The sequence below is a fragment of the Wolffia australiana genome, chromosome 1 (genome assembly GCF_029677425.1).
Source record: "Wolffia australiana isolate 7733 chromosome 1, ASM2967742v1".
Classification (NCBI taxonomy): domain Eukaryota; kingdom Viridiplantae; phylum Streptophyta; class Magnoliopsida; order Alismatales; family Araceae; genus Wolffia; species Wolffia australiana.
Genome location: NC_135835.1, coordinates 16503919 through 16574230, shown reverse-complemented (window position 1 = coordinate 16574230; position 70312 = coordinate 16503919). Strand labels below are relative to the sequence as shown.

At 42.7% G+C, this 70312-nt stretch overlaps 8 protein-coding genes and 1 non-coding gene across 10 annotated transcripts; 4 read left to right on the top strand and 5 right to left on the bottom strand.

Moving 5' to 3' along the window:
* The first annotated feature begins 12911 nt into the window (after positions 1–12911).
* Positions 12912–13665, top strand: LOC144708611 (Chaperone DnaJ-domain superfamily protein). Its single transcript, XM_078582018.1, has 3 exons — positions 12912–13301; positions 13371–13440; positions 13522–13665. The coding sequence occupies exons 1-3, from the start codon at positions 12958–12960 to the stop codon at positions 13582–13584; spliced, it is 477 nt and encodes a 158-aa protein (XP_078438144.1). The 5' UTR covers positions 12912–12957; the 3' UTR covers positions 13585–13665.
* Positions 13609–15054, bottom strand: LOC144708585 (F-box protein At4g18380-like). Its single transcript, XM_078581984.1, has 2 exons — positions 14823–15054; positions 13609–14703 (listed from the first exon to the last, which is right to left on the bottom strand). Exon 2 carries the CDS (start codon positions 14689–14691, stop codon positions 13660–13662), a length of 1032 nt encoding a protein of 343 aa, XP_078438110.1. The 5' UTR covers positions 14692–14703; positions 14823–15054; the 3' UTR covers positions 13609–13659.
* Positions 15055–15189: 135 nt separating this feature from the next.
* Positions 15190–16469, bottom strand: LOC144708603 (membrane steroid-binding protein 1-like). Its single transcript, XM_078582007.1, has 2 exons — positions 16174–16469; positions 15190–15503 (listed from the first exon to the last, which is right to left on the bottom strand). Exons 1-2 carry the CDS (start codon positions 16467–16469, stop codon positions 15248–15250), a joined length of 552 nt encoding a protein of 183 aa, XP_078438133.1. The 3' UTR covers positions 15190–15247.
* A 21-nt stretch (positions 16470–16490) lies between these two features.
* LOC144708595 (NDR1/HIN1-like protein 13) lies at positions 16491–17398 on the bottom strand. The gene has a single exon (XM_078581996.1). The coding sequence runs from the start codon at positions 17364–17366 to the stop codon at positions 16644–16646; it is 723 nt and encodes a 240-aa protein (XP_078438122.1). The 5' UTR covers positions 17367–17398; the 3' UTR covers positions 16491–16643.
* Positions 17399–28608: 11210 nt separating this feature from the next.
* Positions 28609–39905, top strand: CSTF77 (Tetratricopeptide repeat (TPR)-like superfamily protein). 2 transcript variants are annotated; one of them, XM_078581974.1, is made up of 23 exons: positions 28609–28767; positions 28873–28944; positions 29034–29096; positions 29173–29282; positions 29910–30010; positions 31131–31192; positions 31260–31400; positions 31578–31706; positions 33208–33254; positions 33653–33716; positions 34429–34549; positions 34839–34897; positions 34983–35051; positions 35136–35276; positions 37303–37367; positions 37485–37581; positions 37838–37897; positions 38352–38504; positions 38576–38645; positions 38724–38807; positions 38893–39060; positions 39397–39588; positions 39674–39905. In XM_078581974.1, the coding sequence occupies exons 1-23, from the start codon at positions 28726–28728 to the stop codon at positions 39835–39837; spliced, it is 2274 nt and encodes a 757-aa protein (XP_078438100.1). In that variant the 5' UTR covers positions 28609–28725; the 3' UTR covers positions 39838–39905. The 2 variants fall into 2 exon arrangements, with proteins under 2 accessions (XP_078438100.1, XP_078438092.1); XM_078581966.1 differs by having other exon boundaries at positions 38706–38807.
* Positions 39835–43566, bottom strand: LOC144708564 (Leucine-rich repeat protein kinase family protein). The gene is made up of 3 exons (XM_078581958.1): positions 42574–43566; positions 41052–42488; positions 39835–40489 (listed from the first exon to the last, which is right to left on the bottom strand). The coding sequence occupies exons 1-3, from the start codon at positions 43478–43480 to the stop codon at positions 39903–39905; spliced, it is 2931 nt and encodes a 976-aa protein (XP_078438084.1). The 5' UTR covers positions 43481–43566; the 3' UTR covers positions 39835–39902.
* An 87-nt stretch (positions 43567–43653) lies between these two features.
* TRNAE-UUC (transfer RNA glutamic acid (anticodon UUC)) lies at positions 43654–43727 on the top strand. Its single transcript has one exon. It is a non-coding gene; the product is annotated as a tRNA-Glu (tRNA).
* Positions 43728–44389: 662 nt separating this feature from the next.
* LOC144708559 (SUN domain-containing protein 2-like) lies at positions 44390–47186 on the bottom strand. Its single transcript, XM_078581946.1, has 3 exons — positions 47089–47186; positions 45754–46791; positions 44390–44952 (listed from the first exon to the last, which is right to left on the bottom strand). Exons 2-3 carry the CDS (start codon positions 46774–46776, stop codon positions 44689–44691), a joined length of 1287 nt encoding a protein of 428 aa, XP_078438072.1. The 5' UTR covers positions 46777–46791; positions 47089–47186; the 3' UTR covers positions 44390–44688.
* A 382-nt stretch (positions 47187–47568) lies between these two features.
* CAMBP25 (calmodulin (CAM)-binding protein of 25 kDa) lies at positions 47569–48363 on the top strand. Its single transcript, XM_078581931.1, has one exon. It carries the CDS (start codon positions 47589–47591, stop codon positions 48075–48077), a length of 489 nt encoding a protein of 162 aa, XP_078438057.1. The 5' UTR covers positions 47569–47588; the 3' UTR covers positions 48078–48363.
* Positions 48364–70312: the final 21949 nt, after the last annotated feature.

Here is a 70312-nt window from a genome sequence, read left to right as displayed (position 1 = left end):
AATGTGGATCAAAATTTCTCTCATATCTCCTCTCATGAAATTCAAAAGTTTGTTTTGGAAGATTTGAAATCATAATATGCTATCTAACACAAAATTATAAAAAGACATCTAAGAGTTATCTTCAGCATTAGGAAGAAAAAATTTCATGCCTGAGAATGGTGATTTCCTCGTACTTGGCATACTTAATTACCCTTAGAAGATATTAGTATACGGAAAAAAATCACTAGAAAGAAAATAAATCCCTAATGGCCACTGTTCCCTGGAAACAAGGCCAATTAATAATCTCTAATTTAGGGGTTTTAATTTCGTCGTTGGTAATTGGGATTATTCAATAAAAAGTATGTTTAATCGTACTTACTTAAGAATATTTAGTTAGTGATGAGTACGGATCGTCTCCACAGGGAACAATGATTAAGTATATAATTTTCTCACTATACTAATTATCGGTATGAGAAGAGATAAATACGAGAATAGAATCGGCGAGATAGTGATATCGAGGAAATATAAGTAGAATTACATGAAGTGTTAGGGGAAGAAGGTGGATGGTGTGACGGATACTATAGTGATCTAATGCGCTAACAGTATGATGATAAAGATACAGACGAGATAATGGGGACAAGCTATATTTACGATAACGATGATGTCGGGAGAGAAACAGCGTAAGGCGAAGACACCTACCTTAGCTCCTTACGTTTAGCCAGGATCACGGCAATTTACAAATGCCGGTAAGCTCCCGCTCTTCTCTTATGCTTCTTCCCACACACCCAAGACACCAAGAACACACTTGATGGATCTCAAAATTCACTATCTTTCAATCAGCCCACACAAGTAGGAAACAAGTTCAAGATGAATTTCACAATGATCTAGGCCTCTAGTTATAGATCAGAGGTTATGGATGAAAAGAGGAGGGGAAGACAAAGCAATGCTTTTCAGCTCAATCGGAGTTGTAGATCAAAAGTTATGGCCAATTGAAGTTGAGCCAATCCTAGCCCTTGATTTCCTTCTCTCTCCTCGTCAGTGTCCGCATTTTTCATGTTCGTTAAGAAGTCAAAGCGCTTGAGATTCCGCACATTTTGTATTTTGCGCGGGCGCTTTTCGTATTCCTCACCATATGTGCCTGAAAAAAAGACCAAAAAACAAAAGAAAAAGCTTTTAAAAACTCTTTCTTGAGGCTGACATGGCAGCGCGTTAGCGCGCCATGTCACCCTGTTTCTTCTTTCTTCTCTTTTTTTCTGATGTTTTAAATGAGTGGACACAAGCGTGCCACGTCACCCTATGCCAAAAAAAACATAAAAAACATGTTAGTCATTAGTGCAATCATCGCTTCGCGAATTGCGAAGCCATGATTGCCTGGTTAATGATTGGTTGTTGCCAATCATTTACTTAGCTAATGATTGGCTGGTGCCAATCATCATGGGGCACGATGATTCATCACCATTTGACAAATCGAATGGCGACACGTGACGGCGCAAATAAAAAAACCAAAAATACTTTAAAATTTCATATTAAATAAAATAAAAGCCCAACAAAATATGTATAAATATATTTTTTGACTTAGAAAATCATATCTTTCCAAATTCAATGTCAAAAAATTCCATAAAAATCATTTTCTGTCTCAAAAAATATTTTCTTTTAGAGTACACAAAAATGTATAAAATTCAAAAATTCATTCTAAAAATAGATTTAATCATTTAAACTTGATAGCATGCAAATATGAGTCATCTAATGCAAATATCCTTATAAATATGATCAGATTAATGTACTCAATATGCATGCTATCAGGAACAAACAGAAAATACCATGTGACAAGGTGAAATGATGCGGTGATTAAGAAAATTAACGAGAAGTATGTCGAAAGCCGGGTGATCCGAGGTGTAACTCAGTTGACGACACCGGAAGGGACGTGACACGGCCAAGCTCCTAATGACCCGCATGATCAGCTCGAATGCCAATGGAGTGGGGGACGAACTTGGTCCAAGAGTGTCCCGTCCTTTGTTGAAAACGAGTGGATCCGAAACCGACACAGATAAATTCCTGGCACAGAGAAGTTGGCTATTCCTAATACTCAAAAACTCTCAAAACAGTGGAGCAGTCGGATAAAACAGCACTGAGGGACGTAACAATGCTGCAAAGACAAGGGGAGATGGCAATGACCTGCAGGCAAATAGCCTAGATGTTTGATGCAGCACGAGGTAGCTTGGGGCGGGTGTCGTCTACAGTGGTTCCATCCAAGAGACCCAGGCGGACGTCTCTGGGTTAATGAGATCGGCAAGCAACTATAAGGGGCCAAAGATCTCCTGTGATCCACAAACAGAGAGCCTGATTATCGTACAAGGATGCTTGAGTTCTACGTAGGAATGGATCTTCACGGATGACTGGATTGGTGGGTTGATAGATTATAGCAGACTAGCACTGACAGCAAGCATTCAAGGGTTTCCAGGCAAAAGGAAGCTGTGATTGATCTGTAGTGATCAGATGTGATAAGCCAAGGACCATCGAACCACTGTTCGACAGGGAAAGACGAATCGTCTCCAACGACTGATGATGATTGGAGTATCGGTCGAGATGACCAAGGCGATCGCCGTGGACAGGGATGGTCAGGCGGATCTGACCGAGACGGCTGAGACTGAGGGCTAAGCGATGACATGTAGCAACCACGGCAGCCATTCACAGAAATTACTCCATGGTTGAGACGGTTACTTACTGTGGATGCAGTTTCAGATGCTGAACACGTACGATTTGTGGAGGATGAATACATATATGAGTCGAGGAAGGTTTGCTCCGTCGATGATGAACACTTCTGTGGACATCTGGATTCGTTGTGGATGCAACACGGATGCGGCTGTAGGGCTTTGACGCACAACGGTGCAATGGCAATCAATCACACTGGTCGGTGATAACATGCAAATAAGAGCTGATAAACTGTTAATTTCATCATATTTTTGGGTTTTAAATTCTTTAAACATTAATTATAATGCATGTTATCATGATTTTAGGTTAAAAGAAGAATTTCCTTAAATTTCAAGTTAAATAATACATTTAATAAATAATTAGGTCAATTTATAGATTTTTAAATGTTTTTAAAATGAATTTTAAAAGAAATTAAATGTTTAATTGACCTATTTATATAAATAAAAATAAAATAAACAAATGAAATGAATTTTATAAAATAATAAAATGAATTTTATAAAATAACAAATCAATTTTAGGCATTAATAAACAATTTTTTAGAATTTATTTTAATTTTTTTATTAATAAAAACATTTTTTATTGAAACTGGCCCTTATTGGGCTAGTTTAATCGCTAAAAGGGTGTTAAGTGCACAGGGAAATGCACCGAGGAGAGTGTCGACGAATCAGAAGACGTGATTGGGATTCGGTCCGTGACATGCACGCACGCACGGTTGTGTGTGTCGGCACCACGCGCAGCATGGTGCGCAGCACACGCGGCGCGACGTGGACCAATCCCAATCGACTTAACTCAATTCAGTACGGTGTGTCGTGGACCAATCGGAAGAGAGATCTAAACATAACGTCTTCTCTCTTCTGTGCGTTTCACACACATGATCCGCCGTGCGCACGACGCACGGACCTTCACATCACCACGTGGCCCAGTCTGAAGCCTTCGTGCACCGTGCATACAAAGCGATTAACACGAGAAAAGCAACGGAATCGGAAGAACAAGTTATTCCAGTTCCGTGGCAATAAAAAGGGAAAAACAAAAAATTTCGAGCTATTCTTGATTTTAAGCTCAAGGAAAGACAACCTAGCCTCCTCGAAGACTCGAGAATCAGCCAGGAGCGATTAGGAGCTTAATTTTGACAGGAATTTTTCAGATCCACCGCAGCATTTCTTCCCCAAATATTTGCCATTTTTAATTAATCAGGATATAATAAAAATATAATAAAAATATAATAAAAAAGTATTCTTAACATCCTAAATCCGTGAGAAATAGATCAAATAAAAATGCAAAACACTAGAAAATATTACCTTAGGGTCTCTAGTCCATAAGAAATTTGAATCAACCCTTATAAAAAGATTGGTAATAACAAATGGGATCAATTTTCTTCTCTAAATCATTTCTAATTGACTAAAAAATTTTAAAAAAATTATTTAAGCTGAATTAAGTATTTGGGTTAAATAAATAAGTAAAGCATGCTTAATGAGAACTGTTGATCTTTATTGTTGCCACACATCCTAAAAATCTAAGATCCATTGGATACTTAAACAATCTAGTAGGGGATTAGTTAGTAATTCTTATCAAGAATTGCTAACTAATCATAAAATCTGTTAAAATATGAAAAAATTATATATGTTAAAACCTAGAGCGCTAATCCCTAATTTTAGGAAAACTGAATTTCCCTATCGCCTCCCTAGGGTTCTACCCCTTACTTAAACACTAAGGGATAAAATAAATATTATTGCTTAAGTTTGAAAAACCCTTAAATAACGACATATAAACATGTATTTTTGAACTTATCAGTCGGCACGGATGACCGATTGTGGCACAACGTCTCAAGGGATCTGCAGAAGTCAAACTGATGTCGAGTAGATACTACGTTGACTTGCACTGGCAATATCGAGCATCGATTGCTGTCTTCGTATTGGACTAACAATACTGACAGAAAATTTCCATAGTGACGATGGGGTATTCCAACATGAAGAAGAAAGTTCAATATCCAAAAAAAGTCTTCTTTTCCATAACAACAACAAATGTCCCATGTTTGCCCACCCCACCTCTCTTCTTATAGTACGAGAAGGCAGTTATGGGCGCCTTAATGGGCCCCCTTTAAGGGGAAAGCTTATTGGGCTTCCCCCTAAAAGGGTCCTTTAGGAGGGAAGAAGTCAAACATGGACTCCCCCCCTAAAGGTGCAAACTAAATCACCAAACAAAACAAACACATACGAGGAGGCCTGTACACATGCAGGAGGGGACTTCCCTACAGTCAAAGGACGATGATAAAAGAGTAAAGTGCTATGACAGGGTCGTACAGGAGGAATGGGCCATCATAAAACACAAATGGACACAACACGTAACAAGATGACGCGAATGCGGCTTCTCAAACCTGGTAGCGGAAATGTGGGTTCTTCACATCGGCTCGGGCTCTGCAAAGTGGCAGGACAAGTCTGGACGCGCTCGACTGGATGGTCCTACATCAATCAACTTGATTGATAGTTTAGTATGATACCATTCACAAATTCTTATCGAACAATTCAGTGAAACTTTTCCATTAAATAGCACCCACTATCTATCCTTAGTGTCTCCACACTAATGGCTATGGGAATGACAATACTCACCATATAAGTGAGGCCAGATAATGTTATTCTATCTTGATACTTTGATGTCCTTCTTGAGTATCCTTTGAATATGAATATTTTGGAATACATGTTTAAAAACTAGTGAACCTCTGTATTATGATCTCATCGTAATTCACTAAGTTTGATCATGTATTCATGGACTTCATTATAAGCATCACACGTGTAGTATAATGCTCGAATGGCTATGGGACCGACCACACTAATGGCTATGGGACCGACCATACTCACCATATGAGTGTCTCCACACTAATGGCTATGGGACTGACCATACTCACCATATGAGTGAGGCCAGATAATGTTATTCTATCTTGATACTTTGATGTCCTTCTTGAGTATCCTTTGAATATGAATATTTTGGAATACGTGCTTAAAAACTAGTGAACCTCTGTATTATGATCTCATTGTAATTCACTAAGTCTGATCATGTATTCATGGACTTCATTATAAGCATCACACGTGTAGTATATTGCTCGAATCACAGGATAGGTGTCTAAACCATCATCGTCAGGGTAAGTGCCCGTGCGATGAGTGTAAACCTGATCTCCTGAAGGAAGATCATAAGTGCAGGGATCATTCTCCCATCCCTAGTCCAACGGGTAGTCCCCTCGAACACTATTACGTGTTCAGACCATCGGCATAGCCAGATACTATGTAAAGGGTAGAAGACTCCTTCAAAATGATGAGATGATGAGTATATGTATGAATGCACATGCTATGAATTTCAAGATATGTGATGCGTGCAATTAAGTGCGGACACCAAAAAAAATTGACCAATAGTGCTAAATGCAGAGGTAAGCACCATTGGCTCGGATACCAATATGATGTATATGACAGATCGTGAACCAGAAGCGCTTAACTCAAGCTCTTATACCAATATGATGTAACACGAGGGACACTGGGATCGAATGGCTGGTGTTACACACAGGGAGGGCCAAGGCAGTCATGTCATGTAGGGGAGACTACTAGTACGGACGTAATACAAGTGATGATGCAACAATGAAATCACTGAGAAGTATAAATCCTGCGTTGATGGACACTAACGATCACTAGGCTACGGTAAGTATGACCTGGGAATGCCACTACGCTCCCGATGACCCGGACGACGGGTTGAGGGCAGATGGCACGACTACGACTATTGCCGCTCATCTGTGCATCGTGCAAACGCCAACCAAGATCGTACTGATAGAAACCTATTCCCATTGATGTATTCCTATCTATCACTAACCTGACCCCGGCAGTGGAGAAAATGTTTAGAGGCACTGAAAGAAATAATATAACGCCGAGAGGGGGTTGATGAGTGTACCAGGAGCAGTAGACCCGAGCAGTAGATAAGGTCAAATAAGGGTAGTATTTGCATGAATTCTTCATCTTAATCTCATGAAATTTAGTTTAACACTGCCAAAAATTCTCATTTTACATAATAATTAGTTCAAGCTTTAAACTTTTTCCAATGATTAAAAAAGTAAAATTTTCTACTCAATTGAGGTTTCCATCAATGCTCTGACATATATTTTACCAATTACATAGTTTGGGATTTTTGTTTAGAGGATTTCAGGGATATTTCTAAACCCCACTAGACTCAATGAGTCAAGTGGGATATGAATCTAACAATTTATCTAGTATGTTGATTTTTCAGGTCAAAGTTTGACTTTTGGTGGTCATAAAATTATGAAATTTTATGAGGAGGTCAAGACATGGGTCCTGAGGCTTGGTACAAAGGTCAGATCAAAAGGAGCTATGAAGAAAAATATGCGTGCTAATCAATGGAGCTGACTCGACCAATAGGCCTGTAGTGAAGGAGCTTGAAGAAAACCTTCTAGAAGGTCATTGGACGCTTTGAGGATGGTCAAGACACCTGAGGAGGACTCCAGCTGGCAGGTCCTGTTTGGAGGAGAGCCCAGGGTTGGATCCAGCCCAGGATTCATGAAGTGGAACCCATCCATCCGTCCATTCCAGCTCAAATCCAATGGCTAGGATGATTTGTAACTAACTCCAAATTCAAACTAGAGGGAAAGAATCTGATTGGCTGGGGTTTGATCACCTGGATTGAGGCCTCAAGAACTCAACCTTGGACTTCATTCATGATCCAACCACCAAGAATGACTAAAAAAAACAAATGTAACCCTATAAAAGGGCCCCCCTCACCCTCCTTGAGAGCATCCAAGAATTGAGTATTGTTTTGTTCCACTTTCTCCCTCTATTGAGCTTGTTCCTGGATCCACCTTCATCCTGAAGGTGCAAGGAGTTTTCTTGGAGCATCCTGGATCTTGAAGCCAGTTAGTAGGGAGCTGAAGAGATCACCTTGGGCCCCTTGGGTGTGACGAAAAAGGTTCATCTATTCTTCTCATTCAACCTCCTCCTAGTATTTTTCTAAGATTCTTAGATATCACTTAGTGGATAGCCAACGTCCTAAGCTTTCCAATGCCTACTCACACGTGTGTCAAAATGACTTTTGGAACTCCAGATATTGTCATTTTGGCCGCTACACGTGAGAGCACCTCCGCCGGCCCAACCAACGGTGAAGCGCCGAAGCCAAGCACACAAGAGGGCACTTCTGCCCGTGCAATCAGTGGCGAAGCACCCACAGAACGCGTGCGCCTCTCTCTTCACTCAAATTGTAGGGAATCATTCACAAACTGAGTTAACTCAGTTCGGTAACGTTTCTAACAACTCTCTCTCATCCGATTCAACAACTCTGAACTAGATAAGTGAATTATAATCTTATTAACTTCAGAATTTTTTATCTCTCTCTGGCGATGATAAAAAATTCCAAACCAAATCTCAAAAGTCATTCTCTGTCTAGGCTCTTTACGGAAATTTTTCCATACCTAGTAAAAATAGCATGCATATTTTTTCTTTGAAAATAAATCCTCTTAACAAATAAAAACATTATCAAAGAGACATAAAATCTAAGAACCTAAAATTCATATTGAATTTCATCCTAATTTGCTACCTAGCTTCCTGTGGGATCGACCCTTACTAATTACTACTAATAAGGTAACAAATTTGTCGATTAAGTCCATACTGACCTTAAAAATGAACTAGTTAGTGATCTTTTCATCATCAATTTTGAACCCCTAGTTTGGACTAATCAGCGGTGTCTGATTAGGCAGCAGTGGAAGGCAAGCAACACGTGGGTGTGATGACGACCCAGGTAGGTGCGGCGGTGCAACATGCAGGTGCGATGATGACGTAGGTAGGTGCGGCGGCTCAAGTAGGCGCGGCGGCACAAGTAGGCGCAGCGGTGCAAGTAGGCGTTGTGGCGCAAGTAGGCATGGCGACACAAGTAGGCGGCTAGACACGGCGACGAGCGTGATGGTGAGGCACCATGACGATGGGCGCGGTGGCAAGGCGTGGTGGTGGTTGTAACGACGGGCACAATGGCGAAGTGCGGCTACGGGCGTAGTGACAGACGTGGCAACGGCCATGGCAGCGGGCGTGGCAGTGAGATGTGGCGGCGGGCGCAGCGGCGCCGGCTGGTTGCATCGAGTGTGGCGGGTTGTGGCGGTTATGACCGCTGGCTGCGGCACTCGCGGCTGGATGCGGCAGTCGCATCCGCTGGTCGGCAATGGTGGAGGCTGGTCGCAGCGGTCGTGGCCGCTGACTGCAACAATCGCGGCTGTTCGCGGTGGCCCTGACAGGCCACGATAGCCACAGCGGGTCGCGGTGATCGCAAAGGTAGCGGCGGCCGTAGCTGGTCGCGTTGCCCGCGGCAGGTCGCGGTCGCAGGCTGCAAGTGGTCATGGCCACAGGCTGTAGTGGCAGCGGCTGGTCGCTATGGCGACCGCAACTGATCACGACTGCCGCGACAAGTCGCGGCTTAGGGCCAGGGCAGCTCCGGCTGGTCACGGCCGCTGGCTGCAACGGCTACGGTTGGTCGCGGCAGTCGCGAGTTGCTTATGGTCGCAGCCGCGGGCTGCGACGGCTGTGGCTGGTCACGGCCGCTAACAGCGATGGTCGCACCTGGTCGCGGCCACTGGCAGCGATGGGCGCATCTGGTTGCAGCGGCTGCGACTGGTGGCTGCGGCTGGAAGACCGTAGTGGCGGTGAGGATTGATCGAGGCGGTGGTGCGGGCTGCCCGTGGAGCGACAGTCACGGGTGGGAAGGTCGGCGGTGACGGTGGAGCTCCGACGAAGACAGCGGCAGTTTCCGGCGATCTCTACGGTTTTTTCTCTCTCCTAACTTTGCAATGGCTGTTTCATAAATATTGAAAAAACTAAAAAAACACAAAAAAATAATAAAATCCTTCAAAATCACATTTTAACAATATTTTCTTCTCTCCCTCTCTCCTATGGGTGGCCCTACCTTTTATAGGGGTAAATATGGGCCTTCCCCCTTACAAATAAAGGGGGAGAAGACCCAATTAAATGTAATTAGGGGCCCCAATCGGCAAAGCCTCCAAGATGTTCTCACTCCTAGGTGTTCTCAATCAAAGGTGTTCTCAATCGGCGAAGCCTCCAAGGCCTTTTAAGTGTAGATCTCAATCGGCGATGCCTAGAATCCTGATTTCGAAATTGTACAAACTAATACTACGTCGTCTTTTTTTAATGGTTTAAGGCCCCTTCCAAAACACATAGGGGTGTCCATCTCGATCAATAGCTCGATTATCCTTTCTTACAACTTTCTTTGGTCTTATAGATTCTATACAACTTTCTAAATGGTTTTAGTCCCCTTCCAAAACACATAGGGTTGTCCATCTCGATCAATAGCTCGATTATCCCCGAACACACCCACAAATGGGCTCACACACGCACAAACGTGTAGATCCATACACGTGCGAACAAACAAAAATAAACACAAACGCGGCCGACATACAAGGCCTACTAAACAAGGAAAATATAAGGAAAGATGACGTCAAACCTTTGTGGCTCATTGACTAGGCCGGGTACTCCGAAGGTTGTGTCTCGTGCATGAACCCTCACTCGACGAACAAGTTCGAGGGGTCTTCAAAGTTGGATGGTCCCCCGTCAAACAGGTTCCCTGGGTGAGTTAATACACAATAATTCGTGTCTTCTAAAGCACGAGGTGTAGCTTGGCACCCCACGTGTTGGAGACTCAACCTATCAATTGGGTTAAATCAATCCGACATTGATTGATCTATATGATGATATAGTTAATTAATTTGGAAGGCCAATAAAGGTTCATGCATGGAACGCTAAGATTCATCAGTAATAAAACTTCTTAACTTCAAAAAGTCAGGCATGGTTATTTAAAAATGTCCATAATTTGATGAAAATGAAATTTAAATTTGATGGATGAATATTCAATTCATATAATAATTAGTCATTCATGTAACTTTTTGCATGCATGGAATCATAAGAATCATCATTATTAAAACTTCTTGACTTAAAAAATTCAAGTATGGTTAGTTACAGATGTTCATTATTTGACGAAACTAAAAGTTAAATTTGATGGATGAATATTCAGTTAATCCATATAATAATATGTTAAACTCAAGCTTGATAAGAATTAAATCATATAAATAGATGAATTTTTTTTTTACTTATTATGTTATCAATGTAACATGTTCCAAAAAATCTAGGTCAGCTACATATTTGCAATAGAATAATAGGCAGTGTACATGAAAAACCAAGCATTTTTTCTTTAAGATATACTCATCTTGCAATATTTAAGGGTTACCACTTTCACGTTGCCTGAGTTTCGAGATTTAATGATCATCCTAATATCAGCTTAACTTTTCTTATGATCTGCAGTGACTCGTGATCTCTGGTCACTTATATGAACTAATTTTTATGAGTATAGGGGAGTGCTCAATACAATTTGTAAGGGATTGCAGTAGGAATAATAAAATGACATGAGCATATATGTTAATGTCTTTGTTAATTTTGGTACTCTAATGCTTTTATGTAGGGTTGGGAATGGATGATGTCAGGGCTTGGCGCAATGAGACACTAAGTTGTCCCGAGTCGGAGGACACGAACAGACGACACATCATTTCAGGGATGATAAGTGTTTAGATATACTAAATACATAAGAATAATGTTATGGTCCAAAATTCACGATTAAAGGTCATAATTGTCAAGGACCAAGCCTCTCCAAGACGCACAACGTTCATTCTTTACGCACTACAGGAAGGTGCTGCAACAAAATTCAACAACTTCGAGGATCAAACTTTGTTAGTTTCTATCTAAATTCTTCTTCATCTGAATGTGACTCATATTTTCTAATACAAAGGTCCATCTAAATTGACTTTGTAACATTCATCTTTATCATAACCACCACTATCCAATCTTTATCATAACCACCACGCACCTCTAAGATTCGTTTGGTAACAAGAATACCAAGTATACTTGATCAAGGATCCCTCCCCATAATAAGTCCACCATCCTAATCTTCCAGAATGAAACAAAAGCCTTCTGCCGTCATCAAGTACCAAAATCAGCTATTTTCTGTTTGAAGTCTTCTTTATCTGAATGTGAATCATATTTTCCAACACGACAATCCATCTGAATTGACTTTGTAACATTTATTTTCATTTCCTGTTCATCATAACCACTACACACCTCTACCATCATTTGGAAAGTACCATACCCAGGATACATGATCGAGGATCCCTACTGATCGAGGATCACTCCACCATCCTAATTTCCCAAGATGAAGACAAAACAAATGCCTTCTACCTTCATATTAGGGAACAGCAAACGTCATCCGTCACGTCATTTGTAACAGTGACGGATTCACGACGGATGACTTTTTTGTCCTGTAACAGTGACAGTGACATAATATCTGTGATGGGTGACGTGATGGTGACAAAGGGTCTCGGACAGGTGACGGGACGGGACGGACAACACAGATGGTGTTTGTGACGAAAATCTTAAAGCATGAAATTCTTTACGTCATCCCTCCTCGCCCTTCCGTGGCAGTGGCACTAGCCCCATGCCACCAGAAACTACTGACATCTCGCTGCCGAAGAGTTGCAGCACCACCATGATCCAGCCAAGCCCTTCATTGTCGTCCTCCGGCCGTCCGACGCCTTCCCGACTGTGTATCATCTTCCCCAACTCCAGCTCTGCAACTTCACCTCCAAACCTCCCCAAAACGGTCATTCCCACTCACCCTCTCTCTCTCTCTAGCATCTCTTCACGACCATTCACATATTTTCGTCACGTGTGACAGTGACGCCGTCAGGTGACAAGACAAAGACGAGACAATGGATGCGGTGACACGCGACACATATGTGACAGATTCTTTCAAAATCCTGGGACGTGTGACGGGAAGGGAGAACTGACAAACTTCTCGTCACGTCCGCATCCGCCACCACACCTCATCCTTCCGGGCACGTCCCGTACTTTGTATCATCATTCAATTACCGTCATCTATCACCGGCGTTGGAACCTTAATATAAACCTGTGTGTGTAGTCCGTGTCTTCTAGAGCACACATGTGACATATTCTTTCAAAATCCTGGGACGTGTGATGGGACGGGAGACATGATAAACTTCTCGTCACGTCCCGGAAGTGTCGTTCATTACTTTGTGTCATCATTCAATTGTCGACATCCGTCATCCGTCATCCGCGTTGGAACCTTATATAATCCGTTTGTAGTAAAAGGGGCGGCCGCGTATGAAGGCCGTCGTCTTCCCCGGGCAACCGCAGAAGGAAAGAATTGGGGAGGGGCATGGACTACTACCAGGCGCTCGGCCTGCGGCGAGGGGCCAGCAAGGAGGAGATCAAGGAAGCCTTCCGCCATTGCGCCCTCAAATTCCACCCCGATCGCCACTCCCTCTCCCCCCCAGCCGTCCAAGACCAGGCCGCCCTCCGCTTCCGCCAGGCCGCCGAGGCCTACCACTTCCTCATCGACGACCGCCGCCGCGCCCTCTACGACCTCCCCTCCCGCTCCTCCTCCTCCGCCCCCTTCGCCTACGCCCGATCCGATCCCCCCCGCTCCCCCGCCTTCGATTGGGATCTCCTCTTCCGCTACCTCACCGGCCGCCGGTTCCTCCTCCACCTCGCCCTCGCCAGGTACTCGCTCTCGATTTTAGGTTCTTTCCGATCTACGCTCGTTCATTCGAGGTTCTTTCCTCCTCCCAGCGCGATCCTCGGCGGTGCCGTCGCGATCGAGAGAAGCGGCGACGCCATCTGGAAGATGAACAACTCCGGGGTGAGTGAATCGATTCAATCTCCCCCCCCCCCGTTCCTTGCTCAATCCTCGGAAGATTAACCGAATTGATTAATCGGGCAGAAATCGTTCGAAGAGGCCATGGAAACGATCGAAAAGGCGCGGCGACGGCGAGAGGAGGGCTGACTGCTTAGCCGAATCAGCCTTAACTTTTGGGGAAATGCACAATAATACGAATTATATGAAAAGAGTGGAAGTCGACTAGAAGCTGTTCATCTCGAGGAGGTAGATCCGACGGTGGAAGAGCGCTCTGGCGGCGGTGGCGAAGGGCTCTTCGAAGAAGCCGTGGGCGAGGGCATCTCCGTCTTTTCGCCCTGCGGCGGCCTCCGGCGAGGGTCGGATGGCCACGAGCGTCGCGCCGTGAATACTGCCGCCGTCGGGGAGGAGCAAGCGCGAAGCGTAGCGCAGTTTTAAGAGAGAGGCGGGCACCTGCGTACGCTGCGCCGCCGCCGCGGCCGCCGCCGGCGTCTCTCTAAACTCCCTGAGCTGCTCCTCCCCCATGGTCAACGTCCCCTGCCCGTCAACGTCGGTCAACACCAGGCTCTTGAGCGTGGGATGGTCCTTGACGATCTGACGGAGGAGAAAGTGCCGCGTGGACGCCGCGATCAGCGAGCTGATGGTCCAGACGACGCGCAGCTTCAGCCCGCCGTCCGTGTAGAACGCTTCCGGGATCCCGCCGGCGCCAGCGCCAGCGCCTTCATCCGCCACGTCGCCGCCCACGTGGCGGTCCAGGCGGGTCCCACCGAGGATGACGCAGCTGTGGAGCGTGCTGCCGAACTCGGCCCGCCACTTCAAGAGGACGCCGTCCTCCGTGGCGATGTCGCTGGCGGGGAGCTCGATGCGGAGGTCCCGCACGTGCGGGAAGTTCTTCAGGACTTGCGCCGGGGAGCGGTGGCAGAGCGGGGGGAGGAGGGACCTCCCCCGGAGGTGGAGGATGGGACGGATGACGGAGAAGATGACGTAATTCAGTACGTTGCAGAGGAAACCGGGCTGCTTCGGGGACGCGTCGGACGACGACGCCGGGGACTCGTCGCCGGAGACGACGCGGTCGATCTTGAGGAAGAGACGCTGCACGTGCGGGACGAGCGCGCTGAAGCGCTTGGATACCGCGCGGCAGCGGCCGAGGGACCGGACGTCGGCGACCTTGTTCAGGATCACGAGGACGAGGGAGTCCGGCAGCCTATCGAAGAGATCGTCCGAGCAGTTGAAGTCTACCGCGTGGATCTGCAACATGTTTTCCTCGACCTACTCGATCGTCGCAGATTACAGATCCGTGGAAAAAGGGGGAAAAGAAGAAACCGGCAGAATCGACGCTGTTTTCCGCGGATTTGAGACCGGAAACGAGGAAATCGACGAGCACAAACCTCTCAGGCATCAAGAGCTCCGAAATCCATGGCGGCGAGCGGCGGATCGAGCCATAAAATCCTCGGAGAGACGGAGATCAGACCGAGAATTATCTCCCGCGGCTGCCGATTTCTCAGCCACAGAGAAGAGCGGAGGAAAGCTCGCTAGAAGGAGGTTCCCCTAGAAGGGATTTGGGGGCTCGCCTGTTGTTTTCCCGACCCCCCTTTCGCCAAAAAGACAAGTCTACCCCGCTACCGAACACGTCAGTATAAATCACTCCTCGTCACGTGGGACATTTACGTAGCCCCGCGCCAGAAAAGTCTACCTCAAAGAGCGTTCCCAGCCGTTGGATCGGTGGATTCCATCGAGATTCCGACACCAGGAAGATATTCAGAAATAGTCTGGGGGATTTTTATCAAAGGGGCCCCTGCCGGGGAGAGTGTCGTTATTCGTCCGTCATCGCTTCCGCGGGGGGCGGAGGGGACGGCGGCGCCGCCGGCTTGGCGGCGGCGATTTGGCCGACTTTGACGTACTTCTCCGTGAACTTGAACTCCCAGTCTTGCAAGGCGTCGAGCTCGGCGGGGCCGAGGCCTTCGAGGTCGCCGGTGAGGTCATTTTCGTCAAAGGACATGAGCGCCAACGCCCGGCTCGCGTCCCTCCCCGCGAAGAGCGCGTACGGCCCCCCCGGCCCGTAGAACATCCTACAATATCGCGATAACTTTATTCATTCTAAAGTAACAGGTATCCATTTTCCAATTAAAAATGTCTTCGTAGCACGGGAAATACGGGATATCCTGTCCGTTCCGTACAGTCGCGGACGGATGACGTTCGAAGGATGACGGGCCTTAACAAATTTAATATACTGGGGTCCTCTACAGTTCCAGTGACTGATCTATATACAATTCAATGACTAGAACAGTTCCAGATAGAAACTGCGACAGAATTGGATTCGCCGGAAAACAGCTCTCAATGCCTAAAATCGCTTCTGGAAATAAATAGCTGCCAGCTTGTAAGCTTGAAGAAGAATTGTATTACGACTATGGAGGTTATTTCATTGATGGGTACAGAGTCAGATAGGTTATGGAGGTTATTTCATTGATGGGTATAGAGTCAGAAAGGCTATGGAGGTGATTTCATTGATGGGTACAAAGTCAGATAGGCTATGGACGAGCGAGTTTGCGAGCAGGTAGGCTATTCTGGTCTCTAGGAAACTCAACTAAAACCACCTCCGCAAACATTGAGACTAGGTACTATGCGAGCTCTTGATTTGATACCCAATCCACTTATGGTTTGGCAAGTTTACACTGTACAATGACCATACCGATAATTTTCATGGATGACGGACGACGGATGTTGCTCGGAGGAGATTACCTGGATCTGGAGACGTCGTAGATCTGGCCCTTGATCGCCATCAAGAGAGGCTTGCTGGGATCTGAGCCGTCGTAGGCCCGTAGCTCGTCCAGCGTCACGTCCCCGATCTGGACCGGCGGGGGCGGCGCGACGTACGCCGCCGGACCAGCCCGCGGCGGTCCGGTCGCCGGCGCCACGAACATCCCCGACACAAGGCGATAAACTCCCACCATGAGCACCAATAGCGTGAAGAACGCCGTCGGCGACAATCCAGTGTACGAATCGATCGCCACGACCAGCGTCGCGTACAAAGCCATGCTCCTCGATCGAGCCCTAGCTTTCCTCGCAAGAAACCCCAATTGAAAGCTTCTCCAACGTATTTTACAAGGCAATTTCCATCACCTACCCACAATTTTTGAAAAAAAAAAACTTCCGTTGACCGTCTAAGCGCGTGGGAAAGAAAGCGGAAGTCAACGTTTGACGATGACGGGTTAGAGATGCGCGCGACAAGAAGAAGAAAGGACGTTGGAGGACTCGGTCAAGGAGTCGACGGCGACGGCGCAGCGGAGCTTGACGGCAACCGTCCACGACCAGACGGCGCCGACCTTGAACCTCGCCGGGACGGTGGCGGAGAACCGGAGCGCCACCTCGCGGCGGCGGCGCGCCGCCGCCAGCTCGGCGGGGAGGAGGACGCCGGGGGCGGATAAGCCCACCTGGAAAACGTCCACGTGGCGAGGTGCCTGGTAGAGCGGCGGCAAGGCGCCGCGGCAGAGAGTGGCGCCGCCGAAGGAGACGGCGGCGCCGCCGCCGCCGTACTCGACGGCGATCTTCCCGTTGGGGTTCTCGGCCCTTAGCGTGACGACCATGGCCGGGGAGCGGTCGGGGTTGGGCTGGGCGGCGGTGAGGCTAAGGATAGAGTAGACGGGGAGCTTGGGGCGGTAGACAAGGAACAAAACGCCGGCGGCGGCGGCGAGGAGGAGAGAGAGGAGGACGGCGGCGCCGCCGGCCCAGCAGAGGTATTGTCGGCGGCGGCTCGGCCGCCGCTTTCTCCGGCTACGGCGGGTGTACTCTTTGTACTTGCTCTCTGTTTCCTTCGTGGGCACGCGGAGTATTTGATCTTTGGGCACGTCGACGATGTAACAGCGGTGAGGTGGCGGCAGGGGCGGCGGTGCCGGCGGCGGCGGCGGCGGCGTTGGATGAACTCGCTCAGCCATCGCTGAAGAGCGAGAGATGGGATTTTGGAGTTGGGACGTGGCTGTTTATATGCTGCGTGGAACGCGGTGCCAACTCGGCGAGAGTTGACATGCGCTACGTCATCATCTCTCTGTCCTCTCTCTGTGTCTGGTTTTCCGACTTGTATGTGCCACGTAGCATCTCTCTCTCTCTTTCTCTTGTTGATGTGTCCATCTCTCCACTTTACCGCGTCTTTCTATGTCTGGATTCCAACTTCTATGTGCAATGCAGCATCTCTCTCTCTTGTTGATATATCCATCTCTGCGCTTTACCGTATCTTTTTATGTCCGACTTTCTAACTTCTATGTGCCATGCGGCATCTCTCTCTCTTCTTGACATGTCTCTCTCTCCACTTTAACGCATCTTTTTTACGTCTGGATTCTGACTTCTATGTGCCACGCAGCATCGCTCTCCCCTGTCGATGTATCCCTCTCTCCACTTTACCGCATCCTTCTGTCTTGGGATTCCGACTTCAATTTGTCACGCAGCATCTCTCTCTCTTGTTGATGTATCCACCTCTCCACTTTACCTCATCTCTTTCTATGTCTGGCTTTCCGACTTGTATTTGCCACGCAACATCTCTCTCTCCTGTCGATCTCTCTCTCTCTCCTTTTTACCACATCTTTCTAAGTCTGGCCTTCCGACTTCTATTTTCCACGCAGCATCTCTCTCTCCTGTTGATCTATCCCTCTCTCCATTTTACCGCATCTTTCTATGTCTGGTTTTCTGACTTGTAAAATGCCACGCAACATCTCTCTCTCCTGTCGATCTATCCCTCTCTCTCCTTTTTACCGCATCTTTCTATGTCTGGTTTCCTTACTTCTATGTGCCACGCAGCATCTCTCTCTCTTTGATGTATCCTTCTCTCTACTTTACTGTATCTTTTTTCTTCGTGACGTGATGTCCCCTACCTGCCCTCTGAGTGACGTTGCGTTGACTTCGTGGTATCGAGGGTGTACACGGCGAAACTCTAATTTTGACTTTTTCAGGCCGCTTGATTTTTTTAAATTTTGGTGATTTATTATTAATTCTTTGAAAACAGGGGAGCTGTCGACTGACGCTGTCAACCGACCCGGTGAGCGATTCCGGTCGATCGATCGAATTGAGCGATTTCGGTCGATGGATCGAAAATATTAAATAAGTTTTTCAATGTCAAAATTTTAATTTCCGATATGGGCACTGGATATCAAATATCACTGTTGTAGCGAGTGATATCCATTATCAGCACCCGACTGCATCTGGCTTAGTGTTCACCCATTCTAGACACTGAAATTTGTTGCGGATATCGGTCCGGATCTTGATATTGAATATGGCGAAATACTGTATGCTGATAATTATATATCAGTACTATAGCAACCGACACCAGATATCAGCATCTTGAGGATTGGACGCCAACTTCAGATATAGGACTTGAATACTGGATTTTTCGGACCTTGATATCTTCAACATGTTCAGAGCCACTTGCACGAGCTCTATCTTTCATGGGGAGAAATTTTCCATAGAACGTTATCTGAATATCAAAGGCCAAGCATCCTGAATTGAAATCTTTATCCCGAGGTTCAGACCACTCATTCAGATGCCTAATACAGGTAGTTTCACAAAAGAATTGTAAAAATTTGGTTCACGTATAATTTATTTACATTTCATCAATTTTCTTCGAAATTTTTTTTCATTGCATCGATACACTACAGTATGTAATTTGAAGCTGCTAATAGAAAATGTGGAGGGATATTTATGGCTCTAATAATGTGACTTTTATGAAATACGAGTGATTATTTTTTCTTTTGATAATCCATGGAGTGACTTTTAGTAATTTTGATTTGAAAGATTAAAAACTGATCACTCTATGAGAAAGAGATAAAACCAAAATTATTAAAAGATCACCTACTAAGTACCTTCATAACCACTTGATAGCTTTTTGGTCTTCTGATTACAGGGCAAAGTTGTGAGCTTATTAACTTACAACCTCAAGAAGGGCAAATTGGAAAGGATCTTACAAGATATATTTTCTGGCCAATATAATTTTAAAATGATGAGATGTGAATGCGAAAAGCCAAGAGAGAGAAGGTGGATAAAGGGGCTGAAGAAGACAAAAGGCAATACTTCATAATCTTTTCAGAATGTGGGGTTGCAAGGTTGAGAGAGAACAAACAAAAAATATCCTTTTGGGCAATTACCGTTCGCTGGGTTGTTACAAAATGGAAGTACAATGGGAGAGTTTTTCCATCTAGGATCTTATGGCCAATCATGATGGCAACAAAATTGCATCAAATTTGCTAAAATCATCACAGAAAACTGTCAACATACAAAGGCTGATTTCATGATAGTCTAATGCAATTTGTGATATCTTTTATGAACACATGTCTTCTCTGTAAGAATGTGCTATGATGACTAAAAATACATCGAGTAACAATAGGATGTTAGTTGTCATCAGCATGATGCTACATGGGAAAAATTAACACTTTAGTACCACACAACACAAGTCTGATTTTCCTTCATTTTAATTAAGACGTGGGTAAATATTTAAAGTGATTTGTCTGCATAACACTACAAAATAATATATGGTAAGTTGTCAATCGTAAAGGTGGGGGGGATTCAATCCCTGACTTTTTCTAAGATTCAAACTCAAAGAATTGTATAAGAAGTAACGCATATATGGATTTTACATAAATTTATATATTTCTTGATTGAATATTTGAGCAAAAAGGTAAGAAAAAATTTTAAAAATTAAATTCAATAATTTAAGCATGTTTGATTTAATAATAGACTGTATAATTATAAATTTTAGGTTTTTTATTTTTTGGAAGTATATTAAAATAAAAAAATGATTAAAGATGATAAATAATAATTTCCAATATTTTCAATAGAATTTACGTAAGGCTAGAATGATTAAATAGTAAATATGAGTTATAGATATTTTCAAAATTTTAATTTAGTTTAAAAATGTTGAAAAAAGTTATAACCTTCCAAGTAGCTGACGGTGACGATTGGTGCCAGCAATTGAGGACTCGAGCTGGGGGGAGGCACAATAAGAGGTGTCAAGGTCAAGGGGATCTACATAGGTCACATTTCATCTCTAGAGGAACCCTTGACTTGGCCATATTTTTCACAAAGTCCAGAGAGGGTCATTTGAACAAAGCAGAAGAAATTTGTGATGAGAATCAGAAGGATAAATGCGTGGTTCTTTGTGAAATCTTACTTACATAAACTAGACATAGTGTGCAAAGTTTAGGGAGAGCGAGAATCTTCAAGTCTAGAGACCCACGGTAGAAAAATGGGCATAGAGAAAGAGAGAGAGAGAGAGAGAAAAGTGAGATGAAAAAAATAAAGTGTGGGGAATTACATGAGTTTGTTTTGAAATTTTAAATATGGGTTGATGGGATGGGGGTTAATTATATTTTTCAACGTCATATTCCGGATGAAAATGATTGTTTAGGCTGGAATCTATATTTTTATAATTTTCCAACTCTCAGTTTGCAATGAAAATAATCATGCAAGCCAAAATATATATTTATGGAAAATTTCACATTATACTCAAACATATTTATTATTGTTAAATAAAAGTACATGTCTAATATTTTTATTTATTGAATTTCATAATTTTTATGGATTTTAGAAATTTTCATGACACGTTGGCAATCCTGATGGAAATATATATGGTCGGTAAGCCAATCACACATTACACACCTTGTTCCATGTTCATTAATAGAACATATTCATTATAATGCACGTGTGACGCTTATAATGAAGTCCATGAGTGCATATTCGGACTTAGTGAATTATGGTGAGATCGTAAAATGGAGATCACTACTCTTTAAGCATGTGTTCTAAACATTCCTATTCGAAGGATACGCGAGAAGGACTTCAAAATATCCAGATAGAATAACACTATCTAGCCTTAAACATATGACTAGTATGGCCAGTCTCGTAGCCATTAGTGTGGAGACACTAAGGATAGATATTGGGTGCTCTTTAGTGGAAAGAGTTGACTAAATTGATGTATATGAATCCTTGAATGGTATTATACCGAACTGTCAATCAGGTTGATTCACGTCACGGTTGTGTAGGTGGTCCTTAGTAATGGAAATATATGTGGATGTCAAGCCAATCACACATTCCACATCTCGTTCCATGTTCATTAATAGAACATATTCATTATAGTGCACGTGTGATGTGTATAATGAAGTCCATGAATATATGATCAGAATTAGTGAATTATGATGAGATCGTAATATAGAGATCACAAGTCTTTAAGCGTGTATTCTAAACATTCTTATTCAAAGGATACGCGAGAAGTACATCGAAGTATCCGGATAGAATAACACTATCTAGCCTCACTCATATGATGAGTATGGCCGGTCCCGTAGCCATTAGTGTGGCGACACTAAGGATAGATAGTGGGTGCTCTTTAGTGGAAAGAGTTCACTAAATTAATCCGTACAAATCCCTGAATGGTATTATACCAAACTGTCAATCAAGTTGATTCACTTCACGGTTGTGTAAGTGGCCCTTAGACCTGAGACGCCAAAGACATATTGTGGACGGACGGTTGTACTTTGGCGATGGCCAATGAGTCTCTAATCATGGGATTTTTAATGGTCTTAGTTTGGGTACATCAAGAAGTTCACGAAGACGATTGAGTGGTCAAGATGGGATCATCCGCCCTCGGTATAAGAGGTGACAGCTCAAGGAAGATGATGCGATGAAGTCATTGGCCAAGGTAGTGAAATATCAGAGAAGAGTTCTCCGATGATTTCTGAATGCATCAGTACTAACTCGGATGACCGATTAGGGTTTGACAGTTGACCATACCCTAAGTCGTCCAAGGAGCGTCAAGTGGATGAGTGATTATACATACACGGTAACCGATGACGAACAGGTTCTATGAGTGAATCGATACACACTCCTTTGTATCTTCTACAACACGAGGTGTAGCTTGGTATCTCTCGTGTTAGAGTCTCGACCTATCGATTGGGTTAAATCGATCGAAAATTAACTAATCTATATGATGATATAGTTAATTAATTTGGAAGGCCAATAAAGGTTATTGGGCCGCTGGAGTCGTTAACTAGACTGATACATGGGCCAAGAGGGTCACACACAAATGGTCTTTTGGACGTTGGAAGATATACTTAAGTTTTTAGGGTTTTTATGAAAAGTACCTACTTAGTATAATTAGGGAAAGGCCCTGAACAAAATTCACCCGAGCCAGAATTGTTCAAGGGCCTTTCCCCTTCTTCTCTCTTCTCCCCACACCCCCTCTCCATCCCCGATGCGATCGGGACGACCTAATGACGACGACGGAGATTGAACGTGGCTCGTCAATGAGAAGGAGGAGATCCGACGTGCCAAGGACCGCGTGGATACGTCTAGAGGCTGCACACGTGAGCAGCTCGACTCAGCTCACTCTGGGATCCATGAAATCACATATGCGATCCGTGGAAAGGTACTTCGTTCAATGTTCTTGTTGATGTCGTTCGATTCGTTTAAGTCTTCCGTTGCATATTATTTTTTTTTGTTCATCCATGTCAAGGCCTCTAGAACCCAACACTTAGACCTGAGACACCAAATACATCTTATGGACGGACACTTGTACTTTGACTATGATCTATGCATCCATAAGATAGTATTCTAAATAGTCTTAGTTTGAGTGCATCAAGAAGTTCATGAGGAATATTGAGTGGTCAAAATGGGATTGTCCACCATTGGTATAAGAGGTGAAAGCTCAAGGAAAATGATGCGATGAAATATTAGAAAAGAACTGTGTATGTACTAACTCGGATGACCGATTAGGGTTTGACAGTTGACATTACCCTAAGTCATCTTAGGGCATCAAGTAGATGAGGGACTGTACATACACAGTAATAGATGATGAATGAGTCAATATACACTATTGTGTATCTTAGAACGTGATAGATTATGTATCAATATACACTGTACATACACAGTTCCCCACGTGTTGGAGACTCGACCTATCGATTGGGTTAAATCGATCGGACATTAATTAATCTATATGTTGATATAGTTAATTAATTTGGAAGTCGAATAAAGGTTATTAGGCCACAGGAGTTGTTAACTAGACTGATACATGGGCCTAGAGGGTCACACGCAAATAGTCTTTTGGACGTCAAAAGATATACTAAAGTTTTGGTGGTTTTTATGAAAAATACCCACTAAGTATAAATAGAGGAAGGCCCTAAATGAAATTCACTCATGCCAGAATTTTTCATGACCCATACCCTTCTTCTCCCTTCTCCCCACAACCCCTCTCCCCTCCCGATGCGATCAGAACGATGTAATGACAACAATGAAGATTGAATGGGGCTCATAAATGAGAAGGATGAGATTCAATGTGCTGAGGATCTCGTGGATACGTATAGAGCCTGCATAGTTGAGCAGCTCGACTTGCCTCACTCTGGGATCTAAGAAATCACGGATGTGGTCAGTGCAAAGGTACTTCGTTGCATGATTTCATCAATGCCTTGCAATGTGGCAAAAAGTCTTCCGTTGTGGATCGTTTCCATTTCTTCATCCAGATCTAGTCCCCTAGAACCCAACAAATCCACCTCATGAATCAAGGATAACAAAAATTCGAGGGTTGAGAACAACAAAAGGAATTTTGCGACAAAATTTTAGGGGTACATATAAATCCGCATGGGACTTCTCTTCTACTTCATCTTTCTCTTCTTTCTATCCACATGGTTGGATATATAAATAGAAACCTTGATCCATGCAAAAATCATATCATAATTGGTTCTACTCTTGTAGGATGAGAGGAAGAAAGTGTTTTCATGATTCATCAAGTTTTCTTAGTATTCTTCATTGATTGAAGGTAGAAAGCAGAAGTGAAGTCGAGGGACACTCATGTTGTTGTAAATCACCTTGATCTTGGAAGAATTTAAGCACACATGTCTCTTGTATACCTTTTGACATCATCCACTTGCATCAACATCAATTTATCACATCCATCCAACCACATTTAACTCATCATCTCCCACACTTAATTTATATATCATCATCATTCACCACGCCCACTTATTCCTTTCATATCCATACATAGTTATCCTATAAGTGAATAATTCATTATCATTGATTATCACCACAATTCAATGTTAATTTTCATAATAGTTTCATGTATTCTCTGTGAAATGATCACAAATCTATGTTATAAAGGCTTATAAGGATTTACTACGTTTATAGAATGGAGTTCATAATTTTCAAAAAAATCAATGGATAAAATGTTTGTCAAAAATACATATTTAGATTTATTTATTATTTATCAATATTCCTATTATCTTAAGAATGAAATTGTGATTTTTGTGGAATTTCTTTTATGTCAAGTTCATAAAGAAAATAGTTCTGAGTCAAAAATAAAAATGATAATTTATTTAAATATTTTAACATTTTTAATGATTATTTTAATATTTTAATATTTCAAAAATGTTTTAATATTTTTTTCTTCACGAACATATTAAATATTTTAATATTTCATATTTTTTCAAGTCTTCCTAGAACCTTGTACCATGTTTGTGATCGGCCAAATGAATAGGAAGAGAGAGAAACATCAAAGAAATGAGAAAATAGATTAGTTCAAATTGCTCCAGCTTCAAACGATGATATCTAAGGATCCATAAGGAATTTTAGGCTGAAATTTTGAGGGCGGCTCTCTTTTTTACCTCCTGTATCCTTCCCAATCTCATATCTATAAAAATGCACCTCCAGACTTTCTTCTCAATTATGATCCGGCGAGTGATTTTCTCATTGAAAAATTCATTTTGGTCCATTCTCGCATTCCAAGAGAAAATCTCATTCAACATTTCTCCATGTGGATTTGACCCTTGATTGTCTTTATGTCATAGGGACAATTATAAATATTTTTTTGTAAACCGGATGCCATAAAATGACATTTCCTTTTATCAGATTTGCCAATTGGTTTTTGTTGCGAATGTGCAGGTGTCGTTGAACTAGTGAATTTTAATTTTGTTATTATTGATTTTACTCATTCATTCACACATTTTTTTAGTACAGAAACGCTTCAAAAGATGAATTCTTATGAATGAAGAAGAAAATAGCATAAAATATTATCACCTTGTTGTAGTTATGGTCGTGAAGATGGGGAATGTTAGGGAATGGAGGAGGACAATGACATGCATTTTGAAAGAAAACATGATCATTACAGTGGAAAATGAAAGTCCTAAAAATGCAAGTATTTGTTCTTGATATTTGTCTATGTGTTTTAATGTTGATCATTCAGATGAAGATTGCCCGTTCTTGACATATCATAATGGTGATCATCAATCTAGCTGTCAACAAAAGCCAGGCTATTGACATCCTCAAAACAACATGCAATATGAAGTAAATAAGATGTATTTCAATACAAATGGAGAATGCCAGGAGGTTGAAGAAGTGAATGCCATGAATTTCGACAAACTCCAAAACCTCTAGAATGCAAGAGGGAATTGAGGCAATACCAACTAGAATGGTGGACCACGACATCCATTTAAACAGTGATCACAATACTCAAATCTTGAATCTCAATCTAAATATCAACCTTGATTCAATCTATACCCGTGAATAAAAAAGCTTTAACAAACCTACAATGCAATTGATGAATAGAAAATTCAGGTTATTAATCCCATTCTAAGGCTTCTAGTTTCTAAAACAATATTTATAATTTTCTTTACAAGCACATTGTGAGCAAGGGTCTAATTCACAAGGTGAAAGTCTTAAATAAATGTATTAGATTGTTTTATTTTTTGTAGATTTGTATCGTTGTTTTACGAATTAAACCTAATTTAATGAAATAAAAATAATATTATTAATTCAAAATTTTTTGAGGAAGATGATAAAATATTTATCTTAATGGTTGATTGTGTCGCATGAGTGAAGTGGATCAGATGAATAAAATACAGCCTCTAGATGAGACTTATATGGTGACTAATACGACCTCTTTTGCGACATAGTAGGGGCAAGCAGATTTACAATCGTTGGTGGTGACAAAAATGAGATATATATGCACAGACGAGGTATATATTTTTGGTGAAAGAGGCATAAGATGAAAACTTAGGCTATCGACGATAGTAAGATAAGAAAAAGAGTTCTGAAGATGTGAGTCAGACAAAGATGAATATAACACTAACCTCGTAGCCGTGTGCCCAACTAGCCGAATGGTGTTTTCTCTTCACACATATCAATCTAAAAATTGCTTCTTTAATCATTTGTTATTGGAATGCAACAATGGATCCGATCAAGATTCTAAAAGAGCAAATGACTTTGCTAAATGTAATTAGGAATAAAATCCAAGAGTGCCTTTTCTACAAGGAGGGGGTTCTACTTATAAATCAAAGTGGTGGATGCACAGAAGAGGTAGAGATGGAATACACTCGGATTTTCAGCCTGAAATGCCATTTGGATTGTTAGATATCATCGTCTGAATTTGGAGCAATATGAGACATATAACTTTCAATTTCTCTCCCTGATTATTGTGGTGGGTTGCCAGTGTGGCTATAAATTCTAGGAAAGTGTAGAAAAGTCAAATTTTCATTAAAAATATTTTAAATAAATTTATAAATATATTTTATGACATGTAAAATTATTTATCAATGAATTTAACGTTGAAAATTAAAAACAAAACTAAAAATATTATCCTAAACCATCAAAATACAAAAAAATAAAAATTTGAATATATCCTAAAAATATAACAAAAAAATAAAAAACATTTTAAAAGAAATCCAAGTATATATTTCCTGACTTATTAAATCATTTTATCTGTGAAATTACTGTCATAAAAATATGTTAAGATACCATCAAAACAAGAAATTATTGTCATATTTTATTTGATGGTATCTTAAAAAATTCAGTAATTCATCATTAACATGTAATAATTCATTTAAAATTTAATAACAGTAATGTATTGGATTTATTAAAAACATTTTTTAGTTCAATTTACACAAATTTCTGGGACATCACCGAGATCAAGTAATCAATTTATGTATTGGTAATTAATGAATTTTTTTAGAATTTATTAATGTTTTTTTCCATTAGCAAACATGCATTTATTATCAGGATATTTCTAAAACAAAAAAAATTGCAGTTTTGTCCTCAAAGCCCATCACGATAAGCAAGTTAAGCAACCAAGTTAGTAGACGACTTTAATGTTAGCCTGGACAATAGTAGTTGCTTAGGCCATTCTAGTTTTAATCTAGAACTTGAATGTTTCTGACGTGGGAAAAATTATTGCACGAAAATCTCTTTAATATATCCTTAAGATTAGCACTGAAACATTGATGAAGGGCAGGTTGTAATTGAATTTTTGGATTTTAATGGTGTTTATGTACACCTCTAGTCCCAAAACCTGGGGTTATGAAGCAATGATGATTACCGACTCATTATTCTCTAAAAAATTAATGTAAAAATGTTTTAGTCATATTCTTGGATCATCTGTAGCATCATATTTTACATCATGAAGGGCATTTTTGGTAGAAATTAAATGTTAAATGTATAATAAAATTCCCTTACTCTCATCTTAATAATTTGCTATATCCAGATAGTGGAACCCAATATCAAACATAATGTATCTGATATAACTTTTGATATATAGTATGTGGAAGTATCCAGTCTGATATAGGTGTTTTACACCAACCCAACTATTCATGATATCAGACGCTGTTTGGTGCGTTATCGAATATCGAGACAGATGATAATAGGCAAACCCTAGCTTAAATGAGCGAGAAGGTCAAGAGGCAGTACCATTGACTCTTTGGAAAAACATTCATTTTTCCTTTTTCTCTTGTTTAGATTTTAAAATTTTGAGAATTTATTTTAAAAATTTGAGAATTTGAGATTTTAAAAATTTGAGAATTTATTATTGGGTGTACAAGAAACCCAACTTTTCATTATATCAGATACTATTAAGTCCAATATCAAGTACCCAGAGGGATGCCGATAGGCAAACACTAGCTGAAAGGAGTCCCAAGGAGGAGAGGTATAATTTTGGCTTTTGGTAAAACACTAATTTTGGCTTTTTTGACTCTTTGAAATTTCCAAAATTGGTGAAATATCATTACTTAAAGGACAAACCAGGGGCCTAGAAGTGGACGTGGACGCTGGCCCATAATCCCCACTGGTCGTCTACACCTATCTATTGGGCCCATATCCGTTGGGCCCATTATATATAGCCCGATAAGACTTTGCCCGATCGATCGAAGGCCCAATTTGAACGATCTTTCCGATCGATCACAGCGTTCATATTCACAAGGACTCAGCGCGGGATTGGGGAGCAGAGAGGAGGAAGCGGAGTTCGAAGGTCGAGAGGTAGCATCTATCATCGGTTTACGCGGGATGAAGAAGGAATCTGATGCGAAGAAAGAAGAGGAATCAGAGGTCGGCGAATCTGTACCAGTTGCCATCTTCGTTGAAGTTTTTTTTTTGCTGTTTTTTGTGTTTGATGCCTTTTTTATTGGCGATTCTGTCCTGCGAGGGCTTCAGAATGTTGGGGGAGGCGTCGCTGATGACAAGTACGACGTGGAGGCCGCGGAAGCGCTCGCAAATGATGCTCGGGTGAGTGAATTTGCTTGTTTGATTGGGGAAACTAGGCCTCGAGCTGAGATTTTCTTGCTTTTTTTGTGCTTCTCTTGTTGTTTTTTCAGAATTTGTCAGTTGCCGACGCGGTGCCTATTTACGAGCGACTCGTCGCGGCGTTTCCGACCTCTGTGCGTTCCTCTCTCTGTTGCGACTTTCAAATTCTTGAAGAATGAGGTTTGATGTGCTCTTACTGCTTCTGTACAGGCGAAATTCTGGAAGCAATATGTGGAGGCGCAGATGGTTGTCAACAAAGAGGATGCAGTGAAGCAAGTATTTGCTCGTTGTCTGCTGAATTGTCTTCATATTCCACTCTGGTAACTCTTCTTCCTTTTGTCGTGTTCTTCATGTTCACGATTTCAGAATGTTTTTTATTTTTAATTCCGCGTAAGGGCCGGTATGAGTAGGGATAAAGTGAGGATGCTAGAAGTTGGTAACTTCAAATAACCCTTCGTGTCTTCGCAAGCAATATACATGACTTAAAGACCGATGATTGGGGTTTGTTTGTTTTGAGGGTCGTAGATCAATGTAATCACCGGAACCATCTTATAATCATGTTTATTGCACTATTAACCCTGACTTTTAAAATTCCTCTTAACATTTCTCAAGCTTCTTTGTTCATCAATTTTCTACTAAATATTTGCATTACTGGTGCTCAAGATCAGAAGAAAAAGATAATCCGATCCCGCCTCATGATTTAAGTTCTCTAAACGCCACACTGTATAACATCATTCAATCCTGTTCTGTTCAAGGGGTCGATTTAAACATGAATATTTACTTTCTTGGTTCGAATATTACTCATCATTATAATCCTTATGACTTAATTGGAATCTTTAATTCTTGTGAACTCAACCTTCTCTTCTGTCAGTCATACGAGCTGGGATAATAATTTTGTTTCTGGTCTCGTATCATCGTTTCAACCGTATATTGTTTCTCCTATGTAGGCGATGCTACATACGCTTCATAAAGAAGGTCAATGAAAAAAAGGGCGCTGATGGTTTCGAGGAGACCCGGAAGGCATTTGATTTCACGGTGAACTACGTCGGTACGTCCAAGTTTCATGGAGATGTATGACCTTTCTCAGTTTTATTCTTCAGTAACTATTCTGTCTGGTGCCCATGATTTTTTTGTGGAAGGAATTAGGCATGCGGGCTTTACTTTTGGTTTCCCAGGGTCATTACTTTGAAAAAAACTAGTCTCTTGAAAGGTGATAGATAGGAGAAGTTCTGAGCATCAAATGTATTTTCTTGAATTTTCCTAGTTGAAACTATGATAGGTGTCAAAAATTCAGAAGATCTGGATTCCTGAGACGAGGATTGGGGACAGTGTAAAGGATTAGAGGGAATTTGGGGCGGTATCAGTGCCTGACTCTTGGAAATAAAGTACAGCTTAACCAGATCTCCCGGAAATTGGATCGTTTCCATCAGATTCTTTCTACGGCCTCTTTTTAGTTAAATTCCTAGATCCTGACGGAACCCTATCAAACTACTATCAACTTTATGGATTTTTGGATTCTCGTTTCTTCACCCAAAAGAAGTGTCTGCCTATATTCATTTTGGTGGTGGTCAACACCTGTAGCTATGCCTATTTCAAAAAAAACACCTGTAGCTATACCACTTGGGTATTTTAGTTTCTGATTTCTTTTGTAAACTCTGAAATTTTAAGGACTGCCTTTTATACTTTTGCTAATGAAATTGAATACCCGAAAACAGAAAATTTGTGGTGGAACTACTTTGCTCTCACATTACGGGAATGTGGTACTATATTTTAGAAAAAAACAGGAATGAGGTATTGCAGTAAATGCCAAAGTCAATGAGTCTCCTCGAAATTTGATGGATGTTTTAAACTTTGTTACTTATCCTGTCACATTTAGATGAGTATTCCATTTAGGTAGTAATATTGAGACTGTGGCCAGAAGTCACTACCGTTAATTTCATTCTCCCTTCTTAGTACTTGGTTTCTTTTACCTTTGGTCATCTGCAGTTAATTTGCACAACATGGCGACTGGGATGATTTACAAAATCGTCTGGCATGTGACTTATATTTCTCTTTATTCCGACGATAAATTTATTAAAATATTTAGTCATTGAAATAGATTAATGAACCTTAAAACTTCAAATATTCATTCATTTTGAGTCCAACATTGAAGCCCAATGCTTTTTCAGGTACTGACATTTCATCTGGACCTATTTGGATTGAGTACATTGATTTCTTGAAGTCGCGGCCGGTATGCGTGTTGTTGTTCCCCATTTAGCAATATAATTCCTTAATTGTTTTCATGACTTTTAACTTAGGTTATGACAACTCAAGAGGAATCGCAACGGATGACTGCCGTCCGAAAAGTATACCAACGTGCAATACTGACCCCTAGTCATCATATCGAACAGCTCTGGAAGGATTATGAAAACTTTGAGAACTCTGTTAGTCGTGCACTGGTAACTACAATTTGTTTGAGTCTCCTTTCGAGTTGGCTATCATCTGGAAGATTTTTAACTTGCTAAGTTAGTCATCAGCAATGTCCTTCATTGAATGTAGTGATGTCCGATTCTGCAGTCATGACCATGTTTGTTTTATTTGACAATATTTGATGTTCTACTTGCAATTTTTTCTAGGCGAAAGGTTTGATTTCTGAGTATCAACCGAAGTTCAATAGTGCCAGGGCAGTCTACAAGGAACGGAAGAAATATATTGATGAAATTGATTGGAATATGCTTGCCATTCCACCGACTGGTTCCTGCAAGGTGAAGTTTTACAGTACAAACTTCTCTTCCGTATGACTACAGAATCGAAATTGTGTCTCATTCCTTACGATCTTGATGGAATTTTGGCTATCTGCATCTTTTTAGCATCCCATAAATATATTTTTGGTGACATTTTGTTAAGATCCTCTGCAAGACTTATTGTCAAAGAGGCAAGGGAGCACGATCAGGCCCATCAAAGTGCACCTGTCCAGCCGTTTGGCATGCCCACCCAGATGCCCTTAAGTTTTCTTTCCTTTAGAGTTTATAAATGTCTTGTAAGGACATTTAGGTGGGATTAACAAGTTTTTGTTGTTAACTGAGGTTCTCTAACAGCCGCTGGCTGGGAGCCGCCTTGTTGCATCTGGCAGGGTTGAGGGCCACCATCTATCTCTGCTCTCTTCTTCTTTTTCTCTATCGTCCTACTGATAGGTTCCCTTGCACGATCCGATCACATTTTGTTAGAACCCGGTTTCTCAGTTGAGTAGGAAAAAGGAGGATTCAAGACAGATGCAACAAAATAGTACGTGGCCACCCAAATGGTTCAGAACAGGGGAGAGGGAGAGAGGGAAGTTCAGATAGGGGGAAGCAGGAGTGACGCCCTGGATCGGAGAGCCCTTCACCTAGTAGCCAGTCTGTCGGGAGCTACGGTGCCTGGTGGGAGGGGAAGGACAGGGGAGAAAGACAATACTGATTCTTCACTCCCTATTTCCTCCTTGATCCCTCCTCTTAAGGGGGATCCCGCTCCCGTGACCTCTGCCCTAATAGGCTCTGTTGCAGGTCGCGAGCCCAGAGGTGGCCCACGGGGCTTTCTCATGTAGACTCGTAGTGGAGTCCTAACACATTTCTTCCAAATGGTCACAAAAACTGTGATTTTCGTTTTTCTTTTCTCGGGTTCCCAGGATGCACTAATGCCACACCTTATTATCCTTATTCTTTCAGACTCTATACTCCAGTCCTGGACTGTTTACCATGATCCATACTCAAATCAATCTTGGTCTACGAAATCTTGAACTATCTGGAGCAATTTGCGTTTAAAATGGAAGGAATCTGATAGCATATTGATTAAATGCTTTTTGAGAACAGCGTTGTATCTTTTTTATTTTCTTTCCTGAAGAGTAGGTCTAATATTCTCTGTATGAACCACAGTAGTGAAGTGTGCATACGACATTGACAATTTACCCACTAAATGGTTTTTTCTCTTCTTTGGTGGTTAAAGTTTCCCATAGCTCTCATCGTTTACTCTTTCTGTTTGAGTGATTCCGATGTGATGTAGGAATACGTTTGATTCATTACCCATTGAATAGCCTGTGCCCGCAGAGTGAATTAGATCATGTTACAAACACCATGAACTTGATATTTTATTTGTGTCCCGGGCTTTTTGGAAGCTGTCTGAAATTCATTTTTATCCTGTCATGTTTTCACTTGGCTAGTGTTTATTTTTCAATATTATGGTGTTTGAATATTGTTTAATGAACTATTTGAATTTATTTCTCTTTGGCAGGAAGAACAGCAGTATATGGCTTGGAAGAGATTGCTCGCATTTGACAAGTGAGTCCATTGCTAGATAAAAAGGCAGGCAGTATAGTTACCTTTAAACATCTTTCCAAAAAAAATAGTCACCTTTAAGTACGAAAATTTGCCGTGTACTAAGATAATAATCGATTAAAATGTTAATGATATTTCCTGACTGGACAGCGGTTCTATCCATTATGATGTTTAATGTTTACCCTTTCGGTTTTTATCTATTTGGTGCACCAGCTTTCTGCATCTTTTCATCATGATATTTTATGTTTACACTTTCGGTTTTTATCTATTTGGTGCACCAACTTACTGTATATTTTCATCATCGGTGACATTTACTAATGTATGGTTTACCTATATTTTCCCGTTTGCTATTTATATGACACATTTTTGTCGCTTTTATTTTCCTTTCTCTTCTTTTCCAGAGGGAACCCACAGCGAATCGACAGTGCTTCATCAATGAAGCGTATTACTTTTACGTATGAGCAGGTCATTCTTTGTTTACCCAGTCCTTCTCGAAGCGTCTTTGAGACAGAGTGATAAAATTTCTCCCTTGATTCCAAGGGATAATATTTCGTTAAAATTTCTACATCTAAATAATTCCAAGGGGTAATATTTTTATTGAATATTCACTATTGCTACTAAAGGCTGGCTTTCACATTAATATTCCTTTCAAGTTCTTGCAAAGTTGGGCCATTTTTCCGTTAGCTATTTCAAATGTGGAACAACCAATTTGGTTCAGACTTTAATGACAGCCTCTGTCTATACCAATAGTGGATAATACTCTTTATTATTGTGATCCGATTTCTGAGCTAGTTTTGGCAGAAGTTTGGCAAGTAAAATATTTTATTGTTTATTCAATTATAATCTTTGGGAGACAGAATAGGACAAGTACGTTTTTGTCCCCCCAAATTTCTGTATCTGTAGCTTCCTTCTCTTCGAAATTCTCACATAACCTATGTGTCTAACTCGTTGTCGCAATTTTTTCTCTGGAGAAATTTAAAATCAAAATTTGCGTTGAAGACATGCGAATGAAATGTGGAAGACTGATAAGATTGTATGATGTATATGAACGTCGTTGCAATTATAGCTTATATTCCTTCTTTTTGAAGCATTTTGTTGTGCGGAAATAATGTTATTTAGTGTATTTCTTTTTGGTTTCTATTAATATGGCTCACAGCGTGCTGATTCGAATTTGCAGTGCCTTATGTACCTCTATCATTATCCCGATATTTGGTACGACTATGCTACATGGCACACCAAAAGTGGCTCTGTCGATTCTGCTGTCAAACTGTTTCAGAGAGCTCTGAAGGCACTTCCTGGTACTACCCGTTTTTGTTTCTTCCTTCAGTCTTCTGTGTAGGTTACTAGATATCATGTGAGCAGAGCTTTATAGTTTGATTTGCTTCCCTGAATAATTAAAAATTATCCTGAATTGTATCATCTTTTTTGAAGAAAAGAGGGAAGATCACCCGCGAAGAGTGATCAACCCAAATCCTGAATTATATCATATTTTTATGCTTCATGTCATGTTTTTCTGTCCTGTACTTCCTCAATCAATAGTCTTTTAATTTTTAGCCGCATCTCCTTATTTTGTCTTTGCATTTCTAGAATCTGAATCATTGCGATACGGTTATGCTGAATTGGAGGAGTCTCGTGGAGCCGTTCAGGCATGATTTATATCTTATCTCCATCATTTATGAATAGCCTCAGAATGTCTTTTCTCCTTCTCATGGCTTGGAAATTAACCTACAGTCAGCCAAGAAAATTTATGAGAATCTTCTAACCTGCAAGTCTGATTCTCCAATGCTGGCCGCTATTCAAGTGGGTATAATTTCGTCTTTTTGATTTTCTTAGCGCCATCTGTATTTGGCCGTTCTTTACCCGGTAGGTCATTGGCATCTGCAGTACATTCGTTTTCTAAGGAGAACTGAAGGAGTAGAAGCTGCTCGAAAGTATTTTCTAGAAGTTCGAAAATTGCCCGAGTGTACTTACCATGCGTATGTTGCTTATGCAATGATGGAGTTCTGCTTAAACAAAGATTCAAAGGTTCGTTAGTATTCATTTTATGTTTCTATGTATCCGATTTTCTCTTTTTACATCCTCATTACAGATTTTGGCCCGTCAGTCTCCGATACCATCTGGAATCTTTAATCGAATTGATGTCCTGGATGTGTGATAACAACATCCCGCGATCCAATCTTTTTTTGTGCTTCTATTTAATTCATAATTTCCGTGTATCTTCCCAAATGTTACAGTTGGTACTTCAAAAGACTGCCGCTGCTACCCAAGTGAAGTTCCGATGAAGAAAATTCACTTCATGCGATCGTTCCTGTGTACCATGAATGAAACTCTTCCAGTCGCTGCCTCCACCTATCCTGTTAGGGTTAGCAGAAAAGATTGGCTAATGCGTTTCTTTGTGGATCACATCTAAAACAAGGGACCCTGTTTTCTTTCCTAGAGCTTTTATTCGATCTATTAATTCTTCATTCAAGGTCGCTCATTTATATCGTGAAAGGGAGTAGTGATACGGCATCACTAGGAGGAGAAGGTGATAAGGTCTTTTGGGGTTTCATTACATGTCAATATACCTAAATAAGAGGAAAGATCTATAGTTTTCCCTCTCTTCCCTCCTCTCTTCCCCACTCTCCCCCAGCTTCTTCAAATCTTCCCCGTTATTATCTAGGATTTAACCTGTTAACTTTGTTCTTGATTCAATATACTGTGTTCTTGGCTAGATTTGGTTAGAGCCCTATGCAGTTTCCAGCATGCCAGACTTTTTGGTATGCCTTCGTTACTTGCAGTGAGAATACCGAAGACCCTCTTGTGAATCTGATTTACTAATTCTATGATGAATCTTTAGATTCTGATCCTAGGCTTGCTGCTTGGACACATGTAGGGCTAGATGGATTTTTGTCCTACATGTTAAACACTGATGTCAGGTGGTGTTCTGTATCATGCGTGCTTATGTTACTGGAATTAGGCCATAATTGATTAGGCCGGAAAAGCTCGTAAAGAGGCGGTTCATCATCGCATTTTTGATGTTGATGATTACTGAATCCCATAGAGCGTGCACAGCCTCATAGTACTGCAGTCCCTCTCTCGTTGGAGGGTAAGATTGAGTAAAAAATCCTGTTTGATTGTTTTACCCCTCATCCACCCACTGATTGTATTCAAGATCTGAGGGAACTAAGGATTTCATCGTTAGGTGTTTAAGCTTGGTGAGTGAAAGAAAACATTTGAAGAGAAGGAGAAACGTATCGAGACTTACTGATGGAAACAACCGACCTTTTTAATTAAGTCTACGCCGTTCTAATTATTGGCCCGATCCTTTACCATGGTGAGTTTCCCATTTATATCCCCTTACACCTCTAACATTCAATCGAGGGCTTCATACAAACTCCAGTTTCTCATTGAAGATGGCTTTGAGAGAAGATTGGAACCAGAAGAATTTCAGGTCCATCTGCATTGCTAACTCGTAACTGTATCTCGATGAGGAATGAGTACTATTAAAAATTGTATTTAAAATTGAAGAACACAATTCTTTTTATTTTGACAGAATCTTGGAATGGTCTCAGAATTCTTGAGTTTTTTTCTGAGATTATGAACCCTACTTTTGTCCGTTCATTTCATTTGTGCGATGGATTAGTTTCTGTGATGTGATGGATACTACTAACCAGACCTTAATGTTCCTTACGATGTTCTCTATTTTTCACCATTGCAGAGAGTTTGTTTTTTTCCTTGTGGAATTTTCCCCCTCTACATCGCATCATGCTCTTTCTAAAACTCTGCTTCGGGGAATGAACAGTTTTATGTGTGGGATTATGCAAAAGAATCAATACACAACACTTAACTGTTTTCATTCAATTTTATGTCGATGAGAGGGTTTAGGCTGATTATCTATAACCTCACGGATATGGGTATTTATGTTGCTAACAAGTCCGTGGTTTTCAACAAGTATAGGCCAATGGAGAACTAAATGGAGCATTTTTGTTAACGATACCAGGGATTTTGATTCTGAATCGATTATCTCTATTTTGATGACTGAATCTCTCAATAAATTCTTCTTTTGTAGGTTGCAAATAATATTTTCGAATTTGGATTGAAGAAATTCATGCATGAACCAAGATATATTCTGGAGTATAAACTTTTCTCATGTTTTCCTATTGTTTGGATCTCTTTGACATTTGACTCTTAGAAATCCACCAATGTTTCCCTTATTGTCGGGTGACGTGTGCTTGTGACGCATGTACACAGATATGCAGACTTCTTGTGTCGTCTAAATGATGACAGAAATGTGCGTGCTTTATTTGAGAGGGCTTTAAGCTCTATTCCTCCAGAAGATTCTAGCGAGGTCAGCAATTAGACCCTATTGAAATTTTATTTTGTCCTCAATTTGTCCGACAAAGTGGGCGAACATGCTATCAAAGTTATCTGCGTTGAATTGATGCCACTTGACGTAGTAATAGTCTCTGCGTCTGGTTTGCAGCCATAAACCATGAAAGATAATTAACTCTAATAGATCTGGGTCACACCCATTTTTTGTTCCCTATCCATGATGCTTTCAACAGTTTTAAGTGTTCGTGAACTGAAGTCCTATCTTTATGAAGGTTTGGAAGAGGTTTCTTCTGTTTGAGCAAGCTTATGGAGATTTGGCGAGCATCATGAAGGTATGTGTTGTTCAAAGTTCAATCTCAACTTTATGTTTAATCTATCGTTGAACTTCCAGATAATACTCGAGGTGTCTTCAATTGTTGGCTCTGAATTTTTTCTAAAAGACTTTTCTACTTCACATTTTCTCTGCAATATTATCTTGAAATGAAGTGAAGATACCTTCGGAACATATAATAGGAAGCATGTGAATTTAAATGGGAAATCAATTGAATTTGCCATCTTGATTTCTGCTTGCTCGGTGGAGGACTGGGAATTTGGCGCCTAAGAAATTAGTACGTTTTGGGGAGTCAATAGATCTAAAAAAGCTAAAAGTCCGTGATCTACCCCTCAAATATGCAGTTCTGACAATTAATCTCACCGTATAACAGTTTGAAATTTTCATTTCTTGCGGCTCGCCAAAGTTATTCATCTTAGTTTCTTGCATTTCGTTCTACTCCTTGGTTGATTTAGGTTGAGCGGAGAAAAAAAGAGGCTTTAGCAGGAAGCGTTGATGAGTCTTCATCGGCGTTGGATTCATCTTTGTATGACGTGATATCTCGCTACAGTTATATGGATCTCTGGCCTTGCTCATCCGAGGAGTTGGATCACTTGTCCCGACAAGAGGTTAGCTAAAAAAAATTAAAAGTATTTTTTTCAAGGTTTTGATGGCGGACATGCATGAACTGCGATACCAGTGGATTGAAAAGAACGCGGACAAGAAGGCAGACAATCGGCCAGCTCTGGCTCAAGTATCCGCTTCCATTGGTAATTATTTTAATTTTTTATTATTTCTCCTAATACTACGAATAATTTTCTTCCTAAAAGATCCTTTTGTACATCCAGTTTCAAAGATGTCCACCCCATCAACCAAGATAACCTACCCTGACACATCTCGGATGATCACCTACAACCCTGCTCAAGTTCAAGGTACATTAATGGGATCAATAAAATTCAGTCGGCTGTAGTAGTCCAAAGAATGTGTCTTTCTTTTCCTTACGTTGGTTTAAAACAGCCAGCGCAGATTCGGTGATGAGAGAGAAAGAGATTCCTGCAGTTCCAGGCGGTATCCCGCCGGCTGTTCCGTGGGCCAGCGCGGGTGCAAGGAGGACTCTTGAAGAGATCATTAAAATGCTTCCTCCAACCCTCGCCACGTTTATATCTCAGCTGCCCGTTGTGGAAGGTACTCCTTTATGCAGAAGCCTCCTTAACGTGTTTGTGAACGATGGCGGCTCGTCATTCGTCTTCGCTGACAGTTTGAATGAGGGCGACAATTTCGTCATCGTCATTTTTATCCTGAATGCAGACGGTGACGGTTTCGCTATCCCCATTGGTTTCATCATTTCCTGAATGAGGTCAACAGATGGAGATGTTGAGATAATCGTCATCGTCATCCAACTTCCGGATTGGCGACGACGATTTCGTCCTTGTCTTCTTCCAAGAGGATTAATGTTAACTCGTCATCGTCGTCTTTGGTTACTAAGTTACTGGTATAGAGTAAGAACTTGTTTACAAGCAGGGCCGTTCCCAAACCCAGAGGTGGTGCTCTCTGTGCTGTTACAAGGGAGTGTTCCCTCGGGGCCAGCCGGCAAGGCCATCTCTTCGTCGCAGCGTGGACCAACTGGCCCCAGCGCGAGTGACCCCGCCGCTAGCGCGTCCTCGCAAAGGCTGCGCCGAGACGCTCCATCTGGGAAGAGAAAGGACCAAGATCGTACGTCCCCCCCTTTCTCCACACAGATTAAAACCCCAAACGTTCTTGAATTATGATGGGTTGAGGTGACTGTGGTTTTGCACAGGGCAAGAAGACGACGACACGATGACGGTGCAGAGCCGGCCGCTGCCCCAGGACGTGTTCAAGATCAGGCAGATCCGGCGTGCCCGTGGCGTGAGCTCGTCCCAGACAGGCTCTGTCTCGGCGAGCAGCGCGTTCTCCGGCGACCTCTCCGGCAGCACCGGGTAAAGAACTGAATTTGGATTATTGCTCTTGTAGAAACAAGGACACAAGGAAAGAATTCATTGAGGTGATCACTCGAGGGCTCGGAGATCGCGGAGGACGGTGGCCATCTCAGGCCTGTCGGAGGCTGGGCCGATGCAGCGGAGCGCCACCTGCAAGATGCCGTCGAGGACGGGGGGGAAGCTGGGCGGAGCCGGTGGCGGGAGGAGGAGGAGGCTCCTGTCGAAGCACTCAGCGGCACGGTTCTGTGAAGCGAGGAGCCGAACCCAGTCGGTGAGGTCGACGAGGCTGGGGTCGCCGGAGACGATCTCCGCGGCACTCCTACCAGTGATCAGCTCCAGCAGGACGACACCAAAGGCGTAGACGTCACTCTTCAGCGACGGGCAGGGCTTGCTTGTGGCGGCGAATTCCGGCGGACGGTACCCGAGCGCCCCTGCATTAAGCACCTGGTCCGCCGTCCCAGCTGCAGTGAGTATTCGATGCAAGCTGAAGTCAGACAGCATCGCCGCCGCCTCCCCGACCAACACGTTGCTTGACTTGAGGTTCCCATGCGGGACTCCCCTCTCTCCATGCAGGTAAGTCAGCCCCTTTGCCGCGTCCACCGCTATCCCCAGCCGCCGCTCTGCCGTCAGCGGCTGCAACTTCCTCGTCTCCCACTCTGCCATGCCAACTTACATTAGAATTCAGCAAGTAGAAGACGAAGATCATCATCATGATCCAGATGATGACGATGATGATGATGAATACAATGATAATGATGATGATGACAATGATGATGTTGGCAATGATGATGATGATGATGAAGAAGACAATGATAATGATGATGATGACAATGATGATGATGATGATGACGACGACAATGATGATGATGATGATGATGATGACAATGATGATGATGATGACAATGATGATGATGACAATGATGATGATGATGATGATGATGATGATGATGATGATGATGATGATGATGATGATGATGATGATGATGACGACGACAATGATGATTATGATGAAGACAATGATAATGATGATGATGATGATGATGATGATGATGACGACGACAATGATGATTATGATGAAGACAATGATAATGATGATGATGATGATGATGATGGCGATGGCGGCGGCGACGAAGATGAAGACCTGGACAAAAACGAAGGCGAAGACGAAGACTAAAATGATGATGATGATGATGCTTTGGCGCAGAGTTGGGAGGGTACCAGAGAGATGGGTGGTGAGGGAGAGGGCAGGGAAGTAGTCGGAGATTAGGAGGCGCTCGTGGTCGCGGGGGCCCCAGTAGAAGGCGCGGAGAAGGACGATGTTGGGGTGCTTGACGTGGCCGAGCTTGCGAGCCTCCCGGGAAAAGTCCTTCTTGCCCTTGCTGATGCCCTCCCGCAGCCACTTCACTGCCATGACGTGCTCCGCCGTGGCCGGTGCCGCCGCCGGCAGCGTGGCGCGGTACGTCGTGCCATGGAAGCTCCTGCCAATGATCTCCGCCGGCGCCCGGGAGAGCTCCTCCACCGAGAACGAAAGCGCGCTGTCGAGAAGATGAAGCTCACCCATCAGCTTGTCCGGCGACCGCACCTCCGGCGACGTCGTGAACAGCGACGACAGCGGCGACTGCTGGGCCGCCTCGTCCCGGCCCACTAATTCTCCTTCTTGTTGGGCTTCTTCTTTGTGGGCCGCGGCTACTTCTTTCTGGGCCTTCTCAGGTCGTCGCCTTGGGACAGTGGCCCAGTAGAAGACCAGCAGGAAGAAGAGGAGCGCCGCCATGGCGGCGGCGGCGAGGCCGACGATCGCCACGATCCTGATCGACCGCTTCCATCGGTGACGGCGGCTCGCCTCGTCTCCGCCGCCGGCCGCCCTCCGGGGTAGAATCAATAGAGAATTGCCCGGGAAGAAGGCCGAGTCTGGAAATCCCAAGAGATTGCTGGGGACTCTGCCTGAGAGATTGTTGCTGGAGAGATCCAGCGAGGTGAGCCTGCTGGAAATTCCCCCTGGAATCTCGCCTTCCAGTCGATTGTCGTGAAGATCCAGCGATTGAAGAGCCTTCAGATTGCTAATTGTAACCGGAATTGGCCCGGAGAAGTTGTTTCTCCCCAAGTCTAGCAGCCTCAGCCCCGCCAGATCTCCCATCTCCAACGGGATGAATCCCCCCAGAGAATTATCCGAAAGATCGAGACTCTGCAAACTGTAATTTTGAGGCGTACCCGTTTGAGAACTCGGCAGCGGGATTGAACCCGTCAAGCTGTTTCCCGAGAGATTCACCTCGGATAGCCGGAAAGACTCGAAGAGAGTCTGCGGTAGCGGCCCGAAGAGCTTGTTCAGGCTCAAGTCGAGAACTTGCAGCTCCCTGTACGTTCCCAGTACTGCCGGGAGCTCCCCCTGCAAGGAATTGTTCGAGGCCTTCAAGGAGACCAACCTCAGGAAGAGACTGGTGTTCTTGGGCAGCGTGCCTTGAAGAGCATTGGAGCTCAGATCGATGGCCTCCACGAAGTTTCCCCAGCCTCCGACTCGTGAGAAGTTTCCTGAAATTCTGTTGCCGCTGAGATCGACGGAGGCGCAGCTCCCCACTCTCAGCGGAAGAGAACCCGTCAATTTGTTGGAGGAGAGATTCAGAATCCTCAGCGTCGTCGAAGTGATGCTCCCAATCGGCCCTGAATTTCAATCAATGCTCGTGAACCCAGATGAGGAAAAAGGGAAACGAAAAAAGGGTTCTTTGAGCATTCTAAAAATCTTCACCTTCGAGCGAATTACTGCTGAGATCGAGATGACCCAGAGTCAACGAACCCTCCTTCAGCAAGAAATCTCTCAGTGGCCCGAAGAAGCGGTTGTGGTGGAGCAGTAGAACTCGCAGAGAAACGAGAAAATTGAAGGAAGGGATCTGGCCCTGCAGCTGGTTATGGCTGGCGTCGAACACTTCCAAGATATCAAACAGCGGCATCTGGTCCGGGAACAGTTCCCCGGAGATCTGATTATGGCTGATGTTCAAGTACTTGATCGACCCGAGAAGGGAGGAATCATCAGGCAACGATCTGAGACTCCCGGTGAAGGCATTCCGACTGAAATCCACTCTCACCGGAGCCTTCAACAGTAGAAGACATCTCTCAATCTCCCCCGAGATGGCATTTCCTGTCAAGTCGAGGAAAGCGAGGTTCTTGAGATTGCCCAAGGAAGCGGGCAGCAACCCACTGAAATTATTCGATGACAGATTGAGGGAGACCAAGGTCTCGATCATTGTCAATCCCGCAGGGATCTCCCCAGAGAAGAAATTATCCGACAAGTCGAGGAAAGCGAGAGAAGGAAAGGTCCCCAATTGGGGGAGGACGAGCCCGGAGAGGCGATTGTGGCTGAGGGACAAGTTGGAGAGCATCTCCATGCCCGTCAAGGCGGAGAGATCGACCACTCCGGTGAGATTCATGAAGTTGAGAGAGATGGAGACGATTCGACCGCTGGAGCATTGAACGGCTTGCCAGTCGGTGGGGCAATCGTTGGAGTTGGGGAGACTCTGGGCACTCCAGGATTCGACTGGCCCGCCTGGCGGATCTTGCTTGATCCCGTTCTTGAACTCCAGGAGGGCCTCGTAGTCGGATATGGCCTGCCCGCTGGAGGCAGAGAGTAGCAGAACGAGTATGAAAGCGATCTGCATTGCTTCTGCTGTTCTCGCCGACGACTCCGCTCTCTCCGCCGCCGTCGGCCTTCCTCCTCACTGTCATGGAACTCGAACCACACCCCCTCTAGCCTCTCTCTACTCCACTGGAGAGAGGTATACCGCAATTTTTTAATTTTACATAGTTTATTGTGCTCCGGACTTATTCAACATCCGTTGTCGTCTAGTCCGGTTAGGATATCTGGCTTTCACCCAGACGACCCGGGTTCAAATCCCGGCAACGGAATTCTTTTTGCAGAAACACAAACCTCTTTATTTTTTAAAATTTTGCCGTTTTTTAGTTATTTTCGAACTTTCAAATTTTCGCGCATTTGTCCAGTTTAATAATGAAAATTTATCTTTTAAAGTAGTGTCCATTCTTTGCGGATTTTCTTTGCTCGCATGATTGATTTTTTATTTATTTATCCGCTCTCCTAGCGGATAATATGATTTAAGTGTGACTTTCTCCGGATGATTTATTATTTTCAATTTAAATAAAAAATCATCTTTGTAAACGTTCATTCTGTACGGATGTCCTAAACTCAAATGGTTTATCTCTTTTTATTCATCCGTTTTCCGTAAACAATAATTCATCTTCTGCCATTGTCCACTTTAAATATTAAAAAGTATTTTTTAAATGCCCATTCTCCAAAGATTTCCTTAGTTGCCATGAGTCATTTTTCTTTTATTTATCTGCCTCCTAACGGGTAATTATCCGGGGGTGAGTTTCCTGCGACGCATTTATTGTTTTCAGTAATAAATAATAAGTCATCTTGGCCCATTGCCATTGTAACCTTAGACATCTGGTACAATTTTTTTTCATGAATGTGACAAAAAATAGTAATAAATCGTCTTTCAGGAGGACATTCTCTCTCTCTCTCTATCAGTCTATCTATCGATGTATATCTCTCTCTAGTAATGAATTAATAAATGTTTTTTTTAACAGCACGTCTGTCACGTGCGAATTCCCCTCTGGTTTTCACCCCATCTGACAAAGGAGACAGAAGGCTCACGTGGAAAGAAAAAAATTCGTCCTTTTTTTCTCCCAAGTTGCCATTAACGCCACCGCCGCGACTGCCGTGTCCCCATCATCACCCACTCTCTCTCCTCTTCTCTCTCTCTCTTTTCTCTCTCTCCTCCGCCACAGTCAAAACGGAAGAGAGAGAGCCTGGCAGACAGGTGGGATAGATCTGCCCCCCAATTGTGTTTTACTTCTCCCCCTGGGGTACGTGTTCAACGGAGCCGTGGACGCGTAGGCGGTAGAGGCAAGTGTGGGACGAGCTGCCGTGGTTGGACGTGAAGTTGAACCGGACGACGTTGACAGGCCGCCCGGGCTCCACGTGGAAGGTCTGCACGTTGCTCTTCTCCAGATCGTAGACGAACTCCGCCAGCAGGCGGCCCTCGCCCGTCTCCTCGGGCCACCCCATCAGCGTGCACTCTCTCGGCGCACTCGACCGGTCGTATGCCACGCTCTGCGCCAAATTTTCAAAAAAAAATTCTTAAAGGCCAGCCCAAAAAGCCCAATTGCACATTCATGACCAAACCCGTCAACCGTCATCCGTCATCCAAAATCTTGTAGTTGTAGGTGGTGGATGATGCAGAGGGCCATGGGAGTATAATCCCTGGCACCCGACGGAGGAACGGGACGTAACAGAAGGCACGAAGGCTTTCATTCCGTTTTCCGTTCAAGGTCGCGACGGGTGCCAGTTGACTGCAAGGGATGAAATCTCGTCGAGCCGCACCTTCAGCGGGTTTAAGGCACGAAGGCTTTCATTCTGTTGACGTATGACTGATGATAGTAAGGGACGGAACGGATGATGGATCTTCATCATCTGTCTGCGAGTCATCCGTCATCCGTCACCCACCATCTTATAGTTGTAGGTGGTGGATGATGCAGAGGGCCATGGGAGTATAATCCCCGGCACCCGACGGAGGAACGGGACGTAACAGAAGGCACGAAGGCTTTCATTCCGTTTTCTGTTCAAGGTCAAGATGGGTGCTAGTTGACTGCAAGGGATGAAACCTCGTCGAGCCGCACCTTCAGCGGGTTTAAGGCACGAAGGCTTTCATTCTGTTGACGTATGACTGATGATAGAAGGGACGGAATGGATGATGGATCGTCATCATCTGTCCGCAAACCTAAATTGATGTTTTTGGGGTGGTCTATGCTGGCAGATACGTCGTTGACCGGAGTTTGCAGACGGTTGACATTTTCGGCATCATCGTCAACCGTCGGTCAACGGTGCCATCAAGCTTGAGATTGAAGGAATTACCTTGGCGACGTGTTCAAGGGTGACAGAATCTGGAATTATAGCCTTTCTGAGCCTAATGTCAACAAACCCAGAGCTCCCCCGCAAGGCAAAGCACTGGCCGGGCTCGCCGAAGCTCGGCTGCAGCATCTTCTGCGCGTTGCCGCTTACCGCCGCCCGCCCTCTAATCAACTGCCAAACGCTCTTCCCCACGTAAGCCTCCGAGTGGCGAACGACGACAGCTCCGCCCGCCGCCAATGCATAGTCAACTCTCCCCAGCCCATCAGCCTCGTGCTTCTCTAATTCCCTCTGCACCACCTCCCTGGCGTACCTCCTCATCTCCTCCAGCCCGACGACGTATCTCCCTTCACTGTTCTTGAATCCCAGTAAGAATTCCTCAAACTCGTCTCTTGAAACCAAATTCTCTTCCTTAATTCCAGCGAGAGAAGTCTCCAGGCTTTGACTGCGCAATTCCAGCTTCTTCAATTCAACCTGCAACGATGAGATTCTCTCATCGATCTTCTTGAATGTCTCTTGACGGAGGGTCTCGGACTCGCTGTTGACTCTCTGATCAAGAACTTCAACCTGGAATTGAATCATCTTCGTCGTTTTCTTAAGGGAGGATTTGAGCTCGGAGAGTCGTTCTTCGAGATCCAGACTGGCGAATGGCATCTGGGTCGTGCCGTTGGAGTGATCAGCCCATCGATAGATCGATCGGCCGAAGAAGAACAAACCCATCAACAGCAGAGAGTTCTTCGTGAGAACGCTCAGCACGGTCAACCAAGCGGGCTTGTCGCGTCTCGAGAGGGATTTTCTGCGTCGTGGGGAAATTCTGCCCTTGATGGAATGGGGTGAGACTTCCCCTTTCATCCCACGGCTCAGATTCTTCCCAGGCGCGATGGGGATCTGAGCAACGGCCGGGATCGAGTTTTCCCCGTTTTGAACGGTATCAAGAACAGCTCCATCAGTCGCTTCCACGACTTGCCTCCGCCGCGGTTCCGATCGCGAGTCGGAATTCACAGCCGATCTTGTGTCATCGTCAGCCATGAAGGCTCACCTCACCTGTTTCGACACCGGCATAGACAAAATTCAGCGCATTTTCCAAGATTCATCGCAGAAGAAGAAGAAGAACACAATCCCGAACAACAAAAATCCTCAAGAACAATCCGCATTCCACAGATAAGACGACGAACAGAGAGAAACCGACGCGACGAACCAATTCAGAAACTAAATCAGATGGATAAGAAAATTAAACATGCCCTGATTACGAGAAAAAAAACAGCGAAAACCCTAAAAACGCGCCGCCAAGAGTTCAATTCGAAGACGATTAACCAAGAACACGACTGCGAGTACCCTCACCGAGCACCAGACGACGACGAGGAGATCGAAATTCGAACCCCACGCGAAGACGGGCAAGTCGCGCGGCTCACACACGATCTGTAGAGTCGCAAACAGACGATATACAAATTGATAAAAAATACTACAAATATTTTAATACTTTATCTAATTGGGTTAGGCCCATTAAAGCCCATAAAGGCCCAGCCCATCAAGTTGACAAGCTCAGGTAAAACGCCCCCATCACCGGGCCCACCACCCACCTCGCAGTTAGGTGAGAACCGCAAAGTCAATGCCCTTCACATCCCAGACAAACGGTCAACTCGTTGACCCAGCTGACCAGTCAAATATAACCGGCCAAAACCGGGCTCAAAGTCAACCCTCGGGGTCTTCGGTTAGGCTACTTTGTCAGTGTAGAAGGGGGCCGAAGGGTGGGGCCCAGTCAAAACGCGGCTTTGACCAAGCGCTCTTTAATATGAGGCCAGCGGCGAGCGAAGTAGCTTCGTTATCTCACTACGCGAGTCATGTCATATCTGGGCTTCATCGGAGAAGAGGCGACGGCGGCGGAGTTCTACGGCGGCGCCGCCGGTGTCAGCCGGTCGTTGGCGGCGCCGCCGAAGCCGACGTGGCACCCCACGGAGAAGAAGATAAGCAAGCGGAAATCGCGGGCGTCGAAGCGCGCCGCCACCACGTACATCACCGTCGACGTGGCCACCTTCAGAGAGATGGTGCAGCAGGTCACCGGCGGGAGGGTGACCGGCGGCGCTGGGGCGGCAGCGGAGGGCGGCGCGGTGGCGGCGCCGCCGTTCTCGGACTACCTACCGACGCTCGACACGTCATCGTTTCTTCTGGAGAGCTTTGCGGCCAGTTCTCCTTCTCAGGGCTCCAGCTTCAGCCCGCCGCCGCCGCCGCCCATGGACGGCGGCGCCGCCTTTCTCCTTGAGCCGCCGCCGCCGCCGCCACCCGCCGCCTTCCACTGCTTCCCCACTCTAGAGTCGTGGCGCGTCGTGTGACAGAGCCTACTGCCGGCGGCGGCAGTTTTTTCCGGCGGCGGCGCGGCGGCGCGGCGGCGGTCAACATTCCCGGCATGTCTGTACGGATCCCTTACAGTTTTCTCTCTGACGCGGGTTTGACTATTAATGCCTCTGACTCTTCAACGTTGACGGTTGCCTACCCGTTGGTCAAATCTCTGCTTCGTTGAAAGAACTGTTCTTTAGAGGTGCTGAATAGGGTTATAGAGATGGGTAGGCTTTTGTGATGAGACCCACTATTCGTTTTTTGTTTATTAGCTTTTCTGTCTCCCAGCTCTGAACAGTTTATTTCTTGTCTGCACTTGGAAAAACAAGACAGTAGTGAATAGTGATGATGTGATCATGACAGTAATCATGATGGTGAGCTGCAAGAAGATTAAGATGGAGATATACACGCTGGCTTTATATGTTGAGTTTCGCCTCTCTCTGGTTTATGTTGTCTTTCGAGTCTGCATTTACAAAAGTAAGGAGGTGATGACAGATGTAATGACGATGATTACAAGAGTGATTTGATCCCCTACTCTGTAATATGAGGCTGTGCTTACGAAAGTGAGATGATGGTGATGATGATGGCGATGATCATGAAAACAACGATGAAATAAAATGAAGAAGATTAAGAGAGTGCTTTATGTGCTCAAAATATATGTGTCTACGACGTTTCCCAGACAGTGGGACAGTGGAATGAAGGGAGCTTTGTGAAAGACAACCATATGAGCCAACGGAAGATACTAAAGACATCATCTCACAAATTTTTCATAGATATGGTTGGCTAAGTCTAAATTACAATAACGCCATAAAACCCATAATTATATAGTTATTAGTTGCACAAGAAGAGTCCTCTCAAGTGTGTGATGCATCTAGCATTATATGGGCTCAATCAGAGTATGTGGGCCTAGTTCTTGAAGTCTTGGCGTCTAATATCTGCATATGGCTTTGGTCCTCACATAGCTGAGCTGACAATGATATGGAATATCACAATTTGGGATATTGGGTACTGGCTGCATCTGTTGATGATATTAGAGGATGTAACACATATCATAAACTAATATATTTGACAATTAATCATATATACATTTTTTTTGCAGTCAAAATTCTCAGCCAGTTTATGAAACAATATTTTATGGTCCATTATGAGTCATCTATCGGTCCATTAGATCCATTAAGGGCTTATGAGAACCTGCATAGATCAAGTGAGCTTTTAGAGAGAGACTCATCTACATGCATCATAGTCATCTTCCTATAAAACCATATTTCTGTTGGGTTCTAGAGGCCTAGATCTGGATGAACAAATCAAAACGATGCGCAGTGGAAGACTCTTTGCGAATCGAACGACATCAACAAAAACATTGAAACGGCGTACCTTGCACGAATCTCATTCGTGATATCTTCGATCCCGGAGCGAGACGAGTCGAGATGCTCAAGTGTGCAGCCTTTAGACGTATCCACGCGGTCCTAGGCATGTCGGATCTCCTCCTTCTCGTAGACGAGCCCCATTCTTTCTCCGTCGGCGTCGTTACGTCGTCCTGATCACATCAGGGATGGAGAGGGGGTGTGGGGAGAGTGGAGAAGAAGGGGAAAGGCCCCTGAAAAATTCTGGCCTGGATGAATTTCGTTTAGGGCCTTCCCCTATTTATACTAAGTGGGTATTTTTCATAAAAACCCCTAAAACTTAAATATATCTTCCAACGTCCAAAAGACCATTTGCGTGTGACCCTCTAGGCCCATGTATCAGTCTAGTTAACGGCTCCAGCGGCCCAATAACCTTTATTGGCCTTCCAAATTAATTAACTATATCATCATATAGATTAATTAATGTTGGATCGATTTAACCCAATCGATAGGTCGAGACTCCGACACGTGGGGTGCCAAGCTACACCTCGTGTCCTAGAAGATACAAAGGAGTGTGTATCGACTCACTCATGGAACCTGTTCGTCATTGGTTACCGTGTATGTATAATCCCTCATCCACTTGACGCTCCTTAGACGACTTAGGGTATGGTCAACTGTCAAACCCTATTCGGTCATCCGAGTTAGTACTGATGCATTCAGAAATCATCGGAGAACTCTTCTCTGATATTTCATTGCCTTGGCCAAGGACTTCATCGCATCATCTTCCTTGAGCTGTCACCTCTTATACCGAGGGCGGATGATCCCATCTTGACCACTCAATCGTCTTCGTGAACTTCTTGATGTACCCAAACTAAGACCATTTAAAATCCCATGATTAGAGACTCATTAGCCATCACCAAAGTACAACCGTCCGTCCACAATACGTCTTTGGTGTCTTAGGTCTAAGGGCCACTTACACAACTGTGACGTGAATCAACTTGATTGACAGTTTGGTATAATACCATTCAGGGATTCGTACGGATCAATTTAGTGAACTCTTTCCACTAAAGAGCACCCACTATCTATCCCTAGTGTCTCCACACTAATGGCTATGGGAACCGCCATACTCATCATATGAGTGAGGCTAGATAGTGCTATTCTATTCGGATACTTCGATGTCCTTCTCGCGTATCCTTTGAATAAGAATGTTTAGAATACACGCTTAAAGACTTGTGATCTCTGTATTACGATCTCATCATAATTCACTAATTCCGATCATGTATTCATGGACTTCATTATACGCATCACACGTGCACTATAATGAATATGTTCTATTAATGAACATGGAACGAGATGTGGAATGTGTGATTGGCTTGCCAGCCACATATATTTCCATCAATTTCTATTTTGGATATGCTACAGACAATAGAGAGTTCAAGTCCACCTCCAAGAATTACACGTATGTTGTTGGGAATCTTATCCCATGGCACTATTGACACCATGAGGTGGTTTAGTGTTCCTGTGTTAAAGCTGAGTACAGATTGATAGCTAAGACTATATCTGAGATGGTTTGTTTAAGTTCATTACTCAAGACATTGGGTTCTGTCTCACTAGTACCCACGCCTTTCCACTAAGACAAAATAAGAGGTTACCTTTATTGCAAGAAACCCTATCTTTCAAAAGCATACAAAACACACGAAGAATGTTTGTGATTATGTTTGTGATAATAGCTTAAAATGAGTCATATCATACATACTCCCCACGTGGCTTCTTTGATATTCTGGTGATGGGTTTTATTATTGTGTATTGTGGAGTATCTATTTGATTCTGCCACCACCAACGGTTTGAAATGGAATTGTGTAATATAATAAAACATAATAAAATAAACCAAAAACACTAAATCAAAAACACATTCAGGACAGAATCACCGATCTTATAATCAAATTTCTTGCCATTTGTTTCCTTGAACTAGTCTTACTCAGCTATATAGATGTCTGCTCTTTGAATGTGTCCATATGGCCTTAAGTATGTCAAAACTCCAGATCTTACAATTAATATCTAAAACCATAGACATGGGATTTCTCACAGTTCTGATCGCATTGAGAGTGGATGATACTCAAAGAGGGAGGGATGAGGGGCACCTAAGAGAAAACTAACAAGGATATATTTTTCTTGGGGATTTATACTGATATATATATCAAGTGGGCATCAAGCCAAACAGACTTGCATTTTATTTTAGTTTCATTTAAATAAATATTTATTTCTCTATGAAGAGAAAATAGTTCAGCAATCATAAAATTCTAAACATATCCAATGGATATCCAAGAGGAACATCAAACTATCTACAAAGAATATTACAATATTATTGTACTTATATGATAAATGTAGATGATCCTGTGGACATATGTTAGGAGACACTGCATACAAATGGTGTGTGCTTTCAAGTGAAAGAGTTCACTGAATCAATCCATATGAATCCCACAACATCAATTTATCCATAATCAAATCGATTCATTCCACAGATACATAAGTGATCTAATGACTTGAGACACAAATGATACATTGTGCACTGATAAATATGTTTAGACTAAGATGTACACATCTCTTATCATGGGATTCAAACATGGATCAACTCAAATATACCACCAAAAAGTGCACAAAGGTGATCGAGCTGTTTATATGGGGTTGTCTGCCCTTTTGTCACCCGGTCAAATCCAAAGCTGAGAACAATACTTGGATTGAGCGCATGCTAACCTCAACGCTTGGGCATGAACATTGAGCAACCTTCACTTGTGTAGTGAAAGTCTCTTTTGACAGCTTAAGATTGCTTGGAGGTTGAGGAGAGAGGGTAGGGCTAGATATTAACATAAATTAAGGAAATTGTAATATAATAAGCATAATAACATAAAAGCCATAGCCATTACGAAAGGGAAGACCAAAATGCAGGTACAAAAGTAAAGGTATGGGGCACAACTCGTGAACTTGGGAAGTGGAACTATGATGGAGGACCATCTGGAAGATCACGCTTGAGCTCATCAACAGCCGCATCGTGGAGTCCGAGCTGACGCGAAGGACACCAATTTTGAGTATCCAGCTTGACGACAGGCCTCCCAGAGGTCGTTTATTTCTGCACATTTATTTTCTTCATGGATTTTATCGAGGCCCCCTGTATTTTGGGCTCTCAACGTCTTTTTTTTGAGTTTTGTTTGGTCCCTTAGGGGAAGTCCTCCACTTTGGACATTCCCCCAATTGGGCCCATTAGGGCAACCCTCCCTACCCTATATAATGGAAGGTACGCCCGAATAAACAGTCGGAATTCCATTAATGAAAATTGAAAATTAAGTGTATTCTCTCTTGGGGTTCCCCCCTCTCCATCATGGAGATTTATCTTATTGCTTTCTAGAGTAGTCTCGAGGATGACAACGTCAGAAGACCCACCGCCGCCAATTCACCGCCACGAAGCCATTACCGCCGCCCGAAGAACAGCGGTCACGATCAATGCCATTGCATGCCCTCGTCCGTTAGTAGAAGTCAGTAACGTCCCCACTCCAGCGCCGTTACAGCAGCTGCCGCCGCAGGAACAACACTTGTCGCCCTTCTCACCATCGCGTGCTTGAAGACCACCGCCACCTTTGTCGGAGCTCTAGTCTCCCACAGTTGCTGGCGCTCCCGCTCGCAGCTGTCGCCATAGTGCTGGCCTCCGCTACTGCGCTTCCATCCAAGATCGCCGCCATTTTGGCCGTTTGCTGTGGCTGCACCCGCACCCGTTGCCCTCACAGCCGCCAGGCACAACCTCGCATGCTACCGCCACCCTAACATGCACCAGCCGCGGCCCCGTGCGGACACAACCCTAGCAGCCGCCAGCCGTGACCACGCCCGTGGCCAGAGCCCTAGTAGTTTCCAGCTGCAGCCAGGATCGCGGCTGCCTCCCTAGCAGCCGCATGCCACAGCCACGCCCGCGGCTGCAGCACTAGCGGCCGCCAGCTACATCCACGACTGCAGCCACCGCCCTAACGACCATCGTGGCCGCCCTAGCGCAGCGTGACCCAAGGGGCCGCTAGTCGTGGCCATGCCTACCACCGCGACCACGCCCGCCAACGCCAGCCGCAACCTAGTTCACTGCCACTACCTGCGGTAGCCATCCGCCAGCCACCAGTCGCCTTGCCCATGGCCCGCCCATCAATGGCCGCCGCTGCGCTGCCGTCGTGCCCATCACTCTGACCTTCGCCGCGGCGCGCATCATCGCCATCGGCCGCTCATCTACTGCCTGGAAATTATCATCATCCCTTGCAGTCACTAACCAGCCGATCGCGTCGTCATTGACTGATCTCGTGTTTCTCTTTGCCATCGATGGTTATGCCTGCCTCGAGCATCCAAGCATGGGCCCGTAGGTCACACAACTCTTCCCCTATATTTTCACTATTATTATCTTCATCAGTGCCGTCCTCGTCTGCTCCGCAGCCAGAATTTTTGAGTCGTAGTATTAGCTAATGAACTCGTGTTTGGGAATCTTATTCTCGGTGTTGGATTTGTATCACTCTCGGCGATGGTCGTGGATGCTCACGGACAGTGATTGTTCCCCTCCCGTTGGCCTTCGAGCTGATTACTCGGGTATTGGGAGCCTGTCGCTGCCCTAGACCTCTCGTGTTGTTACTCTGGCCTTACCCTTAGATTCGCGGCTTATTTCATATATTTTCATTGATTTTACTTCGCTTGCATCATGTCCGCATTGCTGCATATATGATCGTACGCTCCTCCCTGTGGTGTAACACGAGCTGTTTAATCCTGGTGCCCTTTGTGTTACATCACACTCTTGCACCATGAGGCCCTCAGCCCCGCATGCCTGCACACTTGTGGGCATCCTCACTACAAGTGAGCCCTCAGGACGGGTACCACGAGCCCGTGGGCCATGGCCCTCGGTGCATCCACCTATTGGTTGTACCATACGCCCTGAAGTCTATCCATAGTACCCTTAAGTTTCTTGTCCAGCCTTGATACTCCACATACCACCAACAACCGTGCTGACATCTATACGGCTTTGGTACACATTGATGCCACTTTGCTTGGCGCCCCAAGCCTCGGTGCCTACGCACCGCAATACTATGCGTAAGGGTGCCCCGCACCTTGTAACCATCTCAGCGATACGTGCGACATGCCTTAATCTCCTGGGGTGATACAACCCACTCCTCAGCCTTGTGCGCACAATGCCTGGGGCCAGCACCGGGGCCCGCACATCCTCGACAGCCTGCGCATGCAGCGCGTGTAGCCTGCACACACAACCTACATGGCACATGGATGGTGCATAGCGCTCCCGCCTCTTCAGTGGCCTGAGAGTCTACACACACAACCTACCCTGATATGTTTGCGCGTCAGAGAGGACAAACACCGTGTGGGCTTTGGCTCCAAAGAACTGGGATGGGCATCACCACCTGTGATGCGTGAGGTGTCCACATTGCGAAGTCGGCCTTATATCCCAAGTCCAAGAATGGAGGCCTATCTTGAACATTTAGCACGCATGCCGCTTCTTTGGGGCCTTACATCTTGATATAGAAGGAAATTGATTTGATGAAGAAGATGTATTAAATCCTTGGCCAGGGTTGGGGATGCACTGGACTAGACAAATAAATATATGTAAATTGATGACTGTAACGGTTTCAAGAGTGAGTTCATTTGATACTCTATATCTTCAAGAACACGATTTGTAGCTTGGCATCCCATAGGCTGAAAACTAAAACTATGGATTGGGTTAAGGGGATCCTTAATTAATTAATATATATAAATATATTTAATTAATAAGGTTAATTAACCACCCTTATCTTTTAAGGGATGGTATGCCCTAATGCACTCTTGGACTTCTTGATTTGGAATTTGGAATCAGTTTCTTTCACGTTGAAGTTCCTTTCCCTTTAAGGTTAGAGATCTCAACCTCTAGAATGAACAGGAAGAAAAAGAGCGATGTTTGATCGTCGACCTCCAGTCTTTGCCGCGAAGATTTAACATCGGAACGATAGCTGCCCTCACCGTCACCGGCGACGGCCTGCCCAAGCCTGTGCGAACGCTCTGCCGTGTTGTGTTCACGTTGGATCATAGCAATCACGTCAACCATTTCGCCCATCGGCTCTCTATATCAGAAGACGACCGGTCACTCGCCTACACCATTGATCAGCGTTCCACCCGACCAGCGCCAGTCGCCTGTCGATCTCTGCCAAACAACCGTCTGGCTAGGGTGGTTGTCCTGCATCGGAACCGATATCCTTTCTTCCCTTCGTCGCCAACTGCGCGGATCAATCGTGCCGCCAGAGTAGATCGGGCCGTGATATCGTCCTCGATCTTGATCGTCCAGTGAATCGGTTTTGGTGGACGCCTTGGTCGGCAGCGATCGTCTCGTTCTTGCCACGGACGTTCGCTACGAGATCGACAAGTCTCTGCCTTCATTTTCAAAGACTTGTTGCACTACCGAGTACTCGCCCGTCTGGTGAAAATATCTACCGCCAGACGGTTGTCCACTGTCCGATCTTCGTTTGCCGCCGTTGGCGAACCCTTCCTCCGAGAAGAGGTCCATCTGGCTGCTGGCGCCGGTTAGGCTTCTGTGCGGTCGCGTTGACCGCCCCAAAGTTGTTCTGACCCAAGGGAACCACCCCTTCTCCCCGGTCGGGACTTCTTGGGCCTCCACTACTGGATCCATTGTTGGTCGCTCGTTGACCATGCCGAGCCCGAGAAGAACGAGCTAGCACTACCAAACTCTGCTGACGGACTTCCCTTCGCCGGACACCCAAGTGCCCTAACTATTTAAGGGAACTTACGCACAGGTCACTCTTTTTCCTTCGTACCCCTTTATTTTCTTCGGCTTAATTACCTGTTTCAGTGCCGGAGAGTTATATCTAGGACTAGCCAGCTAATCTTAAAGAATAGGAGTTTTCCTTCTTTGGTGTCGGAGTAGACTCGTTATCGACGACGGTTGTGGACACATACAGGCAGTGATTGCCTCCACGCTTCGTCGGTGTTCGAACAGATCCGTCGGGTCGCTGGGAGCCTGCCGGTCCCTAGAATTCCTCGTGTCATCCTCCCAGTTCTACCGTCCTATTCGTCGGCAATCGAGTGCTCTTCGTCGTTTTTAAATTTGCATCATTCATTTATCACATTGCACTCAGCCTATCTCCTGAGGTGTAAAACGACGAAGAGTACCCGCCGCATCGTGTTACATCATTCAGGCTCAGTCATTCAACTCTCTTGTGGCACCTGTTTTCTAATATCTTCCAATCCTACAATTAGAAAAAAAGATGAAAGATGATGATGAATTGAATGATTCCGAAGGTGATGAAAGCAATGATGGCACTGAAGCAAAAGAAGATTAAGAAATTCATTTATTCTGCTCCAACACCTCACTCCCTGCATTCTGAAACATGTTGTCATTCCAATATTGACTTATCAAAGCAAGAAGCTGAAATGTACTGGATGACGAAAAAAAAGACGATTAAGAGGGTAATTTATGCTCTCTCTTCAAGTAACATGTCTGCTCCGACTTTGAAACAAATCGTCTTTTGATCCTGAACTTACCCAAAGAAAAAGAAGATGACAGACATATTGGTTTCCATGGTGATGAAAATAATGATGCTCTGAAGAGAAGCATAATCATAAGGGCGATCTACGCACCCTACATATGCGGGAACAATTTGCTATTCTGCTCACTGTGAAACATACTGTATTATGAGTCTGTACTTACACAAGTAAGAATATGAAGATGAATGAAATGATAATGAGGAAAAGAAATAAGGTTAAAAGGGTGATCTGCTCACCTCTTCCACTAATGCATCTGAAATCTTGATCCCCCCCACAAAAACATTGACGATGCTGAAAAGAAAGAAACTTATGTGGGTGATATGTACACCCACCATGTAAGGGACCAATGCATCGTTCTCCACTCTATGAAACATGTGGTCTTCCAAGTCTGCAATTACACAAGGAAGAAGATGAAGATGAATGTAATGATGATGACCAAGATAAAGAAGATTAATTTGGTGATTTGCACATCCTCTTCCATTACTGGGGTTGATGTCTGGATCACCCCTCTTCCAGTAGCCCTGTATGGACCAGGACATTGAGGTATACATTTTTTTCTGTTTGGTTTGCTAGAAAATGGGAGGAAACAAGCAAACGTGGTTGAAATAGTTCAATCGATACTGCAGTTGAGCCATTTGTGGGAATCTCTTTCTACAGAATTTATCAACTGCCTACCATGAGTGGATGGATACAACACCGCCCAGGTTATTGTTCATCATTCCATCAAGTATGCGATCTTTACTGCAACATAGTCAGAGGTGAGAGCTAAAGGGGTTGCTCGAGTTTGGGTGATGCATGAGACAAAGTACTTGGGGATTCAACTTGAGATCATTAGGGAACATTGATGGAGACGATCTAGTGCCGAAGACCAGTCTCATCGAGCTCATGGAGTGTGGGCTATTGGAGAGACCTGGCCTTCAAGTATTTGGCCTAGTCAACGGGCCCCCGAAAGTTGACGTTATCTTATTCATGTTTTTTATCACTTCTTTCTAGTTTTGAAGGCAGTGTATGTGGGCCTACATGTTCATATGTATGGTCCTCATTTACGTCTAGAGGACTCAGAGGACCCTTTTAGTGAGCCTCTTTCCCCTTCCCTTAGAGGGGCCCATATTACACCCCTATGAAAAGAGAAAGAAAGGAAGGAAAAGTCTAAATTTTCTTTTATTTTTAATTTTTAGACTTATTTATGGATTTACCACTCCAAATTTGGGTCTTCTCTTGGAACCCTAATTAGTCATCGTCGCTGCTGCTGTCGCTGTCTTCGTATCACCGCTAGTGTGACCGCTAGTGTCACCGCCACCGTCGTCTGCCGCTGCCGCCGTTGTCTGCCGCTGCCACCGCTATCTTCTCCGTCTCATCAAGTTGATTCACATCACAATTGTGTATGTGGTCCTTCGACCTAAGACACCAAAGACGTCTTGTGGACAGACAATTGTACTTTGATAATCATGGGATTCTAAATAGCCTTAGTTCATGTGCATCAAGAAGTTCACGACGATGATTGAGTGGTCAAGATGGGATCGTCCACCCTTGGTATAAGAGGTAACAGCTCAAGGAAGATGATGCGATGAAGTACTTGGCCAAGGTAGTGAAATATCGGAGAAGAGTTCTACGATGATTTCCAAACACATCAATATGTAGTCGGATGACTGATTAGGGTTTAACAGTTGACCATACCCTAAGTGATCCAATGAGCGTCAAGTGGATGAGGGACTATATACATGATAATTGATGACAAACATGTTCCATGAGTGAGTTGATACACACTCCTTTGTATCTTCTAGAGCACATGGTGTAGCTTGGTACCCCACATTTTACCACCAATAAGTAATTAATTTTTATCCATAGATGTAGAGTTGATCTGAATGATCCAACCACATACACAGAAAGAGGTCAAGATGAGCAAATCCATAAAAATTGATGTAAATCTGACTTTTGGATCAAAAGTTAATAATAAATGAAAATTGACAAAGCTGAGCCGTTGGATCAATTTTTATTTATTTAATTTTAAATTTTGAAACACTCGCACTACGTGTCCACTGCTGATTGGTTGGCGAGATTATAAATGCTTTGGCGGGTTCATTCTTGTCGAGCCACGTACCCCACCCTTGAAATAAGATAATAAAATGTTATACATGGCGATTTACACTTACCCATACATTTATACTGCTGTCACCCAGTCAAATGGCACCACGTCACCTCCTGTTTGTGCGCTTTGTATGCATCGTACGGGCGGTGCACTTACCACCTTCAATAGAAGCATCGGCGAATGGCATTGAAGCAATTATAATCTCATCCGACGGTCGAGATTTGGCCACGTGGCCTCGGAAAATCTACTTATTGGAATTTTGCACTAAAACCCCAGAAAATATACATGCGCACAAATTGACTCCACCTAAAAAACATTTTATGCATACGCCCCTCTGCTTTCTCTCTCCTCCATATTTCCTAAAAAAATCATACAAAAATACCAACTAATTGGATCTTTATGCCTGCAATTGGCGACCAAGAGCTGTTTTAAGGGCATAATTGCAATGAAAATTTTAAAAAAACCCCTCCAACTTTTGAAATTACTTTAAAAAACCCCCTATTTTCCTTATACATAGATCTTTTTTTATTTAAATATTCATTTCTTCCTCGAATGAATTCCCAAAAAATCCAATAAAATTCTAAAAAAATCTAGAAAATTCAATAATTTGTCCCACATTAATTGACATTAGAATTAATGTTTAAACATGCTATTTCCATTTAAATCGAATTATTTCAGGCTTTAAATAAATTCCATAAATTCATAAATTAATAGAAAATTAGGAATAATAAGAAATTACTTGAAAAAATTAATTACATGTAAATATATGATAAAAACCCAACTTTAAACTCGTTAAATGCATAAAATTGTGCTAATTACTTGAATTAAAATTGTGATAATTGTGCTAATTATCAAATACCCACTTAGTATAAATAGGGGAAGGGCCCAAATGATATTCACTAATAACAAAAAATTAGATCAGTAATATTATGCTTTTATACTTAATTTTTAGTCAAATAGTTTTAGATTTACACTAGCATTATTCACCATTGAAGGATAAAATGGTAGATTAATGATTTATTTTCCTAAGCGCTATTTTTATATATTTTATTGATTTGTGAGACTAACCCCACTTGACTCCTTAGAGTCAAGTGGATTTCTCACATCTTCGTGGAGTTTTATTTGATAAACAAAATGGTGAATTTGAAATACAAATGGGAGGAAATTAGAAATCAAATGGATAGTAAGAGTATGCCCAATACATAAGAAGCCCGTTTTAGAAGTCCATTCAAACCTGCTGAACGATTGAGTCAACTAAAGTCAAGAATTATGGAATTAACTCACAATTTGAATTTGAATGGTCTATTTTAAAATTTGAGGAGGAGGGACGTGGCTCTAGGCTGGAAATCAAGAAATTCTAGCCCTCCAATCCCGTGGAATTAAATCCAATGGTTGGGAGAGTTAGGCCATCTATATTTATTCTTTTCTCCCCTCTCTTTGTATCTCATCTTGGATTTATGCTCTCCATTTGTTGTTGGATGCCTAGTGCATCAGATTTTTCTTTGATACATTTTTGTTCTGTAAGAGTGTGGGAGACAGAGTTCATGGTTGATCAATATTCTTGGAGAAAGAGCTCCACTTGGCGCTAGGGGGAAGTGATAACAAGGTTTGTGTGATCTCCTGAATGTTTGATTTGAACTTTCTCACGATTTTATCAAGGTAAACATTCCAAAGGATAACCTAGACTTCAAGGTAAACGACACTAAAAAATTCCCCATGTAGCAAAAGTTACATAGATTTTTGTCCACTACTCATTTCTGTTGCAATTTCACCTCGGGAAATGCGGCCTAAGGTTCTATTTGTCTTTAAATTTTATTTCTTGGCCTAGAAAATATCTTAAAATCATAATAAAGTATTAGAACCTATAATACACAACATTAATACTTATTATTTTTATTTAAAAAGTTTGACTAGTTTTCTATCATTTAGTTGATTTTCTCTTTAGAAAATATTTAAAAATCCAAAAATATATAAAATCACCAAAGAGAGTTATTTCAAAATATATTTGAATTACAATTTACTCTCTCATTACCTACTTGAGGATTTGACCCTTACCATATTCTAAATAAGGAAGATTTTATAAATATTGTTGCATAAATCAGAGCCTTAAACGAGTTATTTGACCCGCATTCTGGATTATCATTCACTGAGGGCCAGAATTTTTCATGGGCCTTCTCTTTATTCTCCCTTTTCCTCACACCTCCCTCCACTCTAGATGCGATCGTGATGACATAACAACAACGGCGGAGGGTGAACGATGTTTGCAAGGGTGAAAGAGGAGATTTGACATGCCGAGGATCATTTGGATACATATAGAGGCTGCACACTTGAGCAGCTTGACTTGTCTCACTCTAGGATACAAGGAATCATGGATGTGATCCGTGCACAAGTGCTTTGTTTTTATGATTTTTTCAACATCGTTACGATTCCATTATGAGTTTTTTGGTTCGTGGAATCATCATGTTCATCCAAATCAAGGCCTCTAGAACCCAGAAGCTTGAAGTCCAGGCTATCCTCTAAAATGTTTATATGTATAAAATGCTGAGGAAATTCAAATCAAGCATTTAGGAGATCATACAAACCTTGTTGTCACTTCACCCATGGGTTAAGTGAGGTTGTTTCTCCAAGAATCTTGATCACCCTTGAACTCTCTCTCCCCCAATCCTGTATAAGAAGAATGGTCAAAGAATTCTGATTCACTAGGCCTCCAAAAATAAGTTGGGAGCAGAAATCTAGGATAAGATACAAAGAGAGGGGAGAAGATATTAAATAGAAGTTCCCTAACTTTCTCCGACATTAGATTTAATTCAAAGAGTTTGGAGGGGTAGATTACTTGTTTCCACCCTCGATCCATCTTCTCTCCTTTCCAGATTTGAAACAGGCCTTTCAAATTCAAGTTGTGTGTTAGTTCCGCAATTCTTACCTTTAGTTGACCCTGTCCTTAAGGAGGTTCGAATGAGCTTCTAGAGTGGGCTTCTTGTGTATTGGGCTTCTTATTATTATTTATGAGATGTCTTGGGTTTCTCTTTTCCTCCCATTTGTATCCCAAATTCACCGTTTATTTTTTTTAAGTCTTGTGCCATTGGACTCATTGACTAGACTGATACATGGGCCTAGAGGGTCACACAGGAATGTTCTTTGGACACCAGAAGATATACTTAAGTTTGGGTGTTTTTATGAAAAATACTGACTAGCCAAAAATAATGGGTGAATTATGAAATTTTTTTTATCCCTTATTGTTGTTGATTTTAGCTTATACAATAAAATTTAAAAACCTTAACTTAAAATGTATAATGATAAGTATAGGTATCGTCCAAGGGAAGCTAGTGAGGAATTCAATTAGTTATCTGCTTGAGTGCTTTGACCCCAAGTAGAGTTATTTTAATCTTCAATGAATATTAAATTACCATAATTAGATGAAGAATTCAGGAAGGTGGGTAGAAGAGATGGAAAAATTGAAGAAGTTTGGAGCTCTAGATTGATTTCTTTGATCCAATAAAAAGGATCAGAAAGGTCAAGCAGAGAGATTAATATAAGAATTAATTTTGATTGTTTGGGGAAATTGGGAATCCAAATTCACTGACTACTATCTCATAAACACAATCTAATCTTCCTAGAAATTAAAATTTTATAATTTTTGTTCTTAATTTGCAATTGGAATAGTTAGATCAGTTCAATGCTCACTCCTCTTAATCCTAGTAAGGACTTGCACATTTCACTCAAGCCTAGAGATTTAGATATTCAGACCAAGATCAAGAAGGGCAATGAAGAAATTCACTAACAAATCATCCAAATTACACTAAAAATCCAAATACAATGACATTCAAAGTACCAAATAGGCTTGATACAGGACAGTTCTCCTCTCTGTCTTGCAGCTGTTAAAGATCCCCCTCCAAAATGACCTCCTCAACTCGAAATTCTGATTTTATACTTAGGTTAAATGGTACAAATTATTATGACTTTTGCTAAACTTATCTAGCTTCTTAGCTATCTTAATGTAAACTTAATTTAATATCGTCTAGTTCATTAAAGAGAATAGGTCGGGAACTTTCCTATTATCTTTTCCTATTGAGGTTAGGTGATGGATATATAGGCTATCACTCTGAGAGTTAGTATCTCTATCGGTATGTATCTGGTTAAACTCGTTGAGGGTGCACACACTAGTGGCAGTAACGGTGCTCACACCGTCGGTCTTCAACCGCCAACCATGTGAGAAATCCACTTGACTCTAAGGGGTCAACCATGTGTGAGATTGCGCAACCTGGAATGGCAGCCATGTGCGATGTACACTATGTCTCCCATAGGCACGCGATGTGAGAGCCATGTGCGAGATTGCGGAACCTGCACAGGCACATAGCCAAGGGTGGAAGCCTCTCTATGTTTTCCTAAAAATATAGCACATAGTGTTTTTTCTCAAGAAGCAATATACCAAAATACACTATGTCTCCCTCAAACTCTAAGATACTTGAAGACTTTTATTGTAATTATCAAGGCTGCTTGAATTTCTGAGTAAGGTCAAGACCATCGCACAATGAAACTACAAATTTTGCTTTGGAAGTTTAGTTTCATGACAATTTGGTATCAGGGATAGGATCATGAAACACTTATAAGGAAAGGCAATTGGAGCTGATGGTGGAAAATGTCAAAGGCAATGTTGAATTGAGCTACTCGAATTTTCTTGTTTTGTTTGGGGATTTGTGGTTAAAAAAACATTGCATGTATTAAAATGTTAAATATTAAGTTTTTGACTTCCACTTCGTATGAGATATAAAATGTAAGGAAACCCACCTTTATGAAAATTAAAACATAGGGGTACCCAAGAGGAATGACAAAGATAAGCTATAATCAAGTACTAAGCTTTCCAGATTTATAAAATACTCAAAAGAAACATGGTGGTTACTACTTTTACCGTCATGAAAAACAAAGTATGTTTTTTGCAAAGAGAATCATCTTCTTAGACGACCATCCAAAATTCAATTCATAATTGTCTTCCTAGGCATTGGTCCCTTTCACATCATTTATTTAAAATATCATTCTAGAATTAAATTATGTCATTTTATGTTTGATAACAATCATATATTATCAATAAAATGCAAATAGACATGTAAATATGGTCATTTTAACCTACTAAATTTTGTGTTATCACTCATGACACTAATTCAGGGGGAGGAATGAAACAGTCCTAGTTCCCATTTGACACCTCACTATTAGGTTTATGGCATTCCATGTTTAGGGCTGTCAGAAGTGATATCATTTGATGTTTGCTGTATTATTTTTTATAAATATTAATGTGATACTCTAATTTTATGCCAATTAACATATAATACATCTGCGTTCATACTTAGAAAGGTAATAAATAACTGCCAGAAAAGAGGGAGAAGGATGGAAGGATGGGACAGGACTAAAGATTAAGATAGATGTGCTTATGTCTAAAAATATGTTATATGAATTTGTATCAATCCATTCGCATAAAATGGAGAATCTTTAATAAGGATATTTATAAAAATTATAAGCACTAAATGAATATATTAACATTCATTTCAATAAATGCAGAGAACATCAAAGTTCGTGTGGTGTATTGTGTAAAATTCAAATGCAAAGAGCACACATGACTACCAAAGAAATAAACAAGGGGAATATTATATGAAAATAACACATTCTAGTGTAAGTCTCTACATAATCTCTTGTGCTCATTCATCAACATCATTAGCACCCATTGGTTAAGGCTTTGCATATCTCATACATGAGTCCATAGAGTTGGATGATGCATCACATGTTTGACATAAAACCCATACCATGTGAGGTGTATGAGTGTGTTTTTTTATAAATGTAAAACTGCAGAGTGCTACTCCACTCTTTTGTAATTTAAGCCACTTATCAATTGATTGTTTGATTGGCTAACATGTCACATAGTAGAGAGCTACGAATTAGGTTCCTTAGACTTGTCTTACTCAAATCTAGATAAGTACGTAAAATATTCTCGACCCATATATGTTACTTATTCACCTTATCAAATCTTTAATCCTTTTTAAGGGTTGATAAGTCCAAATTTAGGGGTTTTATGTCGTTGTTTTAATTCAGACATAAATAAAAATATGTATTCAAATTTCCACTTAAATACTTTATAATTAATATAGGGCAAGTAAGGGGTCGATCCACAGAGTGGCAGAAATTTAATTTCAAATTTTTCTCAATCTTGGAATAAATAAAATGAATTTAAAAGTGAAAAATACAATTTATGGGATTTTTCTGAATTTTCAGTTAATTTACATAATTCTACAGATTTTTACTTATTTTTACGGATCTTTTAGATGCAGTAAATAATTTCTCGTGAGTTTTCATATTTTTTCTGATTTTTAAATAATTTTTTAACTGCTAATAATGGAAAAATTAGCTGCTCTGGCGATTGCCGGTGGCGGCGGCGGTTGCGGAGTGGCGGTGACAGAGTGTCGGTGGTGGTGGCGACAACGTTGATGGTGGAGGCAGCAGCGAAGATGCTAACAACATCGGAGGCGGTGGAAGCTGTGGCGACGGAGGCGGCAGCTGCAGCGGAGGCAGCGGTGACGGAGGCAGCTGTGGTGGAGCATTTGGGCCTTTGGGTCAGCGGGCCCGGTTAGTTTAGGCTGTTTCTAGTGTCCGCCCACTAAGGATCAGCCCAATTTGGCTAAGTCATGACTTAGGCAAGTGAGTCAGCGCAATTGGGCTTGACCCAATAGGGTCACGACTTAACCGGTTTGGCTAAGTCCTGCACAGGGCACTCCTGTGTCTTGTGGTTGCATGTGCTGCCCCCATGGGGTCCAGGGGGAAGAGGGGTGTCCCTGCCGCATAAGTGTTGCATGGCAGCGTGCGGCGGCGGCGACAAGAGGCGAAAATGAGTTTTTAAAGGATAAAACTGATTTTTTTATATGAGTTTTTTGGGATTTGAAATGGAAATGATAGAAGATCTAGAGAGAGATAGGAATAATTTTAGAGAGAGAAAGAAACGAGTTTAGAGACAAAATGACTGAAATGAAGAAATAGAGAGAGAAAATGAAGAAGGGGTGTAGAAGGTGTTTGAGAGGGAATTTAAAGGTGCACATGAAGAAGATTTTTTATGAAAATTTTAAGGGATGAACTAGTGATAGAGATGAAGGTCTAGAGATAGAAAGAGATAATTATACAGAGAGAAAGTAGGGAAAAGGAATGTTTAGAGTGAGAAAGTGATGCTTTTAAAGGGTAAATGGATAGATAATGATGGGAAAATGTAGATCTAGGTTCCTAAAACCTCATTTAAAGTCTGGTGAGCCCTTGATGCTTCCTTTTAAGTATGGCTCCTTATATTTTGTTAGGATCAGGCATTTTTCAATGCAAACAAGAGATGAGATTGAATGAAAACTTCATTAAACTTACACTAAGTAGGTTAAACAACCTGGATTCTGAAATATGCCTTGTCCTGCTGGCCAGCCACCTGCTGGAGCATGTCCAGAATGAGGGAAAATGAGGGATAAAAGGAGTATTTATAAATTGGAGTAATTACTAAAATACCCATTTGGGTATTTTCTATTGTCTTTTCTTGCCATTTTTGCCTCTTTTTCTCCATGGTTTAGAGCTTCCCCTTGTAATCTTCCACTTCTTTCTTTGGAAGGCCTTTAGAGCCCAATGAGCAGGTCAGGTACTGGCCCATCTTTCTCAGATTTCTCTTTTGAAGTTCCAAAACTCCACTTGATCCTTTCAAGCCCCTTTGTAGAATCATGAAGATCCCAAAAATTCTCCAATTCCCTTAGAATTTTATCTTCTAACTCCTGTAATTAATCAAACAGCTTGAATTCAGAGAAGTCAAGGAAGTTAGTGAAAAATAACCATAATGTGCGAAAATGAGAATTTATAGCTAATGCATAAATATTAGGTTAATTGAAATAATAACATGATACTTTCTAAATTAATAATACCAAAAACATCTAAAATGTATGGAAATATACATGCATTTATCATGTTATAAAGGGTATTCAGATTGAGGTAATGTGAGTCCAAACCAAGTTTTTGTGAATGCCCTCAAGCAAACTACTTATAAGTAAGATGCATAGAGATACCATTAAAGTAAAATGCTGTTGAAACTCTGTCATCCTTCACAACCAAAGTCTTTAATGGAGCGAGGAGGCTTGACTGCATTTTACTTGCCCCCAAAGCCTTCTCTTCTTGAAACCCAAAGGCTTCATCTAATTTACTCCTTAGGTCTACCAAGATCCACATAAAATCTGTTTATCTCGTTACTCCAAATATTAAAAATTATGTAGATAATTTCATCCAATTATTTTTCTTTGAATAGTGAATAATAAATAATAATTGAATATATTTCAGTAGCCAATACATTGAATATATTTCAATCAAGTTTAGCCAAATGGTTCATTATACCATAATTGAGCCTATCTCCTCATTCTGTTTTTCCCCTCTCGTTTTCTATATCTCTTCTTTGTTGATAAATTTAATCTTACTCAAGATCTAACTAAACCCGAGTAGAAGAGTTGTTTCTTCGTTGGTAGGCTTCTTGATTTCTCTTCCTTTTCACGACTCTAAAGTTCAAATTACTGCAGGAGAATTTCTGGATTGCCTATAAAAAGGAATGTGAAGAAACTGAATAATAAACATAAGTTGACTTCGTGTTGATTCTGTTAGCGAATCACCTATAAAGTGTCCAAAAAGTTGACTTTTTTCTCTTCTCTTGAATTTTGGAGTGTTCTACTCTCTTTCCCTATAGCTTAATCCTACGTCAAATGGCACAATTTCAGATGATACAGACATTTATGAATGTGAGAAATAACTATCCATTGCAAATAAACAAATTATCAAGATTTCTTGTCATTATGTGTGTGATAATGGGTTATTATTGATGCAAATTATGATGAAAGTAATGATGCTTTGAAGAGAAGCATAATCATAAAGGCGATATACCCAACCTACATATACGAGAACAATGGGCCATTCCCCCTCACTGTGAAACATATTGTACTAGGAATATACACTTACCCAAGTAAGAAGATAAAGATATATGTAACGATGATGCGGAAAAGAAATAATGTTAAAAGGGTGTGTGATCTATGCACCTCTTCCATTACTGCACCTGACATCTCGATCCCCCTGAAATTAGGTTAAAAGGGTGATCTGTGCACCTCTCTAAAACATACTCCTTTCTCAGCATGCAGTTAGAAAACGAAAAGTGGTGGTGAATATAATGGTTCTCATGACGCTCAAAATAATGACGACGCTGAAAAGAAAGAAACTTATGTGAGTGATTATGGACACCCGCCATATCAGGGACCAATGCATCATTCTCCACAATATGAAACATGTGGTCTTCCAAGTCTGCGATCACACAAGAAGATGAAGATGAATGTAATGATGATGACCAAGAGAAAGAAGGTTAATTTGTTGTTTTACACATCCTCTTCCATTACCGTGGGTGACATCTGAATCACCCCTCTGGGAAACAAATCATTTTCTAATCGTAAACTTAGCAAAAGAAAAAGAAGATGATGGATATAATGATGCCCATGATGATGAAAATAAAAATGAAATAGATAGAAAGAACATGAAGTGGATGAATTGTGCACCGGTCATAAACAAGTAAGGGACATCGAAGAAGCGAGCAGTCATCTATTGTTGTTGTCCGTGTTACTAACTAACGAACGTTCTTTGATTCTTGATTCTTGGAGGTTTTGGGAAAGCAGATGGCAATAATGCAGAGTTCTCGTCCACGGAAGGAGGTTGCTGTTACGATCCATTAAGCCCACTAGGGGCATTATCATCTTCCTACATTTCCTTTAAGTGTGTAGCCCTCCTTGTTGGAAGGCAGGACATGAATTATTGAGTTGTTTCCCTCTAGTATTATCTTCTCTCTCCCACGACAACGTCCACTCCGTCGAGTCCTCCGGCGACGTCCACTCCGCCATCCCTCCTACCGCTCTTGACCCTTTGGTGACGTCCACTCCGCTCGGGTTTACCCGTCTTTGATACGATCCCGGCTGGGATCCTATCAACTGGTATCTGAGCCATTGCGCGCCACCATAACCGCACAGACGCCGCCATCCCAGGCCCAATGTCGTCGCTTCCGGCACTTGCGCCATGATGGAAATATACGTAGCCGGCAAGCCAATCACACATTCCACATCTCAGTCCATGTTCATTAATAGAACATATTCATTATAATGCATGTGTGATGTGTATAATGAAGTCCATGAATACATAATCGGACTTGATGAATTATGATGAGATTGTAATACGAAGATCACTAGTCTTTAAGCATGTGTTCTAAACATTCCTATTCAATGGATACACGAGAAGGACATCGAAGTATCCGGATAGAATAACACTATCTAGCCGTACTCATATCCTTGGAGACACCAAGGATAGATAGTGGGTGCTCTTTAGTGGAAAGAGTTCACTCAATTGAACCGTACGAATCCTTGAGTTGTATCATACCGAACTGTCAATCAAGCTGATTCACGTCACGATTGTGTAAGTGGTCCTTAGACCTGAGACACCAAAGACGTCTTGTGGACAGATCGTTGTACTTTGGCGATGGCCAATGAGTCTCTAATCATGGGATTTTAAATGATCTTAGTTTGGGTACATCAAGAAGTTCACGAAGACGATTAAGTGGTCAAGATGGGATCGTCCAACCTCGGTATAAGAGGTGACAGCTCAAGGAGGATGATGTGATGAAGTCCTTGGCCAAGGCAGTGAAATATCGGAGAAGCGTTCTTTGATGATTTCCGAATGCATCAGTACTATCATGGATGATCGATTAGGGTTTGACAGTTGACCATACCCTAAGTCGTCCAAGGAGCATCAAGTGGATGAGGGATTCTACATACACGGTAACCGATGACGAACATGTTCCATGAGTAAGTCGATACGAGGTGTAGCTTGGCAACCCACGTGTCGGAGTCTCGACCTATCGATTGGGTTAAATCGATCCGACTTTAATTAATCTATATGGTAATATAGTTAATTAATTTGGAGGGCCAATAATGGTTATTGGGCTGCTGGAGTCATTAACTAGACTGATACATGGGCATAGAGGGTCATACGCAAATGGTCTTTTTGACGTCGGAAGATATACTTAAGTTTTAGGGGTTTTTATGAAAAATACCCACTTAGTATAATGGGGGAAGGCCCTAGACGAAATTCACCCAGGCTGGAATTGTTGAGAGGCCTTTCCCCTTCTTCTCACTTCTCAACACACCCCCTCTCCATCTCCAAT

Bases quoted from the DNA above. Each gene is read 5' to 3' on its own strand.
- LOC144708559 (XM_078581946.1), bottom strand. From the start codon at position 46,776: ATGGCTGACGATGACACAAGATCGGCTGTGAATTCCGACTCGCGATCG. The intron at 44,953-45,753 runs GTAATTCCTTCA...AATTTGGCGCAG, and splicing joins CCCTTGAACACGTCGCCAAG to AGCGTGGCATACGACCGGTC.
- LOC144708564 (XM_078581958.1), bottom strand. From the start codon at position 43,480: ATGCAGATCGCTTTCATACTCGTTCTGCTACTCTCTGCCTCCAGCGGG. The intron at 42,489-42,573 runs GTGAAGATTTTT...ATTGAAATTCAG, and splicing joins CAGCAGTAATTCGCTCGAAG to GGCCGATTGGGAGCATCACT. The intron at 40,490-41,051 runs GTACCCTCCCAA...TTGGCATGGCAG, and splicing joins CCTCACCACCCATCTCTCTG to AGTGGGAGACGAGGAAGTTG.
- CAMBP25 (XM_078581931.1), top strand. From the start codon at position 47,589: ATGTCATATCTGGGCTTCATCGGAGAAGAGGCGACGGCGGCGGAGTTC.
- CSTF77 (XM_078581966.1), top strand. From the start codon at position 28,726: ATGAAGAAGGAATCTGATGCGAAGAAAGAAGAGGAATCAGAG. The intron at 31,401-31,577 runs GTAACTACAATT...AATTTTTTCTAG, and splicing joins ACTCTGTTAGTCGTGCACTG to GCGAAAGGTTTGATTTCTGA. The intron at 31,707-33,207 runs GTGAAGTTTTAC...TCTCTTTGGCAG, and splicing joins CACCGACTGGTTCCTGCAAG to GAAGAACAGCAGTATATGGC.
- LOC144708603 (XM_078582007.1), bottom strand. From the start codon at position 16,469: ATGGCTTTGTACGCGACGCTGGTCGTGGCGATCGATTCGTACACTGGA. The intron at 15,504-16,173 runs GTAATCTCCTCC...GCGATATTGTAG, and splicing joins TACGACGTCTCCAGATCCAG to GATGTTCTACGGGCCGGGGG.
- LOC144708595 (XM_078581996.1), bottom strand. From the start codon at position 17,366: ATGGCTGAGCGAGTTCATCCAACGCCGCCGCCGCCGCCGCCGGCACCG.
- LOC144708585 (XM_078581984.1), bottom strand. From the start codon at position 14,691: ATGTTGCAGATCCACGCGGTAGACTTCAACTGCTCGGACGATCTCTTC.
- LOC144708611 (XM_078582018.1), top strand. From the start codon at position 12,958: ATGGACTACTACCAGGCGCTCGGCCTGCGGCGAGGGGCCAGCAAGGAG. The intron at 13,302-13,370 runs GTACTCGCTCTC...TCCTCCTCCCAG, and splicing joins CTCCACCTCGCCCTCGCCAG to CGCGATCCTCGGCGGTGCCG. The intron at 13,441-13,521 runs GTGAGTGAATCG...TTAATCGGGCAG, and splicing joins GGAAGATGAACAACTCCGGG to AAATCGTTCGAAGAGGCCAT.